At 39.0% G+C, this 72,089-nt stretch overlaps 1 protein-coding gene and 2 pseudogenes across 1 annotated transcript; all 3 read left to right on the forward strand.

The window, feature by feature from the left end:
• The first annotated feature begins 135 nt into the window (after nt 1-135).
• On the forward strand, nt 136-2,095 carry LOC143400184 (endoplasmic reticulum chaperone BiP pseudogene; annotated as a pseudogene).
• A 12,510-nt stretch (nt 2,096-14,605) lies between these two features.
• Nucleotides 14,606-15,079, forward strand: LOC143398904 (COMM domain-containing protein 2 pseudogene; annotated as a pseudogene).
• A 4,588-nt stretch (nt 15,080-19,667) lies between these two features.
• LOC143400185 (rho GTPase-activating protein 29-like) lies at nt 19,668-42,376 on the forward strand. Its single transcript, XM_077109431.1, is given in 11 exon segments — nt 19,668-19,695; nt 29,941-30,039; nt 31,342-31,481; nt 32,004-32,190; nt 32,469-32,608; nt 35,947-35,992; nt 35,995-36,178; nt 38,799-39,114; nt 39,243-39,351; nt 40,843-40,860; nt 41,526-42,376. Coding segments are annotated over 11 exon segments (2,118 nt in total).
• The last annotated feature ends 29,713 nt before the right edge of the window (nt 42,377-72,089 follow it).

Here is a 72,089-nt window from a genome sequence, read left to right on the forward strand (position 1 = left end):
CAGACGAACAGAGTTGAGGCATCTTGAGTGTGAGAGACCTGAAACCTCACTATTGTCAGCTGCGCCCTGTTGCTGGATTGCCTGCGACTTCTGGCTGTCTGCTGACGAGAGCAAGTGGCCAACAGCTAGGGCAAGATGAAGCTCTCTCTGGTGGCCGCAGTTCTTCTGCTGCTCTGCGCAGCACGGCTGAGGAGGATGACAAGAAAAGGACATGGGTACCGTGGTCGTTATCGACCTGGGGACCACTTACTCCTGCTTCGGGGTGTTCAAGAATGGCCACTGGAGATCATCTCCAATGATGAGGGCAAGTGCATCAGGCCGTATTATGTGGCCTTCACCCCTGAAGAAGAACATCCAATCCTCGATACAGTCAAGAATCAGCTCACCTCCAATCCTGAGAACACGGTCTTCGACACCCAGCGGCTCATTGGCAGCACTGGGAATGACCCTTCTGTGTAGCAAGACATCAAGTTCTTGCCTTTCAAAGTGTTTGAAGAGAAACCTAAACATAAACCATACATTCAGGTTGATATTGGAGGTGGGCAAACTAAGACATTTGCTCCAGAAGAAATCTCTGCTATGATTCTTACTAAAATGAAAGAGACTGCTGAGGCTTATTTGAGAAAGAAGGTTACCTTTGTAGTTGTTACTGTATCAGCCTTTTTTAATGATGCCACTGGCAAGCAACCAAAGATGCTGGAACTATTGCTGGCATGAATGTTATGAGGATCATCAATGAGCCTACAGCAGCTGCTATTGCTTATGGTCTGGATAAGAGGGAGGGAGAGAAGAACATTTTGGTGTTTGATCTGGGTGGTGGAAACTTCTATGTGTCTCTTCTCCCCATTGACAATTTGATGTCTTTGAAGTCATGGCCACCAATAGAGATACTCATCCGAGTGGAGAAGACTTTGATCAGCATGTTAATCAGGCTGTACAAAAAGAAGACTGGCAAAGATGTTAGGAAAGAAAACAGAGCTGTGCAGAAACTCCGGCATGAAGTAGAAAAGGCCAAGTGGGCCCTGTCTGCTCAACATTAAGCAAGAATTAAAATCAAGTCCTTCTATGAAGAAGACTTTTCTGAAACCCTGACTCAGGAAAAATTTGAAGAGAAAACATGGACCTGTTCTGGTCTACCATGAAGCCTGTTCAGAAAGTACTGGAGGATTCTGACTTGAAGAAGTCTGATATTGATGAGATTGTTCTTGTTGGTGGCTCTATTCAAATTGCAAAGATTCAACAACTTGTTAAAGAGTTCTTCAATGGCAAAGATCCATCCTGTGGCATAAACCCAGATGAGGCTGTTGCATATGGTGACACTGTCCAGGCTGGTGTACTCTCTGATGATCAAGATACAGGTGACCTAGTACTGCTTGATGTATGTCCCCTGACACTTGGTATTGAAACTGTGGGAGGTGTCATGACCAAACTGATACCAAGGAACACTGTGGTACCCACCAAGAAGTCTCAGATCTTTTCTACAGCTTCTGATAATCAACCTACTGTTGTAATCAAGGTCTATGAAGGTAAAGGACCCCTGAAAAAAGACAACCACCTTCTGGGTACATTTGATCTCACTGGAATTCCTCCTGTGGGATCCCCCAGATTGAAGTCACTTTTGAGATAGATGTGAATGTTATTTTTTTTCGGCTACAGCTGAAGACAAAGGTAAAGAGAACAAAAATAAGATTACAATTATCAATGACCAAAATTGCCTGACACCTGAAGAAATTGAAAAGATGGTTAATGATGTTGAGAAGTTTGCTGAGGAAGACAAAAGATGCAAGGAGTGCCTTGGTACTAGGAATGACTTGGAAAGCTACGCCTACTCTCTAAATTATCAGATTGGTGATAAAGAAAAGTTGGGAGGCAAACTTTCCTCTGAAAATAAGGAGACCATGCAAAAAGCTGTAGAGGAAAAGATTGAATGGCTGGAAAGCCACCAAAAAGCTGACATTGAAGACTTCAAAACTAAAAAGGAACTAGAAGAAATTGTTCAGCCAATTATCAGCAAATTCTATGGAAGTGTAGGCCCTCCCCCAACTGGTAAGAGGATACAGCAGAAAGAGACGAGTTGAAGACACTGATCTGCTAGTGCTGTAATATTGTAAATACTGGACTCAGAACTTTCCTTAGGAGAAAACCAAGAGAACTTAAGTCTCGAATGTAATTGGAATCTTCACCTCAGAGTGGAGTTGAAAATGCTATAGCCCAAGTGGCTGTTTACTGCTTTCCATGAGCAGTTGCTCACATGTTTTGGGGAAGAGAGAGAGGAGGAATTGGCTATCTTAAAAAACTGGATATAAAAATGTGGGTCAGGATGTGTGTTCACCTCAGAAATGTTCTATTTAACGATTGGGTCATGCACATCTGGTGTAGGAACTTTTCTCTACCATAAGTGACACCAATAAATGTTTGTTATTTAAAAAAAAATACTAAAAGTTTGGAACTGTCATAAAATAAAAATTTGTACAGATAAAGCTAAGGGATAAATCACTATCAGAAGCATTAAAACCATCTAAAGCCAAATAACTAAACTATGTAATTTAAATTATAATATATTTATATATTATATATTATGTATTATATATTATATACTACATATTATAGATTTACATATATCTATATGATATAAGTTGTTTATATATAATTATAATATAATCCATGTTTTATATATCAGATTAATATTAATTATACTAATATAATAATTGTATTATTATCTTATTAATCATAGAAATTATATTATTATATAATTACATTACAATGATATGCAATATAATATAAATTAATATAAATCTAAATATATTATATGATATATAATTAATATGTCATATATAATAAAATAATATTTATATATTTAATTTATATATTATTTTATTATATGTGTATATAATATATATGTATTTCATATATTATATATAATTTATATTAAATACATATGAATCATAAACATTTTGATATGTAATATATAATTTATATAATATATATACTTATATATTTATATATTAATATATAAGTATGTTATGTAAATATATTATATAAATTATATATAATATATTATGAATATATAATATATGTATATATTAATATACATAAAATTTATATGTTTTTATATATTTTTGTTATATGTATATATGATAAAATAAATGTATTATATAATATAAATTAGACTGTAATATAAATATATTGTATTTAATTTATATTATATATGTATTATATAATATGCAATATATTTATATAATATTATAATTTAAATTATATAGATAAATTATGTCTTATTTGACTTTAGATGATTTTAATACATTTGATAGTTTTTAACCTCTTAACTTTATCTGTATAAATTTTTATTTTATGACATTTTTAACCTTTTTTGTATTTTTTATAATGATCTTAAAAAATGCGTGCTTCAGATATTTTTAATTTCAATGCATTTTCTCTTGACATTATGAGGGTTTGGTTAAAACCATTCCTTTGGATGTATGCCTGTAATCCCAGTAGCTTGGGAGGCTGAGACAGGTGGGATCTCAAGTAGAATGTCAACCTTAGCAATGGCAAAACTCTTAGTAACCCTGTCTTTAAATAAAATTCATAAAAAGACTGGGGATGCGGCTCAATGATTGAGGGTCCCTTAGTTCAATTTCCAGTACCCCCCCAAAAAAAAACATCCTTTTGTATGAAATGTTTTGACTTATAAATCACTTTGCATACTTTTTCTACCTGGACTATCAACCAGTGAAAACGTATATGTCATTAGAATTGAGCAATAATTTATTTAAGTTCATTTTGAGAGTATAGTAAGTCACATTGTTTGCAATTTGAGAGATGTAGATGACTGAATGTGTTTCACTTATAAAATACCCAGTTTTTATAAACTAGTCCATTCCTGTTATTTTCTGGGTTTCATCATCTTGCCTAAAATATGATGTAAAAGGGACAAAAATAAAATAGCATTCTTGGTATGTGTGAACTATATTGTGACTCAATGTTTTGTATGATCATGTTATACTTGATAAAAATTATATGTACAGGTTTATACACACATTATTATATGTAAATTATTTCAAGTACAATAAGTTATTGTGGCCTCTCTGAAATTGTTGCCTCTTGGAGTATGATACTTTAAGATTATTAACTGTTGACTCAGGGGTCAACACATGGGCTCACCACTTGAGTATAATATGAAATGGGTTTTAGGGCATGTTGTCTTATAGTTCTCCATAACATTAAGGACTAAGGAGAAATGAACAAATGGCCTTTTTAATGCTAAAGCCATTTTTTAGCCTTCTTTATACAAAGTACAAGAATCATATTGGTTTGAAAACTTAAAAATAAAATCAGAGCTAACATTTATTGAGCTTTGTGTATTTAGACTTTACCAAGTTGAAATTTCACAGCAACCTCTAATGGGTAAGTAAGCATTTTATAATTCCTGTGTTACAGATGAGAAAACTGAGGCTTAGCTAAGTGACATGCTTTTAGTTTTCAGAGATGCAGCAAGCAGAATTGAATCTCAAATACAGGGTTGTGAAATTTTGATTAGTGCTTCTTTTTTTGGGTACCAGAGAGCCACATCCACAACCCTATTTTGTTTTTTATTTAGAGTAGGGTCTCACTGAATTTCTTAGCACCTTGCTTTTGCTTTTGCTGAGGCTGGCTTTGAACTTGCAATTCTCCTGCCTCAGCTTCCCAGTGGGATTACAGGTATGAGCCACTGTGCCTGGCTGGTTAGTGTTCTTAATGAATGTGATTACTAAATAATAGCAGGAAACACTGAACAATATAAAATGCATCTTTCGATTTTTTATTGTAAAATACACTTACAACTTGCCATTTAGACCATTTTGAAGTGTACAGTTAAGTAACACTAAGTATATTCACATTGTCCAAGGTGGCGTGTATTGCTGAGTCATCAGTTGACAGAAAGCAGAAGGGGGGAAAGGGATGTGAATGATGTGTGAAGCCTCTTATATAAGGGCATTCATTCTGTTAAAAAATATAGAGCTCCATGACCTAATCACACGTTTTGACTTATAAATCACATTACATACTTTTTCTACCTGTACTATCAACCAGTGAAAACGTATATGTCATTAGAATTGAGAAATAATTTATTTAAGTTGATTTTGAGAGTATAGTAAGTCTCATTTTCCCTTTTGCTGCTGTCACAATAGTGATTGTCACAACATATACATTTGGGAAGACCATATTCAGACCATAGCAACCATGTTTAATACACTGTAAAGAGAAATCCTTCTGGGGAAAGAATGTTGGTTTAAATCATGTGGAAAGTCTAACTCTGAACCTAAGACTGTAGGGTAAATAGACCTTGATTCTAGTGGGCTGTTTCCAAATATGTGTCCATACATGGCAGTGCCCTGTGCTGATGCAGCTTGCATCCTGAGGCTTCAGCTACCAGCCAGGGATCACTGCACTGTGGCCCTGGTTCCCATCTCCATCTTGCTACTAACATAAACTGATGTTACTATTGGATTGTAGGATTTAAGGACTGTTGTGTAGTTTAAAGCTTTAGGTTGTTGATATTTAATTACAATAATTAAACAAACATTTAATGACAATTTACTATACACCATCAGCATGCTAGATAACAGAGACAAGACAATCTTTAAAAACACTTTCTGGGCTGGAATAAAGCTCAGTTAAGTGCTTGCCTAACATGTGCAAGACTCTGTGTTCAATTTCCAGTACTAAAAACAAGCAAAAAACCTTTCTGTATTTGTGGAACTTACAACTAAATACTATCAGGAATTGGCAGCTAACTCTCAGTGGATTCTATTTTCACATTTGAAAAAGTCAGATTTGTTTGAGTACCATGTTTTCAAGAAAAAAAATAGCAGAATGTCCTGTAAATAAGGTCTGAGAATAGGACTAAACTTCTAAATTGAAGCTAAAATATGTAACTTGTACTATTTCAAAAACATTATTTCCCATTTGTAAAATTCTTATCTTACCCTTGGAACTGCAGAGTGAACCCTGGGGAGCTTAACCGCTGAGTCACATTCAGAGATCTTATTTTTTGAGACAGGATCTCACTAATTTATTGAGACTGGCTTTGAGCTTATGATCCTCCTGTCTCACACTCCCAAGCCACTGGAATTAAAGGCATGGACCTCCCATTTCTAAAATTGTAATTATTATATTTGTGCACCCAGCTTTCTTTCAGGAGACTTTAATTGAAAACTCTCCTGAAGGCTGGGATGTGTTTCAGTGGTAAAGTACTTTCATTGCTTGCTGAGGCCCTGGGATTGAGCTCCAGTGCTAGAGAGAAGGAAGGAAAGAAGGAAGGAAGGAAAGAAGAAAGGAAGGAAGGAAGGAAGGAAGGAAGGAAGGAAGGAAGGAAGGAAGGAAAAAAGGAAGGAAGGAATGGGGGAAGGAGAGAAAGGGAGAAAGGGAAAGGGAAAAGTGAGGGAGAGAGGGAGGAAAAAGGAATGGAAGGAAGGAAGGAACAAAGAAAGGAAGGCAGGCAAGGAAAAAGATCAGGAAAAAAAATTATAATGAACACCAATTAAAAGGTCTTCTGCTGACCTACATATTAGTCATTCAATACAGGAACCAAAGCCCTTGTATGACTATTTAAATTAATTAAAATTCTACAAAATCAAATTTTAGTATCTCAATTCCACTACTTATTTCAAGAACTCAGTAACCATATGAGCTCATGGGCTGGTGGCTATTATACCTGAGAGTGCAGTGCAGATACTGTACATTTCTGTCATGGCAGAAAGGTCTATTGGACAACACTGATAAAGAGGAAGCATCACATCAAGATACTGGTATTGTGGATGTGTTAAAGAATATTCAATAAAATTAAGCACCATACATGTTTAAAAAAAAAAAAAAAACACTTAGCAAATTGTGACCTACAAGAGGAAATCCTGAAACTAAAAAAAAAAAAAAGACCTTCTTAACAAACCAGTCAAATTGGCAGCATCTCATTCATGATGTTGGCAAAATAACATCATTTGGAAAATAGCCTCTTTGCTGTGTATATACAAAAAAGCATCGTAATGAGTTTAAAAGTCCCAAATCTTGTATACAAATCTGGGTTGATTATCAATTGAATGTTACAAATAGAAAACCAACCAGGAAAACTAGTTCATCTAATGCATAATAGCACAGCACTAAAATAACAGACTGGAAATTCTTCCATGAAACAAAGCCACTGAGGGGTGTGTTAACACAGTGAAAGTTCTTTCTTGACTAACTGCTCAACAGGGGTAAACTAGACTTTTGAAATTCATAAGGAAATTTCTAACTTTTTTTTGACTGTGGTCTGCCTTTAGTGAATATACATATGTGAATATACTTTTTTTAAACTATATTTCACTCAATTTTTTCTAGTATATTTTTGTTGTAAGAGTTCATAAACACTGATTTAAAAAACTGCTTCTTGCTACTGCAGTTCTAGATACTAGTAGAGCTAAATTCCAATTGATATATGAAAATAGGGTCCTATATGATATCTTTGATCTTAAATCTGGTATCAGTAATTATAAAGTCTAAAAACCACTGCACTGAAGTTTAGTAATTCCTATTTATTACATGCTAGGCATTATACAAAGTGCTTAATTCCATTTATTTTATTTACTTCTGAAATAACTGTGTGTTAGGAAGTAGGTAGTATTAATCCTATAGCCTAACAGGCTGATCTTAGTTTAATAATGTGCTCCAAATTGTGCTCCCAATGAGTCCTTCAGTCAGAATTTGAACCCAGCTAGCTTCCATTAATTTTACTATCCCAAGATCTAGAGCTCCTAATGAGGAATATTAAGAAAATATAAGTTTTTTTTTTTTTTAATTTTGACTGCTTATTACATACCAAGTAATTCTAAGCTTCTTCCTTAGTAGATCATTAAGACCACATGCCAACATATCTCCACATAGGAGTCAGTCTTCACAGAGGAAAGCAGGTAGGGCTAGTGCAATGGACTTGTCCAGGGAAGAACTGGAGCAGGAGCTGAGCCAGCACCCAGACAGCTGGCTGCAGAACCTGCACTCTTCATGGTGCTAGAAATTCTGCAGGACTGTAAATATGTTCTGGTATTTACCATCCAACCATAATGGCTCAGCTCCCTTCTATCAATGTTGAGAAGGGCCCAGGACAGCAAATCACATGAGCAGTGCCTGGGAACCAGGGAAGAGAGGCCAGCAGCCTCAGGTGAAGAAGGAGGTCAGATGAGATGATGACCTGCAAATGATGCTGGTGTGCACCTGTCTGCAAACCGCTGCCCAAGGATGTGGGAGAAGGAGCAGGTGGCAGGGATGAGGACCATGGGCTATGAACAGGGCCATTGAAAAGCCATCAGACCACTGGCAAGGCACACAGTTCCACTATCTCAGGATATATAGTACACAATAAGAAATGTTGATCTTAACCAGGTGATGGTGAAGTGTACTGAGAATTTATTAGGTGAGTTACTGTTCTAAACACTTTTCATCTCAACAAACTCAAAGGAACCCCTAGTTGATCTACATAAGAGTTGGCCCTTTCTCATTCTATGATTGCAAGAAGAGTTTGTGGTGCTATTTAGTCCAGGGCCAGTGCAGATGGTGTGAACAGTTTGGTCACGTGGGAAAATCCTCAGGGAGTTTAAATTAAAGACACAGACACCATTTTACCTTTAAACCAGCTTTGGGATGGCTCCTTGAACCCTCAGCCTCAAGCCCCCAGGGAGGCAGTGAGGTTCAACTGAAGAGGAGAGAGAGAATGAGAGCAAGAGCGAGGGAGAGAGAGAGAGAGAGAGAGAGAGAGAGAGAGAGAGAGAGAGAGAGAGAACGCTAGGGATAGGGCTTTTATTGGGGAACAAAAAATTCTGGGGAAAATTTCATCCAATGAAGGTCAAGGGGGGGGGCAATGTGGCAAGGTCAGGTGTGATGGTTGGATCTTTGAGGCAGTGATGAGACATGCCTCCACACTACACAGAAAAGCTCTCAAACCCAAGAAGGGTGAGGAGAGCTCTGCCACATTAAAAGTGTCTGAGCACCTCACACCTAGCGAGGGAGTAAACTCAGTCAGTCCAAGGATGGACTCCCACAGTGCTGCACTTTGAAGGGAAGGGAAACAAAAATATATAATGACTCCTCTCTAGGGAGCGAAGTGGCTCAGCAGCTCAGCAGCTTGGGGGTCACCCAGTTCCAGGAATGGGGGTGGGTCCAGAAAACTCACACAGTTCCAGAACTGCAGGGTTCTGGGAGATCACTCCATTTTAGGGTCTAGGATTCTTATCCAGTTCCAGGACTGCAGAATCTTGGGAGGCCTGCCACCCCCAGCAGCACAGGCATCCAAACTAAAGGTTACTCGAGTAAATAAAACACCAAATAAAACACCCAGGACAGCTCCTCTGCCTCAAGCTCTCCAAATGGGAGAGCAAGGAATGTCACGAGGGGCTGGTGAGAGTGAGCATGTCCAAGAGTGGACTTTTACCAGGGAGACCCACATTCTTTAGAAAATTTCACCCAAATAAGGTCAAGAGGGGCAGGGTTACAAGGACAAGTAAGGTAATTTGACCCCTGGGGTTATAGGAAGGCATGCCTAAGCATGAAGACACATTCTGCTACTTCCAGGATCAGGGCAGCCATGTAGGGCCACTTTGAATGTGGCCAGATCACTGCGAGTGACTGACAGAGCTGCAACCAATCAGGGAAGGAAAATGCAACAGCCCCCCACAGAGGCCTATCCAGTTCTAGGAGTGGAAGGTCTAGGAAGATTACACAGTTCCAGCATTGCAGGGTCCTCGGTCTTACCCAGGGTTGTAGGGTTTTCTGACCTGTAGGGTGAGGATGCAGCTCAGCCAGTGCTGTTTTCTGAACCCACGGCACTACATTCATCTCAGCCCTTGCAAGTCTGGCTGCTCTGCTAGGTCCCAAGAAGTGATGTGAAACTTCAGTCAGACGTAGGTTATGACTGCTGTGGGCACTCAGATGCCTCTTCCAGGAGGCAGCCTACAGTCCCAGTCCAGGCCCTGAGGGGCAGGGTGCACCACAGACTGGTAGCACTGATGTGTGGCTTCACTGCAGGCTGGCCCCATGGGGTAGGCTATGACAGGGGCTGAGCTCAGGAGTGGCAGGCCACCAAGTGTGGGTGGTTTAGCAGTGCTAAGTCTCAGGGAAGGTGGGGTGCCATGGCTGTTTGTCACCTGAGCAAGACACAATCCAGCAGTATTTCCAGTCCCCAGGTGTCATGGTCTAATAGCTGTGCTGGCCACAGGAGTGGGGTACACCGTCACCTCCTTCTCTTCTGGGAGCTCAGATGTGTGGACTCCAGGCAGTCCCCTCAGGAGAGCTGAGTGGCATGAGAATACAAGAGTCCTAGTAGTGAGTATGGAAGGTGTCCAAGGTTTGGGTGGGAGCTGCTGGGGTCCTCTTGCTTGATTAGTCCACACAGGGAGGAGGCTCCCTTGTTCTGAGCTGCTCCTGGCTGTTGATGGTGTGTCAGACACTAAGTGTGTCCTATACTCTGTGTGAACATCCCAGGATCCCATGCTCTATCTGGCTTCTGCTGATCCTTAGATGTGCTCTGGGGTTCTCTTCACTTACCCTTACCAAAATGCATTGCTTATTTTGGGAGTTGTCTTTGTGGGAGGAAGGATGGTAGGACTTCTAGTCAGACTTCTTGCTAGCATCTCTCCTCCCTAGAAATGTTTACTTTAAAATCAGAATAATCATACCTGGTATCACCATGTTTAATCAAATTTGTAGTGGAGATCCTCATGAGTAAAATATAATGAGAATAAAAGAAAGTAGAAGAATGGAATACTAAAATATAGAAAGCTTAAACTTGCATTATTTTCAAATGATGACGATTTTTTAATATATTTTTTTATTTTTTAAATTTTAGATGGACCCAATATCTTTATTTTATATTTTTAATGTGGTGCTGAGAATCGAACCCAGTGCCTCCCGCATGCCAGGTGAGTGCACTACCACTTGAGCCACATCCCCAGCCCAAACTATTTATATTTTGAAAAAAAAATGTAATCTCCAGAAAGATTATTGGAAATACCTATAGAAATTGTCAAAGTTCCTGAATAAAAGCTTGTGGTATAAAAGTAAAATTAAAGTTTTATATTCCAGTGGCAAACGATTAGAAATTGTGATTGAACAGGATATACTATTTACAATAGTATCAGAGACTGAAATTGCCTAAATAATCAAATAATAGACTTAAGACTTCTGTAAACAAATTATAAAATTTTATTAGAGGATGTTCAAAAGAACATAAATACATAAAGGCATATACTACATTTGTCAACATAAGACTTAGTCTAGGTCATTTTTAAAAGTATTTTTAAAGTATCCAGGTGCAGTGGCACACACATGTACTGATAGCAGCTCAGGAGGCAGAGACAGGAGGATCATGAGTTTAAAGCTAGCCTCAGCAAAAGCAGGCACTAAACAATTCAGTGAGACCGTGTCTCTGAAATAAAATACAAAATAGGGCTGGGGATGTGGCTCCATGGTAGAGTGCCCCTAAATTCAATCCCCAGTACATCCTCCCTGCCAAAAAAAAAAAAAAAAGTATTTTGAAGGCTAAAACACCAAGAAATATAAAGAGGAACCTGGAGTGGTTCTGGCCTATCAATTAACTATTAAGCTATTATTATTATAAATTAAGCTATTGTCATTGTAAAGTTGTTCTGATTAAAACAGTAAAATGCTGGTGCAGATGTAGAAATTACATTAAGTACAAAACTTTACTTTGATGTAACAGCAACCTCCTATCAATTAGACATTCCACTTTGCATGAAAACACAGAGGCTCACAAAACAACTCAGCATTCTAGAATCACAGAGTCTTTGAAGAATTTAAAAATGTTCAGTAAAATGCAAGAGGAAATTCATTGCAAAATTACACACTAGGGTAGTGAGCAAGAAGAATGCAGAATGGAAGCAATATACAATCTAAATGTTTGAATGTTCTATTCCTCATGACATACCCACTCCCATGCACACATTAGGCTTTCTCGGTAACAGTGTAAGAGGTTAGTTGTGAGGACCAGACTGAAGGTAAGCAAGGCTTCTCAGCAGAGGGAGTTTTCTGACAGCCATGCATTCTTTCTCTTTTGGGAGATGCAGGGGCAACGCTATTGGTCAAAGCCACAATTCTCTCTTTTTAAAAATTTTTAATTTGTTTTAATTAGTTATACATGACAGAAAAATGCACTTATATACTTCGATATATCTTACGTAGATGGGATATAATTTCTCTTTTTCTGAGTGTACATATTGTAGAATCACATTGGTCATAGTCACATATATATAAAGTATAATGTCTGTTTCATTCTACTATCTTTTTTATCCCCATATCCCCTGCCTTCCCCTCCTTTCATTTCCCTCTACCTAAGGTAACACTATTTTTTTTTTGCATTACAATTCTTAATACACATATACCACAATTTTTATATTTCTCTTTGTATATAAATTATGTTGACACCCAATTCAAGTATTCATACATCATATTTCACCATCCTTGCTAATCCCCTGCCCCCTCCCTTTCTCTCCCACCCCTCTACTCTATTTCTCCCATGCTCTCCCTCCCAACCCCACCACGAGTCAACCTTCTTATATCAGAGAAAACATTCAGTATTTGTTTTTTTAGGATTGACTAACTTCACTTAGTATTATCTTCTCCAGTGCCATCCATTTACATGCAAATGCCATGGTTTTGTTCATTTTTAATGCTGAGTAAAATTCCATTGTGTATATATGCCACATTTTTTTAATCCATTCATCCACTGAAGGACATCTAGGTTGGCTCACGTCTATTTCATTCTACTATCTTTCTTATCCCCACATCCCTGCCTTCCCCTCCTTTAGCTAGTGTGAATTGTGCTGCTATAAACATTGATGTGGCTGTGTCTCTGTACTATGCTGTTTTAAAGTCCTTTGGATATAGTCCAAGGAGATGAATAGCTGGGTCAAATGGTGGTTCCATACCTCCATACTATATTCTATATTGACAGCACCAATTTGCAGTCCCACCAGCAATGTATGAGTGTACCTTTTCCCCCACATCCTCACCAACACTTATTGTTATTTGTCTTCATATTAGCTGCCATTCTGACTGGAGTGAGATGATATCTTAGAGTGGTTTTGATTTGCATTTTTCTGATTGCTAGAGATGATGAGCATTTTTTCTTATATTTATTGATTGATTGTATTTCTTCTTCTGAGAAGTGTCTGTTCAGGTCCTTAGCCCATTTTTTTATTAGGTTATTTGGTTTTTTTTTATTTATTTATTTATTTATTTATTTATTTATTTTTGGTGTTTAGCTTTTTGAATTCCTTATGTACCCTAGAGATTAGTGCACTATCTGATATGTGAGGTGTAAAGATTTGCTCCCAGGGAGTAGGCTCTCTGTTCACCTCACAGATTGTTTCTTTTGCTGAAAACAAACTTTTTAGTTTGATTCCATCCCATTTATTGATTCTTGGTTTTAATTCTTGTATAGTAAGAGTCTTATTAAGAAAGTTGGGGTCTAATCCCACATGATGAAGATTAAGGCCTATTTTTCTTCTATTAGACGCAGAGTCTCTCACAACTCTCTTTACAATACTGAGTAAGTGGCAATTATTTTACTTGGGTAGACATATCATAGGGTCAGAATAGATGTCATGAAAAAGAGAGAGAGCTGTCCATCGGTAGGGGACAGGTCTCTGCCTCATGGCTTCTTAGTGTTGAGTGGGTTCTATAAGTAGTGTTCTGATACTTCCACATTAAAAAAAAAATATGTCCAACATACATTCTTCCCAAGGAAAGCTCTATCACACGGATTACTATATTATCCTTCAATACAAGTGGATGTCTTATGATCATATTTTTTCTTTTTACTCTGTAGTGGAAGGAAACATTCTCAACTAATGTAGCAAGAATCATTTATCAATAGAATAAAAACACAAGTTTATCAACACATTCTTAAGAATCCCAGAAACAGAACTGTCCACATGGACAACTTGGATTCATGATGGAGATGGCATCATAGAGAAGTAGGAAAAGAGGTATTACTTAACAAATGGGTCTGGAGAACTGACATTCCACAAATAAAATACGCACTTGCATTCCTACATCATTCCATATCCATGGTCAACTCTAGATATATTAACCATGTTAATATTTTAAAAGGAAATTTTAAAATGATTAGTGGAAAATATTGTGGATAGCTTTTCAAACTTGATCTTACAAAATATTTCCTAAGAACACACGCACACATGAAAACACATGATCAGAAAGGATTGAGCAGAAAGGATTCTTCTCAAGATTGCAACATAAAAGATTAGCAATTTGAGCACATAAAATTAAAAACATCTGGGGCTGGGGCTGGGGCTGGAGCTCAGCGGTGGAGTGCTTGCCTACCATGTGCAAGGCGCTGGGTTTGATTCTCAGCACCACATAAAAATAAATAAATAAAATAAAAGTATTGTGTCCAACTATAACTAAAAAATACTTTTTTAAAAAATTAAAGACATCTGTAAGTCCAAAGATGTCTTAAACAGGAACACCAGGGTGCTGCTGGGTGAAAAAGGTGCCCAGCAAAGATGCTGCTGGACTTGTCGGAAGAGCATAAGGAGCACCTGGCCTTCCTGCCGAAATGGTGGTGGAATTTCGGTGGATCAGGGTGGAGTTCCTGAGGCGAGGGACCATCCCCAAGGTCTATGAGGGTGCTGCCAGGAAGCTCAATGTGAGCAGCAACACTGTCCAGCATGGTGTGGAAGGGTTGACCTACCTGCTCACCGAGAGCTCCAAGCTCATGAATCCTGAAGTGGATTTCCAAGACTCTGTTTTTGTTCTGGGATTTTCTGAAGAACTGAACAAATTATTGCTTCAGCTTTATCTGGACAACAGAAAAGAGATCAGGACTATTCTGGGTGAATTGGCACCCAGCCTTCTCAGTTACCACAGGCTTGAGTGGCGACTAGATGTACAGCCTGCAAGCAGAAGTCTCAGGCAACAGATTAAGCCAGCAGTGACTATAAAACTACACCTAAATCAGAATGGAGACCACAACACCAAAGTTCTGCAGACAGACTCAGCCACCCTACTTCATTTAGTTCAGCAACTGTAACAATCCTTGGAGGAGATGAAAACAAACCGCTGTAGGAGAGGAGTCCACAACTTCAAGTAGTACCAAGTGTTAAGGTCCTAATGCCTTTGACTCATTTGTGAATGGATGACATTCAGGAATTACTTTTCAGAATTAATTTTTATTAATTGGTGTTGATAAATGCATCTAGATTCCATGAAATTCCTTTTCCTATTCCAGGATATTGAGGTCATGGTCAGAAGCTAAAGTAAAGTTCCTTTTCTGGTGCTAAATGTGGTCAGCTTCTTGACAGATTGAAAAGTAATTTTGTATTTTAAATGTGTAAATAGGATTTAATCAACCAGAAATGAATCTATACTGTTCATATCTTCTGTATATATGAGCAATACCCTGTTTTTTTGTACATTTTTGTCTGCTTAACTAGTATTTTCCTCATTATTGATCAATTTTGAGAATAAAATTTACAGCTAATTTCTTTCCTATTCAGAGTATTTCTAAATAGTACAATATTTCTGACTTTTAAAAGCATCTCATGATGTTACTAGCTACAGAATAATGTAAAGTGAGTATGAGTTTTTTTAAATTATATGCCCATATTGTCATAGGAAGTTCATACATTTTTCTTTGAATGTAAAGATAAGTAGTTTTTACCATATTGCTGAAGTTTGACTTATGGTTCATTGACTTAAGTAGTACTCAATTTTGTGTGATTGTTAGTAATATTTTCACAAGGATTATTTTTTCCCATATACCCAAAGCAATTAAGAGACACACTGTCATTTACATTTATAAATAATGGATACAAGAATAATGTAATCAATGCTTGATTATCTGGGGAAAAAAAGATGTCTTAAACTAAAAATGTTTAGAAATTCAAGAATATATTTTCAATATAACTGATAGAGTTTCAATATAACTAACACACTTGAAAATTAAAAATATGTAAAGATAACCTACAAATTGGTAAGAAAAATATAATTAATCTAGTTAAAAATGACCAAAATACATGACCAGAAATTTTACAAAGGAATACAAATATCTATCAAACACAGAAAAGGAATGTAACATTATCAATGACAATAAATATAGACCTCATAATGAAATAGCTTCTGAAGGTTTTATTGCCAACAGCTAAGAGACCATGAGAAAGTGCCTGGACACCTCCAAGGTGACTAGACCAAGGGCATCTTACATGTGATTGACACTTGTGGCAACTGATGCTGCTTCTAGGAAGAGAGCTGGGTGTGATCCCTGGGCTGACCTCTCATATGCCCTGTGACCAGCAGCCACATTCCCAGCACATAATCCAGGGACAGTCCCACACAGGGGAGGCCTGTGCCTGAAGCTTGTAGCAATGAGGTTCAGAGCAGGAAAAACCTGGAGACCTCTCAAAAGTGCATAAGCAGGAGAGTGAGCAAGGCAACCAGGTACATCTACAGGCTGACTCCAGTCAAAACCAGTGAGCACAGTGGGTGAGTTTAAGGACCACCACTCTTTGATGGCTATTTTTATGTGTCCAGCTGGCAAGGTTATGGTCCCCAGTTATTTGCTTAAGCATCAGTCTAGATGTGGAAAAATACTTCTTAGATGTGATTAACATTGACTTTGAGTAACATATGCCACCCTTTATAGTGTGGGTGGGCCTCATCTAATCAGTTGACAGCCTTAAGAGCAAGAACTGAGGTTCCTAAAGCAGAAAGGATTCTTCTCAAAGCTGCAACAAAGAAGACTCATCTGAGTTTCCAACCTGCTAACTTATGGAATTGACTCAAGATTGCAGCATTTACTTTTTCCTAAATTTACAGCCTGCTGACAAGTACCATGGATTTCAGATTGTCTGCTCCCATAATATGAAACAATACATCAAAACTAATCTCTCTCCCATTCTTTCTCTCCTTATCTCTTCCAAGACTACACAGAATGCAGATACATTCAACAGAATATTTTTGTTAAATTAAAAGATCACTAAAATGTTATACATTTATATGCATTTGTACACACACACACACACAAAACACATACACATACACATGTAATGTTAGGAATACTAACAGCTGCAATAAAACTTCAAAGAAAGTGAGAGAATAAGGACTCCTAAAGGTGGAAGGAGGCAGGGGAAAGCATATACTTCCATGAAAGTTGTTACACTTGAATTTTTAAGGTAGGTTTATGAGAAATAACTAAAAATTTAATAAAAGCAGGCCAGTATGGACAATGTAAGTTTGTTATCAATGTGAGTTATGGGCAATTGAATCTTTGGCATCTGAGATCTTTTGAAACATGAGAAAATTAGCAATCAATGTTTCAATGATGTGCATGGATTTCTGCTGGCAGTGGATGGGGGTGGAAGAGGAAAACAAAGGCCACATGCTGAGAAGAGGCACTTTCCCACACCTGTGCTCACTTTTCAGTCATCTGACCAGCAAACAGAACTGTGGAATCTTGGCTGTCCCTGGAGTCACCTGGGAAGTTGTTAGTTCCTGGATCTCACCTCCAGACATCCACATTTATTGGCCTTAGAATGAGTTTAGGCAAGGACATATCTGAAGGCTCACCAAGGGGTTCTCAGTGCAGGTCTGGGACTCCCTGCAGGACAGGATGCTCTCAGGCTGCAGGTGTCTGAGCTCTGATTTAAAGTTAGTTTCAAGCAAGTGAAGAGCACAACCAGATCTGCTTTGTACAAAGAGTACAGGGCAGAGGGTAGAGGACAGATGAGCAAGAGGACAGACTGGCAGTCGCAAGGCAGTTGGATGCCCTTCTTGGCAGCTTAGGAGAAAGGTGAGGCATTTGGAAGCAAATGTGCTGACTGTGGTGTGTGGAGACCAAGAGGGGAAGATGCTCAGGGGTGTCTGGTGGGACCCAGGATTTCAAGCTGGTGATTAGGTAGGTTGTGATAAGTAGTGATGGTGAGCAGACTGGAACCCCTGGCCCTTTGATGTGCCAGCTTTGCAGCGCCTGGGAACTCTTTGCTGCAGAAAAATATTTGTTAATCATTGGATGGCTTGAGAGAAGGTTTAAAGCAATGAGTGATTATGGGCCTGGTGGCATATTCCTGTAATCCCATCGGCTCAGGAGGTTGAGGCAGAAGGATCCTGAGTTCAAAGCCAGCCTCAGCAAAAGTGAGATGCTAAGCAACTCAGTGAGAGCCTGACTCAAAATAAAATACAAAAAAGGGCTAGGATGTGGCTCAGTGGTTGAGTGACCCTGAGTTTAATCCCTGGTACCCTTACTCCAAAAATATTTTTTTTTTAATAAAAGCAATGGGTAATCTGTGCATTTCCTCCCAGAGGGCTGTTCAGGAAACTTTGCTTCTCATTCTCTGGTTCCTTGTGCCATGTCTGTTGGTGGCACAACTTTTCTAGAGAGCAGGATTGATGGTTACTATGAAACCCACAGACTTCTCATGAGTTGTTCCATAGGGCCAGTTGCACTCACCTCTGTCTTCAGGTTTCCAAAATGCTGGTGCAGTCCCATGAACATCTTCTTGGTTTTATTTTATCTGTTTTTAAACAAAAAGTGAGGCTCTATTGAATTGTCACCTAAAGTAATTATCAAATAACATTTTTCCCCGTAGTTCACAGTGTCACAGCAAACCATCTAAAAGGTATTCATGAGCAGAGTAATTTTAAAATTAATAAACCTAATGATGATTTAAAAGCAAATTAAAAATTTAATCTTTCATTCATTCATGACATAGTTATAGAAAGCCTAGTTATTATGACTTCAATAAAAGGTCTTTTAGAGATTATCACATTTTTTTGGAAAGAAACTGAAGAGCAAAAGTTTCTAAATCTAACTTGCAGTTCTAATCTTCCAATTCCTCCTCCTTTTCTGGAGGCAGGGTGAGGCTTAAAGACTTCCTTTCACTCTTTTCTGCTTTCTTATTATGGACTTCCCATCTCCTCCTGGCTGAAGATTTATTTGAGTTTCTTAGGATGGAGGAGGAATAATCCAGGGGGTGGAAAACAACCTTCAAGAGCTGCAGCTTGACTAGACAGCACATGGACAGGTACCCGGGTGAAGAGCTGCAAGTGCTGGGTCCAGGGCCACCTGTAGCCTCAGGCACAAATATTTTCCAAATTAAGCTCCGAAATACGTCAGGATTTTTTAAGGGAGTTGGGAGTAGAGGAAAAGCATCTCTGGTTTGTGAGATCACATGAGGAGAAGATGGTTGCCTGGGCCGCTGCTCTGTCAGGTCACTGGCTCTGGAATAGAGCTCAGTATAGAAAAGGTCAGAGCCCAGTCAGAGGTTGCCCTGCCTCTCGCCTTCCCGTAACTGTGCTTTGGCAGCCTGCACCTTCTGATGGACTCAGCGACAGTATCTGCAGCTGCTCAGTCTGCCAGAAGAGCTGTGTGAAGACAGGCATGTCAGGAGGTGTCAGGAGTAGTAGGGATGAGAGCCTGGGCCTGGCTCCAGCACAGGAGTGAGTCTGAGCCACACCAGGTTGTAGAGATGGGTGCATGGCAGCCTGGCAAAACTCAACTGTCCTGACCTCTGAAGGTAAGGAGGACCCCACATTGCTTTTAGGACCATGCTACATACCACTTTTAAATATCTTTATAAGGAACTGGCTTCAGAGTTATCACCAGGCACTGCTCACGGAGTTCGATGAGAGGCCAGCTCATGTTTCCAGAAGGTAAGACAGAAATACTCAATGAGATCCGATCCCTCACACAGCATCCTCCTCACCCTCTCTCCTGTACAATAAAAGGTGTGAAGGTCGTTACACTTCTCAGCACTGGGCTGGGGACACATGGGTGACTCCGAACCCTGTTTCAATTCTGGCTGATGACTTGACTATAACAGTGCATGTCTGGAATGTTAGAGGGGCATTTATGATCATTATAAATAATCAAGTCCAGACCAAGGAAAAAGGTCTAAGACAATGTTCGATAATTTATAGCTAAATGACTTTGGGACCTCAAGATAGAATATCCAGGTGGTTCTAAAAGGACTCATAAATGCTCAATTTAAAGGGGAAATATTAACATGGAGGTTTATGATCAGAGCATTGAAACTACATTGATCATGTCTACTCTGGCTCTAAAAATAAAAATGGAATAATAATCCAGCTACCTAAGCAAGAAGGTTGCAAGCCATGTCTTGCATGGTAAAGCAACATCTGCCTTTGGCACAGATCAGAGACCATGCTCCAGGAGACCTTCCTGGAAACGCCCCCAAGGACTCTCAATGGACCCAGCTTCTAGCCCCAACTCTGCCTGTCAGGGGTGAGTGTGTGCATCATTTGCTGTTAGATTTTGTTTCTTTGAGGCAGAGAGGGCACATATCAGAGTGATAGAGGTTGATGGAGGCAGCTTCTCAGGAAGAGATCTGCCTATAAGCTGGAATGGGACTTTCCAAAGTTCTGGTTGTCCTGGGGCTGACATGGAGACTGCAAAATAAGAAGTGATCTGAGGGTCTTTGGTAAGGGTTTACAGGACAGAGGGGTGAACCACGATGAGAAACGAAGAAGTGTGAGGCCTTCCTAGGGAAGCAGAGTGCCCAGGCCTCTCCTTAGATACCTGCAGCTCCTGAGAGGGTCGAAGAATACCAAGCTGGTTCAGACACCTCCTAGAATGGAAATGACAGAAAAACTCACAATTTCTGCCCTACCTACCCTAGGATCTGTTGGAAAAATGCAGTAAGATCATTCTAGAAATAGATGAATTCTAGATAGGGCAGAGGGGTGGGAGGGAAAGGGAAGGGGCAAGGGATTAGCAAGGATGGTGGAATGTGATGGACATCATTATCCAAAGTACATGTATGAAGACATGAATTGGTGTCAACATGCTTTATATACAACCAGAGATATGAAGAATTATGCTGTATACGTATAATAAGAATTGTAATGCATTCCGCTGTCATTTATTTTTTTAAAAAGTCAATAAATATAAATTTTTAAAAATGAGAAGCTAAAAAAAGAGATTAATAATAATAAAATAAAAAAGTAATAATTATAATAATTTCTCTGAAAAAAAAAAAGATCAACCTGGAGACTAAAAAGTGCAGTCCAAATGCAAGCCCCACAAAACACACATGAACGTTGATTAATTATTTCCTCAATGGACAAAGCCAACAAATGGGTGGTGGTGCAGAGGAGAGAAAAATCACTTCCCAGCAACTAAAAAGAATGAACCACTGCCTCTCCTAAGACATTCACTGGCCATATTGGGTGGATTGGTACATTAGTTAAGAATACAGCCTGGGGCTCTCACTTGACTTCACACTCAGCTTTCTTATTCTCTGTGCCTCAGTTTCCTCATCTACAAAATAAGGCGATTGTGATATTTCCTATTGAAGATTTTCTGTCATGATCTGAGGATGTGAAATACTCCATAAAAAAAAAAAAAAAAAAAAAAAAAAAAAAAAAAAAAAAAACACTGAAAGGAAAAACAGGGCTAGAAAAAGAATCTGGGGGTGGAGTTATTGTTTTAAACTTGGCATCCAAGGTCAGGAGACTGAACAATGCCTCAGGGAAAGATCTACACAGGGAGCTCAACAATTGAGCCCCAAGGCAAACTGACTTAGGAGGTTAGGAAAATAGCAAAGAAGTTGCCTTTTACCTAAGATTGCACAGCCATTTGGGTTGGAAAGAAGCAGGACAAGAGTGTCATTCTGAGCTCTTGAATGAGCTAAGAGATCTTAAAACTGCTAATGTTATGCCAGATTCATGGGACCCCAATAGACCTCCAGGAGCCGAATCCAATGCAATCACACAAGAGTCTTTATTGCAAGCTCAAGCCTGGACTCACAACCGTTCCCAATGCAGGGGTCCCAGGGAGTGAGTCCTGGTCCTTTGTTCAGTGAGATTTTACAGGTTTTGGGAGGATACTGTATGCATCACAATATCACACAGCAAATCATTCCATATCTCGGGAAAGTCAAACAACAACTCTTAACAATGATTAGCACATTCAATGGCGGGAACAAGTTGGGTAGGGGTGATTGGTTAGTGCAAAAGGGGGATTTGTTTGAACTGATTGGTTTAGGCCACAAGGGGTATATGTGCTGAACTACATGGTTTCCCAACATGTTATCAACCACCATAAACTACTTGGGGGTCAACTGGCATTCCAGGTATTTTCCCTGTCTCATGCTGATTGGAGGTTGCTAGGGGGGTTGCTATGGGCCCTCACCTAGCCTAACTGAGTCAGGGACACCTGGCACCACAGACCTCTCCTGTTATTTACAGACAAACAACTCAGCAGGGTGGGTATGTGCTTAGGAGTGCTCTGTGGGTTTTTCCAAGGACAAGGGTCATGCCCTCTTCCTTAGGACAGGCCTTGAAGTAGAAGCTGCTGTTATTTATTTATTTTTAAAAATGGAGTGACATTAGTTTCTCACTAAGAGGGGATCAGGAGCTTGACCCCTCCTTTGTGGTCTTAACACTATCCAATAAATGCCATTCATGGGTTCGATCACATGAGGCCAAGAATTTCCCATGGATTTCACAGCAATGTGGAGGTCATCGTTGACTTCAGAGAGCACTTTGAAAGGGAGGTGTGTTAAGAGGTTAAGAGGAAACTTGTGGAAGTTAAATTGAACAGTTTATTAAGACCTAATCTAGAGCAACACTTAACCCATTTGGAATCTTGTAGATGTCATGTTATGAAGGCAAAATTTTGGAATTTCTATTTCATGATAAATGGGTGAGACTGAGGGATGCCTTACTTGAGGAAAGAAACTAAGGACATGGAATGAAATAAAATGAAATGAATTAGAGTTCTTGTTTGCCCCTGTTAGAAAAAAAAAAAAATGTCCAAAGACTTAGATTCATACAGAGGCAGATTTTTGTTCAATAATATAAGGGAACTGTTTTATAATTAGAATAGTTCTAAAATGGAACATGTGAACTTGTGATTTTTTTAATCATTGGGAACATTCTGTTAGACCAGGACGCAAGAAAAGACCACTGACTCCAATTAAAATCAAATTAAATCAAGCTTATTATTTCGACTGGCGGGGCTGCTTCTCCCTCCCAAAATGGCGGGAACAAGACAGCCACCCCACCTTTCCTACAGCCCAGCTTTATAGCCCAGAAAGTTACACAAAGAGGGGTTACAGATAACAGAACTCTGACAAGCATCACACTAATGGTAGTTTACATTTTTTTGCTGGCCCCAACATCAGAATTTATGAGGACCATTAGAGCCTCAGAGAGGGTCGTTGTCTGGCCAGGGAAAGCCAATATTTATGAGGTGTCACTAGTTTCAGAGAGGGCTGCTATCTGGTCAGAGAGCCAGGCATGGGTGAGTTCAAGGCACGGGCAGGCATTCCAAGCAGGTTCAGAATTTGCAGTAATTTATAGTAAAGCCGAAATTATCTTTTCATGACTTTGTGGCAAGATGGCTCCCAATTTTAATAAAAGATCAGGTTGGGTCTATCATTCCCCCCTTTTCTTATGTGTCCCTTTCAAATCTTTGATAGGGTAGGGGAAGAGCACTGAGGGAATTTTAATCCCTCAGGTAACAGTCTCCAAATTTTTAGAATTCACCCAAAACCAGTCTCCCTGATTTGATCTGACTTAATTAATTACTTATATTGACAGTCTATTTTTGGCTCCATTGTTGTAAGAAGAGAGGCGTTGCTCGTTTTGGCTTCTTCTGAGCTGAGAGAGGGTGATATGAGGGGGCACAGCATGAGGGACATGAGTTGCCTTTTAGAAGTCAGTTCGGTTTGAAGTCTGGTTGGGGAATAACAGGTTGTAAAGTCATCTGGAGATGGGTGCTTCTATGAGAGAAACAAAAAATATGAGTACTGAATAAATGTTGCAGCCGATGGAACATGTCACTGTATAGAAGTTCCCTCACCAGGCTTTAATATCCCCAGTTATCAGGACTGTAAACTTAACATTTAACTTTTAGTGTTACAGTTGTCCCTCTCCATAAGATACAGTTTAATAATTTAATGTCATCTGATCTTGCAAAATCCTTTTACTAGTATGACCTCTGTGTCTAACAGAGAAACTTTTAATTCTGTTACTCAGGGCTGGATAATCATACTAGCAAACATCAAGCCTACCTGTGTAGGTTAGGAATATCTGTAGGCCTTAAACTAAAAACTTCTGCCTCTGGCAGCTCCTCTTGATGGTCTCTTTTTATAGTTATCAGGCATTTCTGTCTGAGAATCCTTCTTTGTAGCCTCCAGTCTTACTTATTTTGGGAGGCCAACATAAAGTGTATACCTTAAAATAATAATAATAATACTATTATTATTATTATTTAAAGTGTCCAGGAATGGCTGTATTTTGGTTTTAACTGTCTTTGCTAAATGTTTAAGATGAAGCAGTCAAACTGACTTTTGTTTCTATCTATTAACAGTCAGCTGAGCTTTTATGGGAGTAATTCCTGGGGAAACTTGAGAGCAGCTTCACAGTTCTGCTAGTGCCATTTGCGCTAGGATGGGTCCAGGTCTTGCTTGACCATATGGCTTCCTTCGGAAGCATCAGGGATGTCTCCCTTCTCTGATGACTCTCCTCTTCATAGCAAATGCACTGATTGGCTTTCTGTTCTCCAGTGGTCTCATTAATCTCCCTGATCGAGAGGTTATGTGGCCCAGAGTTGCAAAGCTCTTTAGAGAAGTCCCCTGTTCCCTGGATTCAGACTGACTCAGAGGGCAAGAGCCAAATATTGGTTTTCTTGGGCCCTTTTAATTTAACTTTAATTTTAAAACTTAATCTTAAACATCCAGCAAATAAATTTGAACAGCCTTATATTAAGAGTACTGGGCTTTAATGTCTATAACTTTATAATTATTTATCTTTTTATTAATTGGGATCTGTATTATCCTATCTGTCTTGTAGGTGATGTCTTATTATCTTAAATTAACCCATGTTGTGTTCTTAAAGCAACACTTCTGTAAAACACTAACAGGGAATCTTTAGATCACTTATAAGGAAATTACAAAATAAAATTAACAAGAGTGAAAACACTTCGTTCGTGTAATAGCTACCCTGAATTTTTGGCTGAGTTATACGTTATATCCCCTATTTGAGATACTAGTAATCTTGACAGAAAAAAAAAACAACTTTTGAACATAACTTTAAATGAACTAAAATCTGACCTACTGCTTTCATAGTCATTCTCACATGTAGTAAGATGGGACACAGAGCCTTATCTCAGGTAAGGCAGGGCTCTTTATAAATCTTAAGTATTCTAGTTCTAAAGCTGATCTTTGCTTTTTAAATAACATTTTACAGAGTTTACGTAAATTGTTTGAGGTCACATGAACATTAGCTAACACCATAAGATATCACATGTAAAACATGAATTAAAGAAAGGCTGAAAGTTTTTAACCTTTACATAGATTAGGCTTTCATTAACTTAAAAATACATTTAAATTGTTCCCCAATGTAAAAAGTAATATAAAACTTTACATATCTTATTGATAACAGGTAAATAAATCCCCAATATATTTTTTACCATACAACTTCAGAACACCAGCTTGATATAATGCTTTTTTAAAGTTTCTACCTTACAGACTTGTATACCTGGAAGATATGAGCACATTAATAGCATCACAATTACATTGATGTTTTTATATTAACCAAGTTTAGCTTTTAAAAAAATGACAGTACAATGCTCTAAAATAACAGTTCTTATTTAACCAGTTGTTTAATTTTTATGGTTGCTTGCTCTAGAAAAAAAAACTTAATAAACACAATGTTATGGGTAAACTTATGTTTTAAGAAATTTTTGTCTCTTTAACACATGACTGATTTTTACAATCTTATACAGACTTTAGTACAAACTTATACAGACCTTAGTAAATCAATCAGATATCTAACAAACAAAAGTACTCACGAATGAGTAATCCCATATCAAATTTACTTTACTTATTTATCAAAATATTAGACAAATGTATTGAACAGTGTAAACCATTTTTTGTTGAAGGAAAAGTCCTAGAACCAAGGCATATTAGACATTTTATAGACATTAATATTTTATTAGATTTTGAACACCTAGAAAAACTTGTAAGCTTAAATTTAAAGACATTTATTTTTATCTGTTTATCCAATTTAAATTGAACCATTTAAATCACGTGAATTAAAGATCTTTGGATCCATTTTTTTAAAATTTGTTTTTATGAGCGCTCCTTATATATGTTAATTTGTATATCATATATATGATATACTGAACATATGTATATATAGACATACAACACATAACAAAGTGTGCACACATAACAATAGTAAAGGTCTTGTAGCTTTTCACAGGTGATATCTCCATTGCAATGTTTCAAAAACTCCACAGTTGGTCAAAGATAGAACTGATCAGAAAAACATTAACCTAGGTCTGTAGGATCAAAATCATGAGCTCAAAAAAATACAGAATCTAAGGAAAAAACAAGAGTCCTAGAAAAAATGACTGGCCAGTAATTAGTAAATACCATACAATTTACTTTTTTTTTTTTTTTTTTTTTTTTTTTAAGCCTCAGATCAGTCTCCTACTGAACTTGCAGGCTTCTTTCATTTGCATTTCAACATAAGTCCTGGCTGAGGTCTGAAGGAGCAGGGAAAAACTGGTATTCTGAGCAGATACCTCAGGTCTAAGGCATTTTAACCATAAGTCATAATTTTCAGGTTCGGATGTTGAAAATCATGATACAAGTTTAAGATACAATTCACAAAATTTTATATCTTTACATCTTGTTTAGTCAACAGATACCATACTATGATTTACTATCCTTGTCCAAATTAATGCACTGGTACACACAGTGACATTTTCCCAGGCTACCCAATTCAAAATTGGTGAAAAAAAGACTGAATGATTGGGAAGTTACTTGCCAACTTGGAAGTAGAGTTCTTTAGTTTTTCATCCTAAGTATTTAAGTTCTCTGGCATGAATTATCTAAAATCATAAACTAAACAATTACCTAAACCCAACTTTTAACGGCAACATTGTGCAATGCTTCAGAAACCCATTCAAATACCAGATTGTTACAATAAAACATCATCTTTTAGACACACATTTAGCCAAGATCATTCCAAAGAAACAATTTATAATATCAACACACTATTGCACATGTCTTAAAGGGCCAGAAACAAAGACACAAGACAGACAGACAGAAAGGAGCTCCAGACTATGGCTGACAGACAGAAACCTTTAAAACAGAGCAAATAAGAGAAAAATCTCCTATACCAGTGGCACCATAGATGTCCCCACAAGGGGACCAGATGTTTTCACAGAGGGGCAATCTGAAATGTAAAATCAAGGGTCTCAATGGTGACTTTACTGCATTTAGTGTCCCCTTTTTCTTTTTCTCTTTTTTTAAGAAGACAGAGGTGGCATAATCCTTACAGTGCAGGAAAGGAAGGAGGGAATTCCCCGAAGCAACAGGGCTTCGGCAGCTGCTGGGAGTCCCTCAGTCCCTCCTTTTACTTACAGGATTAGCTCTTCTGGTTAGGTTCTACCCAGGCACACTCCATCTCCTAACATTTCAGTAGTCAGCTCTCAAAAAGTTTTGGGAGGGGGGTCAAAATTTATAACTGAAAGTTTGGTTCCTGACCTTGAAGCCAATTAATGCCAATTTAATAATGAGGACAGGGTTTTGAGAAAAAGAAAAAGGGAGGTTTATTGCTTTGCTAACAAAGGAGAAACACAGGGGACTCTGCCCAAAAGTTGTGACTCTCTTGATCTGGGGGGACAAGGGGTTTTAAAGGAGTCTCACTTGTTAACCTGGGAGATACTCAGTTCTTAGATCCCCAGCAGGCATTGCCCTCTGCAGTGGGTGTGCTCCAGCAGCCAGCTAGGGGCTTCTCTCATCCTGCTTAACAAAGGGGGGTAAAGTTCATAGCAGTTTCTTAAAACACAGTCCAAAGGGGTGTCAGGCTTACTTGCTTTATTACCCATTTTCACGTCCAATATCCTTAAGTTTTTACCTCAGAAATCACACAACAAAACGCACAAAAACAAACAAACAAAAAACATATAGAACACAGAACAAAACACAAGAAAACAGAAACCTGGCACTGAAACAGAAAAACAGAGGAGCAATGCAACGTCTTGTTAAAGCTCCGGGGTAGGAGTGCGTGCGTGCCTGTCGGCACCTCTCTACCCTTCCAGAGGAATTCCCTACAGAACAGAACAGAAGACAGAACGATTTCTCATTACTGTCCGGACAGGAGTATATGTGAGCCTCGCCAGGCCACCTCTCTGTCATCAGAAGAGATCTCCCTTGACCGGATACCAGATGTTATAAAGGCGCCACTTACCTATGGAGGCCTCCTCCACCAGGTGCTTGCTGATAGTTTTAGTGCGGCAGTTCACTGCAGTGCTCTGGGGACCGAAGGCTCACTCCGAAGCCTTGGAACATCTCAAGTTGCACACCCCCTAGAGTGGCTCTCCAGCCCGGAGCCCTGGAGCGAAGGCCGGCTACAGAATTTCCAGCAGTCTAGTCTTGTGATCTGGTCGGGCAGGGTCATCTCGCTGGGGAACTCCAAAATGTTAGACCAGGATGCAAGAAAAGAACACTGACTCCAATTAAAATCAAATTAAAGCAAGCTTATTATTTCGACCGGCCGGGCTGCTTCTCCCTCCCAAAATGATGGGAACAAGACAGCCACCCCACCTTTCCTACAGCCCAGCTTTATAGCCCAGAAAGTTACACAAAGGGGGGTTACAGATAACAGAACTCTGACAAGCATCACACTAATGGTAGTTTACATTTTTTTGCTGGCCCCAACATCAGAATTTATGAGGACCATTAGAGACTCAGAGAGGGTCGTTGTCTGGCCAGGGAAGGCCAATATTTATGAGGTGTCACTAAGTTTCAGAGAGGGCTGCTATCTGGTCAGAGAGCCAGGCATGGGTGAGTTCAAGGCACGGGCAGGCATTCCAAGCAGGTTCAGAATTTGCAGTAATTTATAGTAAAGCCGAAATTATCTTTTCATGGCTTTGTGGCAAGATGGCTCCCAATTTTAATAAAAGATCAGGTTGGGTCTATCAATTCAAAGTAAAAAATAGACACGCACCTGTGAGCATATTGAAAAGAAAATCCTTTTGAGAAGAGGGTGTTGCTTAAAATCATTTATGAAAAGTGTTATTAACTGAAGCTAAGATTGTTTAAAGACCTTGAGTTAAAGTGAATTCTTTATTCAGTTGTAGACTTGTTTATAATTTCAGCAGAGTAAATCTCTGCTAGTCAGTCTACTTTTAAACATGCTTTGATATATATACATAGTAGTGTCCTGTGACATAGTTTGAACTTGTGATTTCAGCTATTGGCTAGAGATCCCTGGGTTCTCCCTGTTTCCTATCTCCTGATTTACTAATAACATAATTTAATTTTACTATTGGATTATCGGGATCAAATAATTTTTGTATATTTTAGAAGGCCTTAGATTGTATTCTGTACATTTATTAATAATTTAATAAACATTGAATGACAACTTTACTATTTTGCTAGCCACTCTGTCAGATATTAGATGTAAAACATGAATATAAGATACTACCTTTTTTATACTTTTATTTTATTTATTTATTTTTATGTGGTGCTGAGGATCAAACCCAGAGCCTTGGACATGCTAGGCAAGCACTCTACCACTGAGCCACAACTCCAGCCCCTAGATACTACCTATCTTTGTGAAGCTTACAACCTCTAATACTTTCTATCAGAAGTTGGCAATAAGCTCTCATAGGAATATATGATCCTAAGTTTTTAATTTATTTTGAAAAGTCAGATAAATTTAGTTAAATTCCTTTTGTTCCCAAGAAGGAACGAACATTGTAATTCCCTGTTATCTAGAGTATAAGAATGGAAGCAAGTTTTTGGATTGAAGCCAATAAAATAGAGTGACTTGCATAATTCCAAAAATATTGTCATTTCCCCTTTCTGTTCTCAAATGAATAGCCAGGCAATGGTATCAACACTTTTCTTTTAGGAGACTTTCATAAAAAACTTCCACAAACTTCATTCAGTGGAACCATGCCTTCTGCAGATGATTTAGAAGAAAGAGAGCCACCTTCCCCTTTAGAAGCTGGTATTATATTGTATTCACCTGAATGAAAACCCATTAAACTAGTTGAAGTAGTAGCATCTCATAAGATCTGAAAGATAGTATAATTTTAAAGAATCATTACTTTGCTGTGTAATAAATAAAAGCATCACACAGTAACTCAAATATATCCCAGTAATTATGTTCAAATATTAGTTAATAATGTACTAATCAGTTATCTGAAATACAAATAGAAGAATAAGTGGCAGGGTTAGGAATAACAGCTTAGTGGTAGAGTACTTGCTTAGCATGCACAAGGTCATAGGTTCAATTCCCAGCACCACACACACACACACACACACACAAAAAAATAGCAACAAAATTAGTAGATCTGAGATATATTGGCATGGTATTAAAATAGCAGGCTAGGTCTGGTCTTCTTTCATGAACCCAGTACAATGACTTACTGTTAAAAGGAAGCATGCCTGAGAAATCTCCTTTGAAAGAAAGAGTATAAGAAACCAAGCAGGAAGAGCAGATTCAGTGTACTTCTTGAGAATAAGGAATGTTTTGGGTGTTGAAGGATATAAAAGTAAAGTCAGTTACCTTAGTGACTCAAATTAAACTCTCATAAATTAATTTTGTACATTTGATACCTGTAATACCAATATAATATTAAAATATAAAAAGCTAGATTGCCTGTAATTTTATAATGAATTAAGGAGAGCTTTATCCTTAATGTAAATAATTCTAACATACTCGCCTCATGTAATTGTATTTCCTTGAAACATTTATAGCATTTATATGCCACCTATGAACATACTTACCAACTGTGTAAAGGGCATGTTAATATTATTAAGTATAAATATGCTGATTCTTTTTTTTAATCTTTTTTTTTCCTCGTACTGGGGACTGAACCCAGAATACTCTATCAAATAAGCTGCAATCCTCAGCCTTTTTCATTTTTCATTTTAAGACAGTGTCTCACTGAGTTGCTGAGGTGGGCGTCAAACTTGTGATTCTCCTGCCCTGGCCCCCTGAGTTGCTAGGATCACAGGCATACACCATTGTGCCTAGCTTAAATGTGCTGATTCTAAAAACATTATACCATAGTATCTTAAAAATTTTATTGATTTGATGGTGATTTTTACTCATGGATAAAATGTTGAGTAAAAGTTTGTGTTTTATAAAAGAGATCTATAAAGGAGATTTTTTTTCATGTTAAAAATTCAAAATAATAGCTTTTTATAATATATGAATAATCTCAAAGTCTAAAAATTATTCCAAGTACAATATCATGTAGTATATTTTTTGGTCATTCTACCCTTCTTATATTTCTGTTATAAGAACCCAGTTCCCTTGGAGCATTTAAGAAACCATTGATGTCAAAGGCAGCTGTTACTCACAAGTTCCGAAAATTGAAATCCCTCTCAAAATGCAGATATTGTGAAGGCATTGTAGTGTTCCAAGGTGTTAAATGTAAGGAGGTAAGATCTTTTTGGAATCACATTGGCCCCCTTATTTTTTTGCTATATACTTTTTTTGTTATGGTTTTACTTATTAGGAGATGTGTGTGTATTCACACACATGTATTAAATATATATAAATTTGTTGTTTATACTCCTGGGAATTAAATTCAGGGTCTTGCACATGCCAGGCAAGCACTCTACCCCTGAGCAATATCCCCACCCCTTTTTAAATTGTGTTTTGAAATGGGGGTCTTTCTATGTGGAGTTGGCCTTCAACTTGTGATCTTCCTGTTTCAACCCCTCAAGAAGCTGGAATCATAGGCATATGCCATCACACCTGGCTCTGCCATTCCATTTTTAATAAAGTCCCACAGTTTATCTTCTTTAGTTTTCTACTTTGTTTTGCTGTTAAATGTATTTCATAAACCACAAGTAATACTTTCTAACTCGTTTTTGTTGTTATTAGTCTGGCTGTAGTTTGCTTAGTTTTGAATAGTTTTAGGGTGAGTTAATCAGTTTTAAAATATCATTTTCTTGTAGTGTCTCCTTGTTTGTCATCATAAACGTATGGAAAACTTAGTTATCTTTTGTGGTCACCGGAAACTTCTGGGGAAAACACACTTATTTGGAGCAGAATTCACACGAGTTACAAAAAAGGAGCCAGATGACATTCCTTTTATACTCAAAATATGTGCTTCAGAGATTGAAAAGAGAGCCTTATGTTTACAGGTATGTTGTTAACTCTTAAAATTCTAAAAACATAAATGTCTGTGTGATTTGTTTTAATAAAAAAGAGACTTTAAGAAAATCAATACTCTCCGTTTTTAATAACTGAATTTATTCACATTTATTTGGGAAATGTTAATTTATTTGACTTTAACTTGTTTTTTTTTCCTAAAATACTAATACAAATTGAAGGGGATACATCAAATATGTTTAGATGTCTAAATTTAGCCCTTTGTACTTAAGTAGAATTTTGCATCATTTTTTTTTCTTTTCTATTCAAAGGAATTTATCATGTCAGTGGAAACAAAGCAAAAACTGCAAAACTGTGTCAAGCTTTTGAGAAAGGAATGCATTTGGTAGACATGTCAGAATTTAATTCACATGACATCTGTGAAGCCTTAAAATTATACCTTCGACAGGTAAAGAGAGCAAAAATATATTTTATATTTCATATAGTTTCATTGGCACAGATTATGTCGATGTCTTTATATTTTTTTGATTAGAGCATTATATTTATACATAGTAGCTAGGTTCATCCTGACAATTTCATACATGCATAGATCTGACTCACTCTACTTCAGTCCTCTTTTTTCCTCCCTTTATCTCCCCATTCCACTCCACTGATCCTCCCATGTTGATGTTTTTCTCATTATTAATGTACAGATCATAAAATGTATATAAAATATACATACAATTTAAAGAACAATAATAATAAAACCAAATTCCACTTAAGAAAATAAAATATTACTATTCCTTGTACAAGACTTCCATGTACCTCTTCCATGTTGCAGCCTCCCAACTCCATCTTGGAGGTCCCTCCTAACCATGTTAAAGGGCTAAACATACAGGAATAAATAACACTCAGTAAGTTTTTGTTATCTTTAAGTTTTAGAACACTGACTAAAAGCATAAATTTATCTGTATAAGTAAAGACCAGTGTTCACACTGTTAGGAATATTCAATAAGTAGGACAGTATCTAGATCATAATCTAGCTTTGCCTTCAGTGATGTTTCAAAATAGCTATTTTGGGAGGTTAGTAGGCAAGGCCATGAAGTTCATAATATTTGGGGCATCAGGCATAACTCTTCCTATAAGGTGGATACTAGAAGTCTAGCAGGAATATGGTCAGGGAGTGGGCTGTCCTATATTGTCATTTTCTATGTTTACTGTTATACCTGCAGTTTGCGGGAATAGGTAAACACACACACACACACACACACACACACACACACACACACACACACATCTGTGGAGTGAAGTGACATTGCTGGCTTTAGGCAGCAGCTTACAGAGGGGTTATAGGAACTTAATTGGCATTTTGTCATGAGTCAAGAACAAAATGATTTGGGTCAGATCCAGCTGGCATCTATCCCTGGGTGAAAATGTAGAGATAATGATAGAGTCATGCTGATAAGTCCTTGATCTGTCCTTCTCTGATGTGCTCCCTTGCAGATCCTTTTTAATTTGGTTATTAGCTGTCATCCTGAGATCATTCTCCTCTCCTTTCTTTTCTGATCGAACACCTCTTCTGTTTTCCTTGTTTGGGGGGTATTCTGTTTTGGTTATGTGTGTCCTTTAAGTAAATATTTGAAACCTGTTCATCCGTAAATGTTTTCCTATTGTCTTGACAGAAATGGACTAGTGTAGATAGTGTGGGACTTTTTAGTATTGTAGGCTGGACATTTTTTTTCCTCTGAATTTTGAAGGCAAGGTGTTTTTTTTTGGTTGTTGTTGTTCTGTTCACACCGTGAATCCATCTTATTTCATTCCTAACTCTGTGCCTATTGTTTAGTCCCTGTATAGCTAATAGAATCTCTCCCATGCCACATTATTCTAAGATTTTACAGTGATGAATAATGATGTGGATATATTTCCATCCACTATTCTGGCCACTCCATGAGCTCTGATAGTTGTCAGTGCTTTAGTTCTTTGAACTTTTCTTGATTTTTATTGCCCATTTCCCCCTCTTTCTTTTTACTCTCTAGTTGAAGCTCTTGTTTGCATACTCAATAACCCATACTGGTTTTCTAGTTCCCTTACCTTTCCTCTATTCTTCTTCTTTCTTTCTTCAAAACTTTCTAAGACATTTCCTCAACTTTATCTTCTTGACTAATATAAACTACTTCATTCCTGAGGTCATATTTTAATTTTCAAGAATTATGATTTTCTATTCCTTTGTGGATAGTCATAGATTTTTTTGTAAGGGTTCTTTTCTCTATTTAGCCTCTAACCCTCTGTATAAATACAATGTGACCCTCATTTATAACATTAAATTTTCTATAGCCATATAAAATTTTAAAAATAGGTAAAGGTAATTTTAATATATTATTTAACATTTTGAATATTATTTTTAAATTATGAGATATTTATTTATTGATTTATATTTGAGCTCTTAGTCTTTGAAATCTAGTGTCTATTTTTTCATTTAGAGCACATCTTAATTTTGATCAGTTGTACTTCCAGTACTTTTTCACCATATATGACTAGTGTTCAGCATATTGACAGCATAGTTTTAGACCTTCAATTTGTTTTTTTTTATACCCATTTCAATTTTTGTCTTTAATAATGTCTAGTTATGTTAGATTTTGGACTTGAAATCTCTTTGGAAGCTCTTGAACACATCAAGGCTTTTTAAAAACTTGGAACTTTATTATAAAGTGATCTAGATGGACTGTTTGATATATGCCTGATTACATGTCTCTACTTCCCTGCTCTTGGACTGGTTTGATCCCCCCTGGAAAAGGGTTTTCCTTGCCTAGAGATATGGTACCAATACTGTGGGAGCCAAGGTGGGAACGATGATTGCAGGATCTGTGCATTCAGTGTGCATACAGCCAACAAATCCCCATTTTCAGACAGTCACCTCTCTGTTCCTTAGGTTTGGCATTGCCCCCATTCAGAGAGCCTCTGTATCATGTTGCCCAGAGAAAACATTTCCAGATTTTTTGGAAGGAGATTGCTCGAGAACATGGAGTGGAGACAGGATTCTATAGAGAGCTAAGCTGTCTTAGCTGGCCCACCTGCACCCTACCCCAAGGTCAGAGGACCTGGTACTTATTGTCCAAGTCCCTTTAGGATTCTGAAAATCATGTTGAATGATAAGGGGTCAGCTTTCTTGGAACTGTTGCATCAGAATTTGTTAATCTGCTCTTCTATTTGTGAATTATTGCTTTTGTTTTCTCTATTTTCCTAGTCCTCATTGGCCTACTGTATTTTAGTGGGGTCGCAGGAGAGAAAGAAATTAAGTATTAATTGCTGGATCAATAGTGTTATGTCGGGAAAGTACTGATAACTCTTTAATCACATTTTACAGATACCTCAACTGAGAAATGGAGGTTGATACCTTTGAATGACTATAAGTCTCATAATGTGTCATCCTTTATTTCTTTTATTAGCCAGTCAGGGAGAGGAGATGAATTGGGTCCAATATGATAAACTTGCATTCTGTTTTAGGAATTTTGTATGTCCAAGACTTTTATGTGGGAAACTGCTCAATTCTTACAATAGTGTTAGAGAGTAGCCTTCATTATTACTTAAAGCTCCAAGAGGTTAAGTGACTTGCTTCAGACCCCAGAGTAGTGAGGATACAAACTGATCACAGGGCAACACCCTAATCTACAGATAATATAGGACATCAAGTAGCCAAAGCTACACTGAAATGATAAAAAAATCATTTGAGTAACTCTCACTAATTGCTGATTTTTAACAAAAAAGAGATATTTTTAATGTAATTTAATCTAATTTTATTTCTTTAAGCTCCCAGAACCATTGATTTTATTCCGATGGTACAAGGAATTTATGGACTTGCACAAGAGATCCAACATATTAATGAAGAGCAAGATACCAAAAATGATAACCCTAAGGACAAAACATACCCAAATATGTGTGTAGAAATAAACCGAATTCTTCTAAAAAGCAAGGTCCTTCTAAGGCAATTGCCAACATCAAATTTTAACAGTTTTCATTACCATATCATACATCTTAAATGGTATGAATTTTTATACTGTCTTAACCATTTTTAATTGTACAGTGCAATAGTATTAAGTACATTTATACTGTTGTGGTATTGTTTTCAAAATGATTGTTTCATTTTTTATGAGGTTTTTATTCTGTGTTGGGAAAGGGAGACATTGAATATATGTTCATGCAGCCAACACTGTTCCCTCAGATGCCCCCTGTATGCCAGGCTCTGGCTGGGCAAATCAGCATGGAAACACAGGGTTTCTGTTTGTGGGCTCATCATCTTGGGGGACAGATCTGTATATAACCACAGTACAGCATCATCCTTTTTCTAGTAGCTGTGCACAGCATGAAGGCATGCAGAGGAAGTTTGGGATTAGGGGTAAAACAGAGAAGGCAAGGCCTTGAGTCAGATTTTAAAAACCGAGTGGGATTTGGTAGAAAATGTGCAGAAGAGCATAGTAGGCAGAGGTTAACAGACATGGAGACACAAGAAAACATTTTACATTTGGAAAATATAATTTCATTAGGCTATAATATAGCAAGAAGTAGCAGGAACTGAGCTACCTACAGGCCTGATAAGAAAATCTATGTACCTGGCAGATGAGTTGACCATATTATTTCTGTACCCACTAAAGACTTGGAATCAGGAATTTCACATGCTCAGATTTTCCTGATAGATCTTTCTGATAGCAATATGAAAAATGCATTGGAGGGGAGGCCTTCTGTAATTCAGATCTCCTTTTTCAAAAATTTATTTAAATTTTTTTATTAGTTCTAATCAGTTATACATGACAGTAGAAAGCTTTTCGATCCATTATACACAAATGGAGCACAACTTTTCATTTCTCTGATTGTACATGGTATAAAATTGCGCCAAATATGCAGTTATACATGCATCTAGGGTAGTGATGTTTTTCTTATTCCACCATCTTTCCTACCCTAATGCCCTCTTCCCTTACCTCCTTCTCCTTGACCCAGTCAAAAATCCTCCTTTCTTTCTACAACATCATCTCCATTATGGATCAGCATCCACTTATCAGAGAGAACATTTGGCCTTTGGTGTTTTGGGATTGTCTTACTTTACTTAGCACAATATTCTCCAACTTCATCCACTTACCTGCAGATGCCATAATTTAATTCTCTTTTAATGCTGAGTAACATTCCATTGTGTATATATACACCACATTTTATTTATCCATTCATATATTGAAAGGCATTGAATTATTCCATGAAATAGAAAAGGAGGAAACCTTTCCAAATTCATTTTATGAAGCTAGTATCATTCTGATACCAAAACCAAGCAGAGATACATCAAGGAAACAAAATTTCAGACCAGTATCTCTGATGAACATAGATGCAAAAAATTTTCAATAAAATTCTGGCAATTACATACAAGAACATATTTAAAAAATAGTGCACCATGATCAAGTGGGGTTCATTCCAGGGATGCGAGATTGATTCAACATACAGAAATCAATAAATTAATTAATCACACTAATAGACTTAAAGAAAAGAATCATACGATTATATCAATTGATGCAGAGAAAGCATTTGACAAAAATACAGCATCCTTTTATGTTCAAAACACTAGAAAAACTAGGGATAGTAGGAATATACCTCAACATTGTAAAAGTTATCTATGCTAAACCCAAGGCTAACATTATTCTAAATGGAGAAGAATTGGAAGCATTTCCTCTAGAAATTGGAACAAGACAGGGATGCCCTCTTTCACCACTCCTATTCAACATAGTCTTTGAGAATCAAGCCAGAGAAATTAGACAGATGAAAGAAATTAAAGGGATATGAATAAGAAAAGAAAAACTCAAGCTATCATTATTTGCTGACGACATGATTCTATCCTTAGGGGATCCAAAAAACTTCACTAAAAAACTAGAATTAATAAATCAATTTGACAAAGTAGCAGAATATAAAATCAATACCCGTAAATCCAATGCATTCCTATATATCAGTGATGAATCCTCTGAAAGAGAAATTAGGAAAACTACCCCAGTCATGATAGCGTCCGATCTCCTTGAATAGTCATAGAACTAAAAAGCAGCGAGTGCTTGAAGTAAAACCAGAACATTGATAGTGGCAGTAGAACAGAGAGATGTTCAGGAGAGAGAATCATCTAGGCTAGAAAACTAGCTGTCAGGGGCTGGGAGTGTGACTAGTGGTAGAACACTTGCCTAGCACATGTGAGACACTAGGTTTAATACTCAGCACTGCATAAAAAATAAATAAAATAAAGGTAACTAACTAAAAATATTTTTTTAAAAAGAAAACTAACTGTGGGCTGTGAGAGAAATTGACAGTGATGTCTCAGTTTCCAGAAACTGGGAGTATATACAAAGATGGAGCAATTTTTTAAGGGGTATTTTTTTTTCCTTCTGCTGGTAAGAGTTCAGTAGTTCCTTCTATTTACATGAATTTTATCCTAATATAGTACTCTGAAACTCAGTTTGGTGTGTGGTATTATGATCAGACAAATGATTCTTTCCCTAGACCCACCAAACTTGACCCTTGACAAATGTTTTGTACACTTCTATAGCCCATGTTTTCTTGACCCTTATCAATTCATAGTAAACTACATTAAGGACCTCTAATGGGCAAACCTCATATACTTTATGTGTTCTTCTTTTCAGGGTAGTAGACCATTCTGAAGAAAACCTGATGAATTCAAAAAACTTGGGGGTGGTATTTGGACCATGTCTCATGAGGCCAAGACCTGCAACCGCTCCTGTTACTATCTCCTCCTCCCTTGCTGCATATGCCAGTCAGGCCCTGTTGGTAGAGTTCTTCATTACCAACTCACAGATGATCTTCAATGAGTTCCTAGAGTCACAAAATGTTACATGTAGTACAGGTGTTATTGCACCTCTGGTGGATAAAAGCTGTCCTTCCAAACCCGTGATATCACCAGAACATTCCACAAAGTCACAATATTTTTCTTCAAAGGAAGTGAGTTTTGATTATTATAGAATTACATTAGAACTTTGTGATGTTTATGTTAATAACTTAACAGTCTTTGAACTGTTTATTTTGAGGTGTATTTTGCTTTTTCAGTTTAAATTTTTTTGCATTAATAGGATATCTACACTGCAGATAGTGAAAGTGAAAATTTTGAATCAGCTACATCATTTGAGGAATCAGAATGGAAGCAAAATGCATTGGAAATATGTGATGCATATCTCATTGGTGAGTGGTCATGTAACATATAAGTTTACATATTTTCAAACTTTGCAAATAAGTCTTGATTAAAAACCAAGGTGAATGAAGTTGAGGGAAGTTCAAACTTCAAGGTTTTATTAGTTAACTTTGCTAGCCATTGAGAAATTTTAATGAATGTTATTTAAATTATCATTTTTTTTATTCTTTCTTGTAAGGAGATATCTTGGAATTCATTTTTTTGTTCTCCTCTGAGATTTGTTTTTATTTTTACTTCTTGTCATCAATTAAAGTCAAGGAAGAAATAAAGTGGACTCTTGAAACTCAAAAAAAATAGACTCCTAAAGTTTTTTGATGTTCCTTTACCTGTGGCCAAACTTTAGCACATTAAGCACACATGTCTTCCATTTTCTTGACCCAGTCCTTTTGTTCATTTTTTTGTTGTTGTTGTTAATTTTATTTCAGTGAATGGCTTCTGTTAAGGTGATCAGAAAGCTTCCATTTGTTACTGCTTTACTGGAGCTAAATTCCAATTTTTTCAAAATATAGCCATATATGTTAAATTAATTAAATATTAATGAATGTAGCCTGACAAGTCTGAAAACAAAAGAAGTCAATTATCTATCTGCTAAGAAAAGCACTGGACTCACTGATTCCATTTATCTGATTTGATCTTATTAGCACTTCTTTGTTATGAACCTTGGCCTCATTTAAGCCATAGCTAACAGTCTGAGGAAGGTTAATAATGCCAAGGGTCATGTCCCTAAATTATTATTGATTCAGGATTTGAACCTCATCCTGTCTCATTCCTAAATGTAACCTTATTTCACTGTCCAAGGAAATTGGAATCCCAAGTAGGTATAGTAATAACAATAAATAGTGTTTAAATATTGTCAAGTTTTCCTTAAATACCAGGGAATTCTAAGCCTTTTCTTTATTAGATTATTAAGACCACATGCCAACATAGCTCCATATAGGAGTCTGTCCTGACAGAGGAAGGCAGGAAGGGCTAGTGCAATGGACTGGCCCAGGGCAGAACTGGAGCAGGAGCTGAGCCAGCACCCAGGCAGCTGGCTGCAGAGCCTGCACTCTTCATAATGCTAGAAGTTCTGCAGGACTGAAACTATGGTCTGGAGTTTACCATCCAACCACAATGGCTCAGCTCCCTTCTATTAATGTGGAGAAGGGCCCAGGACAGCAAATCACATGAGTGCTGCCTGGGAACCAGGGAAGAGAGACCAGCAGCCTCAGGTGAAGAAGGAGGTCAGATGAGATGATGACCTGCAAGTGATGCTGGTGTGTGTCTGTCTGCAAACCACTGCCCAAGCATGTGGGAGAAGGAGCAGGTGGCAGGGATGAGGACCATGGGCTATGAACAGGGCCATTGGAAAGCTGTCAGACCACTGGCAAGGCACACAGTTTGTCTGATATTTCTCAGCAGGGAGAGGAGGATCTTGGCCAGAGGGCTGCACCTTTCTAGCAACAGGAGCTTCTGGGGTACATGCAGCAAAGACAGAGTAGGAGATGCTAGGCTTCTAGGTGACAAAACAGGGACCTTGGGACCAGACTAGAGAAGAAAGAGAAGGAGGTAAATCTGGAGTCACCAGAACCAGTAGCACAATGGCAATTTTGACAGCTCTTCAACCTTCCTTTGACCAGAGGATGTTGCCATGTATTAATGGATCAGCTGGGAGAGCATCCAAGTCCTCTCTGGTGTGTTGCCCTCAGTATGGACAGAATGTAGCTGGAAAGCAGATGAAGTGAGGAGGCAAAGTTCTTGGGATTCAGGACATGACTTTGATTGGTCTATAGAATAGTGTTACTGTTCTGCAGTTACCAGTGTTTGCCTGTTGAAATCAGCACAGTCTTAACCCAGAAAATATTCATTCATAGGTAATATATTAAAACAAGTTACTTCAGGAAGAGTTAATTTTTTTGTTATTGTTTTATTTAACCAACACATGATGTGCTTTGTGGTTATTTATTGTATTGATTTAGATAATTTTTTTAAAAAAGTAATGCTTTAATTCAAAATGTACCTTTAATGCTATGTGAATTTGTAATTCCTCTGCATCGATGACTGAGAATATCATGTTGGGAAAGATATATAAGACTGTGTTGTTTTGCGAGAGTGACAATTTATGACTAATCACACTTCGTTACGAACCAAGCTCCATGAAGTTAAAAAAATCTTTCTTTTTCAGGTAACAAAGAACTTGAATCATTATCCCGAAAGATGGATGATATGTGTAAAACCACTGAACCACTTAGTTTGAAATCTGATGTGGCAACGAACGACATACAGAGGCATACACCAACCACCAAGATTGGACATGCAATTTTGTCTGTAGATAGGTTCCATCTTGCTAGCTCTCCTAGTGAGAGAAACAGCAGAAATGTGGGAAATGTAAATTCAGACAAGTTTTGCAAGAATCTTGCTTTTGAAGGACTTAATAACAAAGATACCCCTACGACTGTTTGTTCCAAATTTTATGGCTTTGATCAGCAGTTTCCACAAAAAACTCAGGGACAACAATGTGAACAAAAGAACTTAACTGGCAAGAGTGCAGTGATTGTGTCTAGTGCACTCCAGGAAAAAATGACAGTGAGCATCAGAGTTAGTGGTGACCATTCCATTGGTGCCACAAAGCCCAACACGCCAGCCAGATCAGCAAGAGAGGCATCAGAAAGACGGTCCTCTCATTTTTACCATCTTGCTCCTGCAAGAGCAGCAAGAACACTGCAGCCCCATCACTGGACAACATTTTACAAACCTCGTACCCCGACCTGCAAAGTCAGGGGGACTGAGGAGAGACCAGCTTCACCTTCAGCAGCAGTGCCTCCTAGCACAGCTCTTACTCCCCTGAGTCATGTGGAAAAATCTGTTCCAGAGGCAGACAGCACATCAGCTTATGCTTTGAAGCCAGCTCCTGAGCCTAAAGAGCACTCTGAAGAGCACGGCCAGCCTGACGTTAATCCAATGTGCCAGGGACTCAGGCTAAAACAAATGGAAGAGTTACAAGACCTTGAAGTTGAAATGCCACAGTTTGTGTAGGTTGTCAAAATTCAGTTTTTCTTTTTCTTGTTTCATTTTTATGTGTTGTGTTTATTTTTTGAAAGAATGTTTTGACAGAACCCCTTTTGTATAGGATGGCCAAAGTGTATATTATGCCTTTTGGCCTTGTATCGTGTTTGCTAGTCATATAGAATGGTAGTGTTTTAGTCATATAGAATGATAGTGCTCACTGGTATTATCTTTAAATTCTGTGTTTTTGAAGTTTTGTATAAAATAAGTATTGTGATTTTAAAATTTCAAATGATTTTCCCTATAAAATGATCCACTTAATTGCATCCCTTATATATGATATTGTTCTCAACAAATAGGTGTGGTAGGGGATAACCAGCTTTTTTATGGAGTGAAACTAAGTGCTTATTTATAAAATGTTTCTGAATGCAAGTGCCTGAAAAATCTTTATAGGGTTTGAATATATTTTTTCCCATACAATATTATAGTGGATCTTTGACCACTTTTATTACAGCTTACACACATACATATGGTATGTATGTAAGCTTTTATTTTTCAATTGGCAATTAACTTTATATAAATATCAATTACATAAGGGCCCAAAAGCTTGCTAATCTTTATCTAATTGCATTCTAATTGTCAGTTTTTAGATGTGGTAGTCAATTAAATTGTAGAAAGAAAATGCACTTAAATACCAAAAAGTTTGGAACTGTCATAAACTAAAAGTTTATACAGATGAAGTTAAGGGGTAAAACATTATCAAATATATCAAAACCATCTAGAGCCAAATAAGATATAACTAAATATATAATTTAAATTATTGCATATTTAAATATAAATATCATATTATATTAATATACTATTATATAATTAAATTTAAATTATATGTATTATATAATTCATATAATATATTATATACTATGTTAATATAAATTATAGTAATATAAATAATAATAATATAATAATTATATTATCACAAGTAATATAGATTAAAATAATTTATATTATTATGATAGCATAAATTATAATGTCATATAATATAATTTAAATCATATAGTTATATCTTATTAGGTTTTAGATAGTTTTAATACATTTGAGAGTTTTTTACCTCTTAGTTTCATCTGTATAAATTTTTATTTTATGACATTTTCAAACTTTTTGGTATTTTCTATAATGGTCTAAACAAATGCCTACTTTATATCCGCAGCAGGTCTCCAAGGTGAACAGCTGCTGGCATGTTGGAACAATGTAGCAGAAGTTGTCAGAAAAGTTACCATGGGGATAACTGGCTTGTGGCGGCCAAGTGTTCATAGTGATGTCGCTTTTTGATCCTTCGATGTCAGCTCTTCTTATCATTGTGAAGCAGAATTCACCAAGCATTGGATTGTTCACCCACTAAAAGGGAACGTGAGCTGGGTTTAGACCGTTGTGAGACAGGACTTTGGGATCTATTTTCTTCTCCCAACGATGGTGGAACTATGACAAAGGTGATGGTATTGGAGATTTGGAACTTTTAGGTTTTTTGTTTTCCTCCTGGATGGCTGTCAAACCTGCAGCAGCACACACTCAAAGTGGAAAATCTCGAAAGGATCTGCAGGGAAAGCATGGACAAGGAGGATTAAGTCCCGAAGACTCTTGCCACGAGATGGAAAATCTGCCCAACGACCTCCACTCATTTCTTCTGGAAAATGAAAACACAGAGTTTAAATACCTAATACCAATAAAGACAGGACAAAATGCAAAAAAAAAAAAAAAAATGCCTACTTTAGAAATTTTTAAATTCAATGCATTTTCTCTTGATATTGTGTGGGTTTTGTTAAAACCATTCCTTTTGTATGAAATGTTTTGAATTATAAATCATTTTACATACTTTTTCTACCTGGACTGTCAACCAGTGAAAATGTATATTTCATTAGAATTGAGCAAAGTTTACTTAAGTTTATTTTGAAAGTATAGTAACTGTCATTGTTTAGAATTTGAGAGGTGTACATGACTGGATCTGTTTCATGTATAAAATACTCAGTTTTATAACTATTTTCTGGGTTTCATCATTTTATGAATAGGATGTAAAAGGAACAAAAATAAAATAGCCTGTTTTTGAATGTGTGAAGTATTTTTCTGCTCAATGTTTTTGTATGACATATTATAATTGATTAAAAAATGATATCTATAGGTTTATATATGAACATATATATTTAAATTATTTCAAGTATTTCAAGTTATTGTGGCTTCTCTGAATACCAACAATTTTAAATACCAACAAGTGATACTTTTAATATTATTAACCATTGACTCAGTGGTCAACACTTGGGCTCTATATCACTTGACTATAATATGAAATATGTTTTATGGCATGTTGTCTTATAGTTCTCTGTAATATTAAGAACTAAGGAGAAATGAATAAACAGCCTTTTTATGCTAAAGTGTTTTTTAAGTCTTCCTTATACAAAGTACAATCATATTGATATGAAAACCTAAAAGAAAATCAGAATAACATTTATTGAGCCCCTTCTGTGTACTAAAACTCTACCAAGTTGAAATTTCACAGCAACCTATAATGGGTAAGTAAGAATTTTATGATTCCTGTGTTACAGATGAGGAAACTGAGGCTTAATTAAGTGACATGCTTTTAAGTTCCACAGATGTAGCAAGCACAACCAAATCTTAAATACAGGGCTGTCAAATTTTGATGGTTAGTACTTCTTCTTCTTCTTCTTCTTTTTTTGTACTAGGGATTGAACTCAGAGGCTCTTGGTCACTGAGCCAAATCTCCAGCACTATTTTGTATTTTACTTAGAAACAGGGTCTCAATGAGTTGCTTAGTGCCTTGCTTTTGCTGAGGCTGGCTTTGAACTTATGAGCCTTCTTCCTCAACCTCCCAGTGGGATTACAGGCATGTGCCACTGCACCAGCTGGTTAGTGCTCCTAATGACTGTGATTACTAAATAATAGCAGGAAACACTGAACATTACAAAAATTCATCTTTAGATATTTTTATTGTAAAATACACATAAATTTGCCATTTGAACCATTTTTAAGTGTACAGTTCAGTGGCACTAATATATTCACATTGTCCTGTGACTATAAATGTCCATTTCCAGAACCTTTTCATCATCCTGTAATAAAACTTACAGAATTTAAACTCCTTCAGTTTTAATATGTGGATACCACCCAGTCAGAGCATACAGACCTTACAAGTGAGAGTGGCACTGTCATGACTTTTCTGTCTTTAGGGCCTCCTGGGGATCTTCTTGTTCAGCTTGGAGCCTTCAGCCCGAATCTTCCTGCTTCCTGGAGGCACTGAAGCAAATTGTCTTTGGAGAAGAGGTTGCTGTTTCTAGAGTACCCAGAGTATACACAGTGCCCTTCTACCCAATAATGTGATAGAAATTGTTCATTGCAAAGTTGTCTTAAGACCCTTGGAAACAGATGTGAGCAAGGGGAAAGGGCATCATGGAGATTCTGTTTAGAGCTGCCAGGCCACCTGAAAGCTTTGTGCAAAGCATATTGTTCAAGTTTATGAGAAGTGTTTGTGGAGAGTTGATTATATTTTCCCTCCATGGGCCTGTTTTACATGCTGAGAATTAGAGTTTATGAGTATTTTAAACTACTTTTAATGTACTGTGTTGGTATGATTATGTGTGTAGACAATTCAGTTAATATCTGTAGTTTAGTAAAGTTAGATTCACAATTAGTTTGTAGACACCTGTTGTATTCCTGGATATGGGCACCAAACAAAAATTAAGGTCTAAAATTACAATTATCTTATATCAGACAAAGGTGCCCAAATCATGCATTGGAGAAAAGATAGCCTCTTCAAAAAATGGTGTTTGGAAAACTGGAAATCCATATGCAACAAAATGAAATTAAACCTGTATCTCTCACCATGCACAAAACTCAACTCAAAAATGGATCAAGGACCTAGGAATAAAACCATAGACCTTGCGACTAATAGAAGAAAAACTAGGCCTTAATCTCCATCACGTAGGATTAGGCTCCAACTTCCTTAATAAGATTCCTTTGGTACAGAATTAAAATCAGGAATCAGTAAGTGGGATGGACTCAAACTAAAAAGTTTCTTCTCAGTAAAAGAAACAATCTGTGAGGTAAATAGAGAGTCCACATCTTGAAAGCAAATTTTTATCCCTCACACATCAGATAGAGCACTAATCTCTAGGGTATATAAAGAACTCAAAAAGTTAAGCACCCAAAAACCAAATAACCCAATCAATAAATGGGCCAAGGACCTGAACAAATACTTATCAGAAGATAATATACAATCAATCAACTAATATATGAAAAAATGTTCATCATCATCTAGCAATTAGAGAAATGCAAATCAAAACCACTCCAAGATTTCATCTCACTCCCATTACAATGGCAGCTCTTATGAATATAAACAACAATAAGTGTTGGTGAGGATATGGGGGAAAAGGTACACTCATATACTGCTGGTGGGACTGAAAATTGGTGCAGCCAATATGGAAAGCAGTATGGAGATTCCTTGGAAAATTGGGAATGGAACTAACATTTCACCCAGTTATCCCTCTCCTCCGTCTATACCCTAAGGACTTAACAACTGCATACTGCAAGGATAAAGCCACATCAATGTTAATAGAAGCACAATTCACAGTAGCTAAATTGTGGAAACAACCTAGATGGCCTTCAATAGATGAATGGATAAAAAAAAAAGTGGCATATATACACAATGGAATATTTCTCAGCAAAAAAGAATAAAATGATGGCATTTGCAGGTAAATGGATGAAGTTAGAGAAGATAATGGAAGATAATGCTAAGTGAAGTTAGCCAATCCCCAAAATCTAAATGTTTTCTCTGATATAAGGAGGCTAATTCATAGTGGAATAGGGAGGGGGAGCATGGGAGGAATAGAAGAACTCTAGATAGGGCAGAGGGGTAGGAGGGGAAAGGAGGGAACATGGGGTTAGAAATGATGGTGGAATGTGATGGACATTTTTATCTAAAATATGGGTATGAAGAATGAATTGTTGTAAATATACTTTGTATACAACCAGAGATATGAAATATTGTGCTCTATATGTGTAAAAGAATTGTAATGCATTCCGCTGTCATATATAAATATCTGGAACTGAACTGGAACTACAGACCAGCTGCCAATATGCAGGTGAGTCACCTGGGAGTTATTTGCCATTCGTCAGCATAGAGGAAGATTAGAATGAAAATCTGTGAAAAACATGGACTCAGTTTTCCCCTATAGAAAAAGCTTCATTCCAGCTGCCTGATATTCCAGCTTAAATAAAGGGATATAACCATGACTGAGCAGGAGGGAGAGTTCACCATGCTTCCTGCACTGGTGGCAATGGCAATTGGGATGATTCTCTACTCATCGAGGCCTTGGAGAGCTCTCTGCAGAAGCTTATGACATTGCATACCAGGAAGGGGAAAATAAGAGTCAAAGGGAGATTCAACCATTCATTTTCTTCTTTGTCAGAGACTTGTGTGGTGGGAAATCATGAGAAGGGCTGTTTCCATCCAACTTCTCTACTAATACACTGTGCCACCTTGGCAGGTCATCCACCCTTTTTGAGAATATTTCCTCATCTGTGAAATGAGACTAGTAACTGCAACACAGGGCAAGAGTGATGGATAGGTAAGCTAGTGTATCTGAATTAGTGCACATTTTAAGCCTATAGAAACGTGAAGCCAGATGCAGCAGCACACACCTGTAATCTCAGTGACTCAGGAAGCTGAGTCAGGAGGCTCGAAAGTTTGAGGCCAGCCTTAGTAACTCAGGCCCTAAGTAACTTTAGTGAGACCTTGTCTCAAAAAAAAAAAGAAAAAAAGAAAAAGAAAAAAAAAATGGGGGTGATGGTGGTGCTAGGGATATTGCTCAGTGGTTAAGCACCCTTGGTTTTCAATCCCTAGTGCAAAAAAAAAAAAATTATTTTTGTTGCTGTGAAAATATTTGGAGATTATTTGGTGTAGAAATGAGGCAAGAGAGAGAATGTACTTTCTCGAACCTGGAATCTGGATGTAAATAATAAAATGTTTGGATATAACTGGACTCACAAGTATATTTTTATATGTATGAAGATGGACCTTCATTTTATAAGTGCAATTGTGTCATCATTGATTTTTAAGGTATAAGAAGAAAGACATCAACAGTAGATATTTCTTATCAAAGTCCTAATAATATAGAAGCTATCCTTTGATGCTTCCTTTAAACTCACCACAGTGATAAGCTCTTCTTTTCATATCATCTCATTTAATTACAGCCCCAATGATGTAAGAGTTCTCAGTAGCCATTATCCACAACTCTGTGCAACAGTTAGTGTTATCCCCATTTTCAGATGATGAGTTGGATCAAAATGGAATTTAAAAAATCTTTCCCAGGATCTGCACCTAATAAGCAGCAGAACAGAGTTTCAACACCAGGTGTGTGTGACTCTAAATTTTTTGTTTTAATACTATATATATTTTAACATCCTAAAGAGAATGGAAGCCATGCTGTCTCAGAAGCCCAGACTCTGTGATAAGTTGACCCTGATTTAAATTTGTATCCATCCCTAAAACCAAGGAAGACAGTAAAATACATGTCCCTGAAGGCCCCCTTTCTGTTCTCAGGAACCCAGCCAAGGTAAAGGAACAAGCAAGCCTGGGCTGGGAAGTCCAGATACATACTATCTTGCAGGACACTGGCTTTCTCTAGGCACACTGGAAACTAGGGCAAGTTAGTGTTATCTGTAGAAAGCTACTTTCTTGCATGTATACCTGGACAGTTCTCCTTGGGATGTTGGTCAGACAAGCTCACTTAGCAAGCTAATGCTGGCGATGCCACTCTTCTGCAACTCGGGATATAAAACACCTTTCAGAGTGGGGACAGGCATGGAACTGAGAGAACTGTGGAAAGAATACATGTCACACATCCAGCCAGCCACCACCGGACAGAACACCGTGAGGAGGCACGGCTTGGTCAGAGCCCCATGAGGGGTGGAGGTGCTACTGTCTGCCTGACACCACTGAACTCTTCTTGGAGCAGTCTCTGATCTCTTGTAAGCTTTCCTCAATAAACCACAGTCTCCCATGCTGTCTCTGGGCACTTTCTTTGGTCTGTCGGCAACCTACCCCACTGCCCTGGCTCTACTGGGCTGTGGAAGAGACAAAGTTCCTGAAATGGGCGCCTGGTGATGAGAGTAGCCTAAACACACACACACACACACACACACACACACACATATGTGGGTGTGCCTCTCACATCTTGTCCCTGTCTGCCATGAGTCTGCTAAGAGGGAGGTGACACACTGACAGGAGGAGCCAGGGAGCTTCAGTTCTTATTCCTGCCCGTGATGGACTAGCCATGTGTCTCTGGGGAAGGAATTTAAACACTGAGCTGTACTCCCCTCTGCGCGGGGACTCATAATGTTTCTTCAGTCCACAGCTGGGACTACCATGGAGTCAGGCGGGCACAGCTGGGACTGCTTCCTTCACTCCTGCCAGCCTGATGGCCCAGGAGCATCAGGACAGGGATTCCTGGTATAGCCTTGGGCCTGCCTTGAGAATGCTTGGGGCACAGCAATAGAGATGGTGTGCTTTCTTCCCAAGCCATGGCCTCAGATGCGGGGTGCTGGCAGGGGCACAGGTGGGGCCTCCTGCCCCACCATGGCCAGGGGGACCAGGGCTGCTGCTCCCGGATGACCCCAGCTATACTCCTGTCACAGGTGGCCAATGTATTCCCTGGCAAGGAAGCCAACAGGAAGAAAATCACACCATTAGTTGGTACGTCTTGTATGAATATGTAATTGTGGAGCCAATGAAAGCTAGAACTAACTCCAGGGCTGAGCCTCCCTGAGCTGGTATTTACATGTTTATAATTATTTACATCATTGTTGGTATCTCTTTATCTGTATCTTTGTCTCCAAGTCTACCACTTGGACTGCCTATTATCCACATTCTCACCACTGTTTTCCTTTGAGGATAAATATTTACATCTCAGATTTTTCCAACCTACTGCCCATGCAACTCAATGGCTAACATGGATTTTAAACTCCAGAAATTCTAAAATAAGATTCAAAAAGTATGAGTAAGCTGGAGTTCCTGGAATTCTTCATGAGCATTTAAATAATTCTAATTTAAAATTATGCACAAATGGCATTAGAATTCAGAGATATAGGGGGACTATGGTGAGACTATTTAGGATGCTTCAACTGAAAACCTGAGGCAGATTTACTTTCATTTAGATTCTGTGAAGTAAATTTAATTAAAAGAAGAAATGTAAGTGGTTCTCTGGATTGTTTGTGTGTTTGTTGGCTTTTATGAGTAGGTCATGGTGGGAAGTCTAGAAATATTTATTCTAGCCACATTGCTTTACTTTGGAGCTGGTATACACTTGGTGTCTAATATACTAACTCTGATGGTGATTTGTTACCCATATGAATCTCTATATGTGCCCTTAGAAGATAAAAAGACACTGTGGCTTTTCCTTTTCTACTTCTTTCCTTCTCAGTTATCACCAAAATCAATCAAAATAGACATCATAACATATTAGTTATATATATTTTCACCTTTGCAGACATATTTGCAGGCGAATGAAAATAATACTGAAATTCTCATTGGTGAGATTGACCTGTTGATTTCCCAAAGAAAAGCCATTCTTCAAGCCCAGATGGGTCCACACATCTGTGTACTTCAAAGTCAGGCCTTGCATGACTGGCCTAGGCCTGTGGAGAGATGCTGAGTGTGTTGGCCAGGGTGCGTTGGCCAGGCTGTGCACATCTACTTGGCTTCTTTGATTCCTCCTTCTGAATACATCAAAATCTGTTATCAGGATACTTTGGAATCAAAATTCGAATATATTTGAGTTGGTTGCAAAGACTCCAGTGGATATCCATCAAGACCACATTGTCTTCAAAGTGAGGGCTGGACTGTTGAATTAGCATTGAGTCCTTGAGAGCAGAGTCCAGGACAGCCTGGGTGGGTTGCATGGTTCCTCTTGCTTTTACATCACACCTGGAAAAAGCTCCTTCCCTTGTGCTTCTTTCTGGAAAGGAACAATCTTAAGTATTTTTTTAAAAATTTGAAATGAATTATTTTTTTCAAAACAAATTCTATGGCTAAATGTCTGTGTCCATAAACCTAGAGTACATCCCCCTGGGTTCACCCTCCCTCTCCTCCACATGGCCTTGGCATTTGGGAAAGCTGACCACCAGGGAGGTGGACTGTGTGCTCACTTTCCTTCCATCCCAAAGGCACCCACCGGGAGGGACTCCCAGGGAAGGGAGCCAGCCTGCGTTCCTGGAGCTCTCTGACCACTAGGGGCAGAAGCACCCCATGCCCATGTCCCTTGAAGTGGGCCCAAGAGGCGGGCACAAACTCCTCCATGGGGCTTGGTATGGAGGCAGGGGAATTAGTGAAGTCATTAGGTGGAAGTATTCTGTTTCATTCCAAAATGTTGGGAAACCTGTCCTCCTTGTATGCAGGCTTCTTAAAAAACAAAGAAAAAAACCATCTATATTTAGAAATGCAAATTACTGTTAAAATATTCCTTTTTCTTGAGAGACAAATAGTCAACATGCATGTGGCCACATTTGCCATCTTATTTTTTAAACCAGATTAGTATGCAAAATGTCAGTCAACCCTGACCCAGTGTATAGGAACCTCCATCACGGGCCATAACCTTGCTGGGGTGGGCCATGGGCCTGCGCTGCCAGGACACAACCTGCCTTATTCTCTGGCCCCAAATTCATGCACACATACATGAAGGGGACTTTGCAGAGGGTTTTCTAGGAAACTAGGTCTGAGTGTTGGGAGCCCACTAAATTGTTAACTCCTTGTCTGCACAGAGCATCTGTTGACATTAGTAATGTAATTACAGTGATAATGAGCTCATTGACTTAGTAGCTAAGGAAAAATCAGTGAGGACATTGCATTTATCTTGCTTTATTGACAGCTCATCTCCCACACTGAATAAACCATGTCAGTGAAGACCATTGTTTCAAAGAAACGAGGCAGCATAAAGCTCTCCCCTGTCTCTTTTTCCTTCCCAAGTGCTGGAATGGCTTGCTCTGTGGGACCCACCTTCCCTGCCTTCCCGGGATATCCCCTCTGTGCTGCCTGACAGGTTTAACTCCCCTGTGACTGAAGAGCAGCGAATACAGAGGCTCCAGGTAAACTGGAGTTTAAGTGGCATAAGATTGGGACTGGAGCTGATGGGAGAGTGACTCTGTGGCCTGAGTCATGCTCCTCGCCCCTCATTTTCCTCCAAGGACTCAGTGTGGAAGACAGAATAGAAAGTTTCTTTAGTGGGTGAGGATCAGGTTGATGACAGGTGACTGCTGGCACAGCTGTGTCTTCCCAGGATGAACAGAGTGGGACTTGAGAAGGCAAAATTGAATCAAGTGATATAGAAAACAGTATAGGACACACTCTTTTCCTTTTTTCTCTCTCTAACCCCATCTGTCAGCACAGAGGGATCTGTGTCCTTGGCCCTGGATACCCCACCTCTGAAAAGCCAGGGTCTTTGGCCTCAGGGGACCTGTGGCTCAGGGACCCAGTCCCAAGGGAGAATGACAGAGCCACAGCTCCTCCTGCCTACATGCTTCAGGGAGTCTGACCCTCCCGACTTTCTCTCTAGTGCTCCCTAACATGGCAAGTTCAGGAGATGCAAAAGCACATCTGCTCACCTTAACACTCAGCTCTCTGGAAATCAAATGGATTTCATCTAAGTGTAATCCTAACTCAGAGTGTATCACCCAGATTTTCATCCTTTTCACCCATCTCAGAAGTGTGTGCACACACAGGAAAAGAAGTGAAGATTTGCAGTAAGGCCCTCATATTCAATAGAAGGCCCAGTTGTCCCAGCTGGCCTCCACCTGCAGCAGCAGCAGGATTGAAAGCCAGGGTGCTTATGTCTTTGTACCCACCCAGACCTGAGTCATGGCAGAGCCTCAGCGTGCACAGCTAGTCAGAGTCCTGAATCCTGCTGCCCACATCTGGTCCCTATCTGCTCATTCAGGACCACAGGAAACATTTCTATCTGCCTGGTTTTCTATGCCTCCTACAAACAGGTAGAAATGTTGGCAGCAAGGGTGAGCCTGAGACCACAGACATAGCTGGAGCTGCAGCCGCAGAGACGACACAGGGCTCTGTGTGTGTATGTGGGGGAAGATGCTGTTAGACTGTCAGCAGAGGGGGCTGAAATCCCTCATTGCTGATCATGAACAGCACCATAAGCACCACTGCCTGTCAGCATTTTTTCAAGGTTCCTTAATAGGAAGACTCTGAAAGTCCTCTTCAGGAGGAAGAAGAGGATGCCACAGGGACAGCCCAAAGGGACAGGGAGAGACTGAAACAAGTAGGGTCCTAGGCCCACCCCAGCCCAATCGGAGAGCAGGGGAAGGACTCCTCTGGAATAGGCAGGTCTCCCAGTCCCCAGGGGACCTCTCCACCCCTCAAGGTGACAGTCAGTCCATCTTTCAGCCTGAGCCTGCTGACACCCAAACAGTTCTGAATGTGCACTGAAGACATGTGCAGTCCACTTCCTGTACCAGCAGAGGTGGTTCCACAGTCAGGGGAGAAAAGAGCACAGTATATTCTCCACAGATCTTTCCTTCACATTATTAGTACAATAAAATACATTTAAAACACAAATTAAAGCTTGAATAATTTCCTGAAGGTTTTGAGATTCACTAATGAGATTTGACTTAGGGGCAGAAGTGATTAGAATGTATGCCTGTTTTAAATTCCTGCAATATTTGTAAACTCTTGGTAGATTAAATGAAGGGTTCCCCATTCTGATCGCTTTCTCCCCTGACAAGGTGGAAAATCAGTAGTTCAAAGCAGAGCCAAGTCAAGGTATTCTGTGACCTGTTCTCACAGCACATTAAAACCAGGATGATTTAGATCAGACATTCAGGCATCAACATTTATCTTCAAAATGCAAATATAATTGTTGATTTTTAAAAAGACAAAAAAAAAAAAAGCGCACATAGTCCTCACCTGTTGACCAGAGTTTTCAGAGGAGGAAGAATCCATAACAATGCTCAGAGAAAATGACATTCTCAGGGGGCCAGAGCACATCAGGTGCACAGGCTCAGAGTAAGAACCAAAAGCCAAATAGGAGTTTATCTTAAGGCCGTGGACATAACCGAGTTCTTGAACAAACAAGGTTTTAAGACAATACTGGAAGCAGTGACAAAAATAAAGGTATCCTATATCTAAAAGATCCAAAAAATTCCATCATAAAACTTCTAGAACTAATAAATGAATTCAGCAAAGTAACAGGATATAAAATCAACACGCATAAATCAAATGCATTCCTATACATCAGCGATGAGTCCAATGAAGGAGAAATTAGGAAAACTACTCCAATCACAATAGCCTCAAAAAAAAAAAAAAAAAAAAAAAAAAACCCAAACCAAAAACAAACAAAAAAACCTGGGAATCAATCTAACAAAAGAGGTGAAAGACCTCTACAATGAAAATTACAGAACACTAAAGAAAAAATTGAAGAAAATCTCAGAAGATGGAAAGATCTTCCATGCTCCTGGATAGGCAGAATTAATATTGTCAAAATGTCCAGACTACCAAAAGTGTTATACAGATTTAATGCAATTTCTATTAAAATCCCAATGACATTCTTCATAGAAATAGAAAAAGCAATCATAAAATTTATTCGGAAAAATAAATGATCCAGAATAGCTAAAGCAATTCTTAGCAAGAAAAGTGAAGCAGGAAGCATTACAATACCAGAACTTAAACTATAATACAGAGATATAGTAACAGGGGAGATGGCATGGTTTTGGCATCAAAGTAGACGTGTAGACCAATGGTACAGAATAGAAGACACAGAGGCAAACCCAGATAAATACCATTATGTCATACTAGACAAAGGTGCCAAAAACATTTACTGGAGAAAAGACAGCCTATACAACAAATAGTGCTGGCAAAACTGGAAATCCATATGTAGCAAAATTAAATGAAGTCTCTATCTCTTACCTTGCACAAAAATCAAAGTGGATCAAAGACTTTGGACTAGAACAGAGATTCTGTGCCTAATGGAAGAAAAAGGAGGCCCAAATCTTCACCACGTCAGCCTAGGATCTGACTTCCTTATAAAGACTCCAAAAGTGCAAGAAGTAAAATCAAGAATCAATAAATGGGATGGATTCATATTAAAAAGCTCCTTCTCAGCAAAGGAAACAATCAATAATGTGAGGAGAGAGCCTACAGATTGGGAGAAAATCTTTACCACATGTACCTCTGATAAGCATTAATCTCTAGGATATATAAAGAACTCAAAAAACTTAGCACCAAAAATAAAAAACAAATAACACAAACAATAAATGGGCTAAGGAACTGGACAGACACTTTACAGAAGAAGAAATACAATTGATCAACTAATATATGAAAAAGTGCTCAACATCTCTAGCAATTAGAGAAATGCGAATAAAAACTACACTAATATTTCATCTCATTCCTGTCAGGATTGCAATCATCAAGAATACAGGCAACAATAAATGTTGGCAAGGATGTGGCGGAAAAGGCACACTCACACATTGCTGGTGGGACTGCAACTTGGTGCAATCACTACGGAAAGCAGTATGAATAATCCTCAGAAAACTTGGAACCACCTAGCCATCCCATTCTTCAGTTTATACCCAAAGGACTTAAAATCAGCATTCTACAGTAATGCAGCCACATCAATATTTATAGCAGCTCAATTCACAGTAGCTAAACTATGGAGCCAACCTAGGTGTGCTTCAATAGATGAATGGATAAAAGAAATGTGGTATATATATTTAATGAAACATTATTCAGCTTTAAAGATGAATGAAATTATGGTATTTATCAGTAAATGGATGGAGGAGAATATTATGCTAAGCGAAATGAGCTAATACCAAAAAACCAAAGGCCGAATATTTTCTCTAACATGCAGATGCTAATTCACAATAGGGCAGCGGGATTGGGAAACTAGAGAAGAATAGCGTTCCCTTAGATTAGGTAGAGGGAAGGAAGGGAGCTCAGGGGAGGAGATGTGGGAATAGGAAAGATAGTAGAAAGAAACCGACATTATTACTGTATGTATATATGTGACTGCATGACCAATATGATTCTACAACATGTACACTCAGAAAAATGAGAAGCTATATCCCATCTATGTATATCAAAGGGCATAAGTGCATTCTACTGTCATGTATAACTAATTAAAACAAATAAAAAAATTTAAAAGGTAAAAATAAATACATAAATAAAGGTGTGATTCCCTGAGTGTTTGTGTCCTTTGCGTGACACCACACACTTGGCTCAAGTGAGATCATTATTCCAACAGCCGTGCCCAGCTGGGGATACTGGCAACACATGTCTATCATGATGGTTGTTTTCAACTCTTTTTTCTTTTTAAAGAATTTTTGTTGTTGTTGTTGTTGTAGATAGACACAATACCTTTATCTCATTTATTTATTTTTATGTGGTGCTGAGAATCAAACCCAGTGCCTTGTACATGCTAGGCAAGCGCTCTACCACTGAGCCATAACCCCAGCTGTGTTTTTAACTGTTTTTATGCACATCAACACAAACACTTTATGGGTAACAGGAAAAAAGTCTTTTAACCAAAAGGTTAATTACCCCAGGGACCAACAGAGAGAGGAGCCATGGTTTAATTAGAGCTATTAGCGCTCACTTCCCTGTTAGTGTAATAAAATGGAATTCTTCAAGTCCTTAGGTTTTAAGCAGATGTCTTGCAGCATGTGGCAACCAAGTTGGCTCCTGGTGTCCATGCCCTCTTGTTGGAGCCACTGTGGATTCTGGAAGGGAAGGGCAGGAAAAGGCACTCCTCACTTTCTTGTCACTCACCAACTGGACATGTTGGGTGGGATCCAGGCCAACAGAGGGGACACAGAAGGGCTCTTTTTGAATTCTGGAATCCTGAGGGAAAAGTTCTTAACTGTGCTTTTGCACTGGCCCTTCAGGGGTCTCTAAAGGGACAGGGGAGTGGCTTCAGTGGTGGAGCTAAATCGGCAGGTTCAGTGTGCAGGTGTCCCCTGATCCACCACAGAAGTCCTCCTGCTAGCCTCCTCCTCTTCTTCCTCCTTTTTCTCCTGCTTCTTCTTTGTCTTTTCTCTCTACTTCTTCTTATTCCTCCATCTTCTTGATAATCTACTTTGTTGTCGAAACTATTTGTATGTAGTAATTCAACAAAGGTTTCTATGATTAAAGCAAAGACACACATACACACACACACACACACACACACACACACACACACACACCTCTTAAACTACTGTCCACAGCAGCTTTAGGGAAGAAAATGAAACAAAACAAAATGCAAGAATCAATAAAATTTTTTAAAACCCACTAGGAACCAATCAGGCTAGAGATTAGTCTGGCCCTCTTTGAATGCAGGGAAGGAGACAATGATTTACGTGAGAATTTAAAGCTCACCCTCTGGATTGCAGATTTCACTGAAGCCGTGAAAGGCAGAAGAAGGAAATGCTCTGGAGTCCTAAGGCTCTGGAGTCAAAAGCCCACTATTGCCATTGGAAACCCAAATGCCTGGAAAGAGGAAGCACAGGACAAGGTGAAGCAGTTCTGGAAACCCAGCCACCACCAGCAGCACCGTTCCTTTGGCCCAGAGCCTTCCACATGGGCATCTGGGGGGCTGTTTGCTGAAGAAGCAGTGCTGCAGAGGCACTCAGAACTCCCAGTGGAAATCTCAGCGTCTGCAGAACCTAAGGAGGAGTAAGGACAGAGGCATTCTACTAGTGTCTGCACTGGAACAGTTCTTTAGATCTGTCATGTGCTGCAAGTGACTTAATTCAGGGAAGTCAGGACAACTGGACACATGTTATCACCTAAGGTTTTATTTCAACAGGTCTCAAAAACACTCACCAGTGAGTTCATAGCCCACTGTGACTGTGATCAAAAACTCAAATATCATCAAGGTGTGGATATTGTCAATATAAATATTCTTTAAATAAATTATTGCAAAATTAGAGATTCAAGATCTGCCGTGGGACACTTAGTAGGTATCTGGCCTTTGTTTGTTACTCCTCTGAGCTTACTCTTATCTGCAGAATAGGGAGAAAGTGAGAGCAGCACTCCTTCAAGGCTTCCCAGGTATCTACTCATTAGTTCCACAGCACTTCTTAGTAGCTTTTCCTTGACTGTTTGCTGTGTTCCAGGCACTTGGGCACTGAAGGTTTTAATACCATACATAAGTGTAAATTGCAGAGAGCAAGGATAGTATGAACAAACAGTGGTTTCTTAATTTTATTTTTTGGAGGATTGAGTTTTTGTCTCTCCTCATTTCTACTCAGTGTATTAAGAAACAAAGTAACTTTGATAAAATATGGAAACTTTACAAACTTCTTTAAGTAGAATTGCTTCTTAAGATCCCCAAAGAAATGGCTACTCATCTTAGCTTCAAATGTCTTCTATCTTAAGACAGTTGACTATGTGTTGTATCCTTTATGGAAGAGGAGTTTGGAATGACATTTATTTATTTAATAAATGACATTTATTTATTAATTTATTTAGATGCAACCTGTTCAAATAAGGTCAACTGAATGGTGAGATGGTGAGAGAATCAGTGATCATCAGGTAAACCACATGGATGAAGATCAAAACCTTTAAGGACAAAACCATGCCATAAATGATTACATGATTCATAAACAAGGACGTCTCCTGTGTCATTTAGGCCATAATGAGATTGAGTATTTATTCAAAGATTTATTAGTTCAGATAAAAAAAAAAAAGGAACACACAAAGCTGCATTTCTTTGGGCTAGAACTGAGGCCACTTTTAAGTGAGACTGGGGGCTGTCAGTTTGATGACTTGGTTGAAGAGGAAAAATAGTGATTCTGAAATCAATGAGTGTTCCATTCTTTCACCATCTTCATAGATAATACAACATCCAAGAAGACTGAATTAACTAAGTTCTCTTATTTGAATCAGTCAGCAATACTCGATGTATTGCCATCGAGGAGGGCTTAATTTCAGAGTGTCTAGTCCAGAATAATGGGAACAGCCAGATACATTCACTGCCAAGTATCTGAACAAAGAGAGAGAAGAAGAAGGCGGAATTGCAATCCTCACAGTCTGCTCTACAAATGCTGAGGCCTTTGCTGCAGCAGCCTCTGTAGACATGGTCCCAGGGAGGACAGGTCAGGTCTCAGACAGATTGTGGTGGAGGAATTGGAGCAAGACCTGGAAGGCTGAAGCCAGGTCCTTTACTCCCAGTTGGGTGGCTCTGCACAGCTCACTTATTCCCTCCAGCCTTTGTGGTCTTATAGGACAAATAGACACTGGTCACTACCTAGCTCCAGGATGCACTGAGTATTCACTTACTTTAAAATCCCCCCTCCCCCTGAACCTGGGTGACAGTTGGTTTCTTCCTTTTTCTTGTTTTCTCCAAGGCTCGGTCAGTCTTTCTACAGCTTTACCTTGAAAGTTCTCTTAAAGCAACTTAAGACTATTTTCTATCATTCAGAACCTAGTTGTTTTTCAATAGGAACCTTGAGGCTTACTTTGCGTGCTTGGAGAGACTAATAAAATGCTTGGCAGGTAGTTGAATGTTACTTGAACTAATGGCTTAAAAGTCCTTCAAGGGGGTGGAAATAATTCCCAAGAATATTCATAGTGTTTGAAATAGGAATTAGCAATAATTTGGCCTATAGAAATTATATCTGGCCCTCTGATTATACAATCTGATTACAAATTCTTACATTTCATATAGGAACACGACTCGGCATTATTAAAAGTAGATTTTTCTTATGCATCTACAATTTCCTCCTTTTTTCATTTCTTGACAATAAAATTGAGGTAATGAGAATGCTTTTGTAAAAAAGGACTGGCTGGGACTATTGCACAGTAAAATTTTTTCAGACTCACTCCATAAATGAAAGGTATTTTGCTTTAACATTTATTGAGGTTTTATTTATTTTTATTTTTTGGAAGTACAACAGTCTCTTTAAGCCAACAATTAAGAAACAAATTTTCCCTAAGCCAACAATTAAGAAACAAATTTTCCCTTTAAGAAGCATGTCTGAGACTCACCACTGCACTGTGTTGCCTGATGCTGTAGTGACATGTCATTCAGACAGAGCAGAGTCGTGTCTGAGGAATGCTCAGCCATCAGCAGATGCAGTCACTCATTTTCTACTTGGAGAAATGGAGCCCCAGAAAGGGGAGCCACTGGACCTCAGTTTTCCAGCAATTAGGCAGAGCGCAGAGAGAATGGTCCCCAGCTACAGGTTTACAGTTTCGCTTATGCTTCCTGAGTGTGCATGGGAATCTCATGGACATGTACCCTGCTGTCAGCTGGCCACTTTACATCGGGGAGGAAAGCAGTATCTGCAGCCTGATGCTGGGTCTTCTGCATAGAGCACAGCCTGGGCCCCTCTGGTCACCAGGGATCCCTAAGGGCCGCTGTGCCTCATCACCCTTGGGTGCCATCCTGCCCCATGGTGGCAGCACACTCAGCTGTCTGAGAGCACCCAGCTCACTGGCTGTACTTCTGGATCTTCTCTGACCACTGCTGTCCACCCCAGCCAGCCCCAGGGAGCACAGGACCTTGACTGCTTGCTCCTGGTCCCTACTCACAGTGCCCAGTGCACAGTGCTAATTCCTAGATGCCAAGACAAAAGGCTATTTAATATGAGAGGACATTTTCTCCAAAGTCAATCATGGCTCAATTTAAGGTGTGAAGAGTTGAGTTATGAGCAATATGATTATCCACATGTCCAGGAGTACATTCAACCTCTGCAGAGTTAGACATTGGGACTGCAAAAGAAACTAGAAAGGGCCAGCTCTCCTCAGCTCTCCACGACTTTTCATCCCTAGGTTGGTCCAGCAATGGACACCAAATGCCACCAAGGCCAGTCATTACTTTTTCTTGAAAAGGCAAATAGTTGGCTCAACTTTATTGCATAATTACATTTCTTTTGCATGATCATGGCAAGATGGTTTTTCCACTCCTCAAAATACTAGGTGTATTTTGAGCTCTGTATTTAGAATGAGATGGAAGAAGCTTAATATCTGCCAGGAAAGATCTCCTGTGGCTCTCCTTTCTCTTAGCCTTTTTTGGGATACCTGATGACCAATGTTGCTTCCCACCTGCACTGAGCTCATGAGCTCCTGTGTCTGACAGCCCAATATGGTGGGCCTCCCTTCGTTCTTCTTCCCCTTGGAAAATGCTGCACTGGCTTTGACTACATTTAGAAGGAGCTTGAATTTTCCCTGCTCTCTTTGAGTGGTAAAAGACATAGTCACTATCTTTGGTCTGAAGTTAAATTCAACAGCAAGGAAACCCCTTTTAACATAGAGGCTGGGATGCTTTGTCCTGGAAACACCTGCAGATGGGGTCATGTGCGGCAACTGTCACTCAGCAGGGCCTGGGCAGGAGCTAACACAGACACATGTTGGAGTGACTCAGGGAAGGGTAACTCCCTTCCAGTTTAGAAGGCAGCACAATTAACATAAAAATTCCACTGAGTTTCAAAGCCCAGTCGTTAAAGTCTGACCTGACTTGGACATATGTTTATATTCCCAATAAACATTGGGAAATTCTTATGTTACCAAATACATCTGAAAATATATAAAACAAATTATCTCCCAGCAGAGCTCCAAGACTGGGGGGAGAGCTGTGTGAGTGTGCTTGAGTCTCCCCTTTATAAGCCTTCCCTGACTGATAAAGGGCTTCCCCAGGCCCGGGTCAGGACAGCTGGAAGGTCTCTCCAGTCACCCTTGCAGGGCCCATGCAGTGTCCTGGCAAGGGTCTTCTCCCTCCCTGGCTTCTGTGGTTGGTCCCAGCTCAGTGAGAAGTGCCCACACCCCAGGTGTGGCAGCAGAAGTGACCCCAGAGTACAGGGAGGAGCATTTACATAGAAAACTAAGTTGTGCACCTCAGAACTTGCTTGCAAGCTCCTGTGGTTTCCTTTCACCTTTTTAGTGCAACACAAATCTACCTTCTGTCTTCTTACCCAGGTGCCTCTCTTAGCACCTACAACACCCTTCTCGCTGGCTCACAGTCACAGGTCCTGGTACCTGAGTTATCTGGGTCCTGCCACATGGATCCCTTTGCTTCAGCCCCACCTTGATTGGCAGGAAGCCGCCTGATCACATGACCCAGAAGCACTCACCTCTGGCTTCACTTGTTGTCTGGCCTCAGCCCTGCAGGTGCTGGGCCTTGGTCCTGGGAAGGTCTGTTCCCAGCCAGGGCCTCTCCCAGGCAGAGCTGCTTCTCTGGGTTGGAAGTCATCCTCTCAACAGGCCTCCATCCTCACTGGCAGCTTGTTTTCTAAACATTCCTTTCATGCTTGCCTTGGATGCCTGCATTTGTTGGGACTTTTCTTTTTTTTAGTTCTCTCAATTGCTTTCCTCCCCCAGTTAGATCACACAGAGGTCCCCTGCACACATCTCCCCAAACCTGGGTTTATCTGAGTCTGGAGACCTTCTCTTCTCTGTGTCTGCCAGGCCTCTCAAGCTGCTGGTCCTTTAAAGCTTCACCCAATTCCAGTCTCCTTTCCTCCACGTCTTCTTTTCTGGGTTCCCTATTTCAAATATGAGACATGCTCCTAGCTACGAATGCTGGGAACAGTAGGCACCCATGACCTCCATCTTTCTCCTCCAGATTCCCCCACACTATTCTGCTGCTGCATCTCTTCTGTCCCTTCCTGGCACAGCCCTGGGGACCCCTTAAGGAAATTAGCTTTTAATAATCCCCTGCCTCAAGCCTCTCCCAATGGACTCTGCCTCATAAACATCTGGGCACTTCATTTGCTCCAGTTTTTTAAAACACAAATATGACTATGTCATATCTAGAATCAAGGTTGGCTGTTTGTTTATTTCCAAATAAATTGAAATCATGTTGCTCCATCTGGCATCCAAACCCAGAGAGCCACTTTGCCACTGAGCCTCCACTGCTGCCACTTGGATGCAGATCCACTTGCCTCAGGTCCCAGGGAGGCGGGGGTGCTGGGAGCCCTGCATCAGCCCAGCTCTGCCTCCTCCAGGTTTCTCCCAGGTGGGGCTTCCATTCAGTGGGTACAGAGCATGGAGCTTGCTTTAGGGCCTCACATGCGGGGACATAGTGATGGCCTCATGGCCTGAAAGGCAGAGGGTTTGGTTGTAGATGAGGAACTTTTCTCGTGGCAAATTTAATCTGTTTGCTTGAGAGTGAAAGAAGGCATTTACATGGAAGGAGGACTGAGTAAACCTGGAAGTCACAGATGGACCAGGTCTGATATGCAGCTGCCATGTGGAGAAGAGCGATGGTGCCTGCTGCTCCAGTTCTCCCAGCCACTCCCACTGCCCTGGGCCCCAGGTGTCCTTGTTCAGGGTCAGCCATTGCATCCTAACCCACCTCCTGCTGATTTCCCACATTCCCAGACTGGTCTGTGTAGTAGCTGAAACCTCTCCCCACCTTCTCTGTCTCTCCACCTGCCTTCCCTCTGCCTCCTGCTGATTCCTTCTGAGCCCTGGTCCCCATGTCCTCTTTGTCCTCCCTATTAGCCATGGCCTCATCTCCTAAGCCTCTTAGCATTCTGGTGATGGCAAGTCATTATGTCTGCTCATGCTGCTTCTCCAAGGGCCAGACTCAAGTCACAGGGATGTCCTGGCACAACTACAAAAATGCCAGATAGCCTGCCCACCTGGAGCACTCTGCCTCCTGTACACAGAATACAGATGAACACAACCACACCCACCTGTCCCCAGCATACACCTGTCAGCCAAACTTCTAACCAGAGTGCATTTCTTCAGTAGTCTGTCTGTACGAGCCCCTGTGCATAGAATGCTTGGTGGCTTCAGTGCTGGCCCCCTGGGCCCCCAGATCTTGCTAAGCTGGAAGGGAACTGCCTGCCCTCAGGAAGCCTCTACTCTCCTGGCTCATTCTCCTCCTTAGAAGCACTGCTGCTTGCTGAGTCACAGTTGACATGTTTGTCTCCAACACTGGAACATCGGTTTAAAAGGAGTGTTGTCTGGTATATCTAAGGATTCTGGTTTCCTGAGTACTCAGCAGCCTGGAATCAAAAGGATGATCAATAAAAGCTGGTTGCACTACTTTTATTAATTGCAATAAATGCAGTAGCAAATGAAGTAAATGCAAATGCACTTAAAAAGATTTTCTTTCAGTCTTCTGATTAGTAAAGATGAATGCATGAATGTGATTATGAGGTGGTAATTAGAAAACTGTCTATGTCTATATATCAATGTCTCTATCATAGATATATATAGTATCTATATATCTATATAATTTTACATATCTAATATATATATGTATATATATATGATGCAGATATTTAAAATTCAAGAAACTAGTTGGAAAAATACTCCAAAAATTAATTTTCTAGACTGATGAACATAAATTTTAAAAAATATCCTCAGCTTCAAATTATTATAAAACAATGGAAAGATTCCTTTTCTAGAATCAAACCACACTGCAGATTTAACATTTGCAATAATTTGTCTTTTTAAAATTATAACAAAAGTAAAACAAAGTGGTTACACCTGAAGTCTAATTGCAAAATCGACAGTTCAATTATTTTATTAAGAAGGTACTCAAGGCTTGTCAGTGACTCAACCTAATTTGTTACAAGAAGAATGAATTTCAAATTTCAAAAGACTCAGTGCAGTGGAAAAGCTCTCTATTTTACTGAAAATAAAGAAATTGGCAAGCAGTATTCATACGTATGCTTGTCAAAAACAAGTTAACTAAACAGTTAATGAAACCATCCCCTGGTGAGTGGAATGGTTGCTAGAGGCCACCCCATGGGTGAGAGGAGACACTGAATGAGAAGGAAGCCAGTGGATCTCCCAGAGCAATGAAACGCTATGTGTCTCAGAACCCACTTATGATGGAACAGACCATGTTCAGGTACACTCTGTTTACACAGTTTTATATATTTTATTATTGCTACTAAATTAGAATAAGATTTAAAAATGCACCTAGTATAAAAAATAAGAAAGCTATCTTTGAAAACTAAAAGAAAGTGAACATGGAGTTGGGTGAGGATGTACATTTTCCTTCACGACGAGGGGCTTTTGATAGGAGGGAAGAAGATATGTCTCACCTGCTCACTGTCTGAAGGCTTAACACGCACAAAAGCCAGAAGTTGGATGGGGGAACTCCCAGTGTGTGCCTTTGGTCATTTATTCAGAAAGAATTTTTAAAGAACTATTAAGTGCCACACAATAGATGCTATCAGTGGAAAGAAAAAAAAAACACATCTCCACTCTTAAGGATATCAGTGAAAAATAAATACATGTACCATAAATAACACCTGTAGACTGTAGTGCAGTACCTTAAATTTGGGGTCAGACAGACTTGGACTCTCAAACACTGACATTGAATTGTGATCCCTAACAGCTACCCAGCATTCACACATCACTACAAGTTAAGGGATCATAATGGAGTAAATAAGATGGTGTAATGATCCCCTGCCCATCCCTGTTTATCCATACCCTATGATCAATTGGTTGATTCCTCTGTTAGTGAATTTGCAATCCAGAGGTGGCTTCTATTAGCATTACTCTAGTTTACAGTTTAGACTGATATCACGTTTAACCCTTCCGAGTTAAAAATACATGAACTAAGAAAGATGAGTGAAACGATGTGCCTGTGATAGCCCCATGTATGTTCATGGTTAGTTATTCTGAAAGTGGAAAATGCATTGCAAAGAACATAGACACAATTTAAGTCAAAGGTAGAGAAACCAGGTCATGTCTCAATCACAAGAGGATGGTCTGTTACCATTTATGCTGCACTTGTGGTGTGTGTAGGGTGCAGGGCACCAACCTCTTACTGGGACCAAATCTCACCATAGCTCAGCTCCTTGCTTCACCTGCCTGAGTCCCAACAGCCTGAAGCTAAAGCAATGACATCAGCAGAGTTTCCTGTGATAAGGGGAGTGATCATCCTTGTGCTCTCTAGTGTGGTAACCCCTGACCACAAGGGGCTATTGGGAAAATGAGGGGCTATGGTTCAAATTGGAGTAAAATATGCATAATGTAGAATTTGTTATGTAAGTACTTTTAAATCTGTGACATTAAACACATTGACATTGTTGTGCCTCCATAACCAACATCCATTGCCAGAATTTTCCATCTTTAAAAAATATATACATGTATACGTGTGTGTGTGTGTGTATATATATATATATATATATATATATATATATATATATATATATATATATATTTGCTGTTGGATACAATACCTTTATTTTATTTATCAGTTTTTATGTGGTGCTGAGGATCAAACCCAGCATCTTGAATGTGCTAGGCTAGCACTCTACCACTGAGCTAAAACCCCAGCCCCAGAATTTCCCATCTTGTAAATATAAAACTTTGTTTGGACTAAACAATAATTCTGAGAACCTCATATAAGGAGAATCACATAATATTTGTCATTTGTGACTAAATTATTTTACTTAGTGTACTGTACTAAAGGTTCATCCACTTTGCAGAATGTACTAGAGTTAATTAAGCCCAAATAATATTCCACTGTGTATACATACCACATTTTGTTTATCCATTCATCCATCACTGAAAATGTGGGATTGTTTCATCTTTTGAATGTGCAAATAACTGAACAGATATCTGTTTGTGTCCCGAGGAGTTTGTTTCTTAGTTCACTTACTTTTAATTACTTTAAATATAACTGGCAACATGTGTGGTGGCTACCATATTGGGCAGTGATATCAAGGGTTTGGCTGCTACACAGAGCCCTTCTGGTCACTGGAGTGACATCTCTCAGGGAGAGACAGGTAGGGATAGCTTATGTGTTTTACGCTTGAGTCTTGTTTCTCACTAAATTGGTTGACTGTGTTTCTAGTTGTACTGGGGGAGAGACAGAAAAATGCACCTTTGTTTCTACTGTCATTCCAACTATGTCCCCAGAAGCCACAGCTCCCAATCTGTCCTGTTGAAATTGAATGAAATACCTGCAACTGCTCTATGATTAGGATCAATATCCCAGCCATTATTCTGGCAAGAGAGGCAGCAAATCAATTTACATCGATTGTCAGACTCATTATTATAAGCAGATGGCAGCCCATGCAGTACAATGCAGGCCAGAAAAGACTGACATTATTTCAAATTAAAATCTATAATGCTAATATGGATCAACAAGTGCTTGTGTAGGCTGAAGTGCATTAATTTCCTGAATGATTTGCTGAGGTGCATGATGTTTGCACATAAGTAGGGATAAAAAGAGGGCTTTTAACTGAGAATGGTTAACCCGTATTCATTCAGATTGATAGAAGCTAACATGCAATTTTCCTTACTAGTAGCTCCCTAATAGGAATTAATGGGATATTTTAAAAAGAAATTCCAAGTTCAGGGGACCCAGAAAGAAAATATGCCAAAAGAAGAAAAGCAGGGGCTGGGGCTGTGGCTCAGTGGTAGTGCACTTGCCTGATGTGTGAGGTACTGAGTTTGAGTCTCAGCACCACATACAAATAAATAAAAAAGGCCAACAACTAAAAATAAATAAATAAAAGAAGAGAAGCAATGTCATGCTCCTCTGCCTAACTTCATTAGATCTTTGTATTTATTTAAAATGCTGCAGCCAGTCTGCTTTCAGTCAGATGTGAATGGAAAAGGCCATGAAGTGTACCTCTCAGAAGTACAGCCCTGGGTTGAAAGAAAGCTTTTTCATAAAACAATCCTGGAATTTTTGCTTCAAATTGAATAATAGTAAAGAAAAGTTTTGTTTTGTTTTTTTAAATACAGAGATCAGACACTGTCTTGTAATTTCTCTATGAAAAGTGATATTTTATACTGTCAAAGCTTATATTTTTAATCATATGCACCTGAGTTTTTTCTCAGAAAGTGATATGTAAATTCTGTTTGCAAGCCTTCAAAAAGAGAAAAGTTTAGTGATTGATTTATGGTTTGGATTTTCCAGTTATTTCGCCAATATTTTTAAAGAATTATGATAAAGTACATGGAAATATCATGGTAGATAGACTGCTCGGGTAAAGAAAATTTTCCTTTTTTCTTTTCTTTTTTTTTTTTACTTTGAAGATGACTTGACTGGTATAAAGCATATTTACTTGAATTCATTTATATGAAAAGTAGGTATATTTCCTCAATAGATTAAAAACCTATATTTTGGGGTAGCAAGGTTTGAACTCAGGGGCATTCTACCACTGAGCCACAAAACCAGCCTTATTTTGTATTATATTTAGAGACAGGATCTCACTGAGTTGTTTAGCACCTCACTTTTGCTGAGGCTGGCTTTGAACTCCTGATTCTCCTGACTCAGCCTCCTGAGCTGCTGGGATTACAGGCATGTACCACTGCGCCCGGCTAACATGTTTTTTTTTTTTTTTTTTTTTTGTACTGAAAAAAGAGTCTTCAAAAAATAAACATGAGATGTAATTTATTAACTGAGAAAACATGGAGATGGCAGAGTTAGGGAACTAAAGTGATTTTTGCCCTGAAAAGACTGCATCACTTCTCTTCCCACAATGACGGATCAGAGAACCAAAGTGTCCAAGTACTGGCAAAGTCTGTTGAGTGGTGCTTGTAAGATGAAATTTTTTTCTACATCCTAATAGAAGGGCTAGTTATAAACACATTCATTACAAGGAAATAAGGTAATGTCTTATTTATACAACAATCCAAATTTCATCTAGCCAGTTACCTAGAGCAGAGCCACAAACCCTCAAAGAAGTGATTCTGGCCTCAGAGCTACAAGAACAACTTTGATGAAGCTCAACCCTCTAATTTTTCAGGTGAGAAAATAGGAGCCCAGAAATGTTAGTATGATTGAAGCACACCTGAAGTAGCTCCAGGTTGGCATTGCAAAGGCTTCTGGGGGCATCAGAAACCATCCCTGTAGTGATGGAACCTGGTGTGAGAGGAGAAGAAAACACAGCTACAGGATTCAGAGAACATCCCAGACAGAGCTCCAAGGTGACTCCATGATTCCCTCCTCCTGTGTGCTTACACTGTTCAGGCCTTGCCTTTGGGGTGCAATGTGGTGAACACAAAGGGGTGCCACTTCTGCTAAATGACCATGTGCCACATCTGATGGATTTTGTGTATGACAATGATCTCAAAATCATATTTCCTACTGATGTTGTAAATACCTTAGTTTGGGTAAGCACAGTTTATTATGTTCACCTAACAATAAAATCACCTTACAGCACATCTCTCAGAACATGCCCTACTGCTAAGGGATGACTGACTTGTATTTGGGAACAGCCCTGGATCGGGGGTAAGGTAGCCTGGGAGCCATTGCTGATGTAGCCACTTGTGAAATATATTGTCTGGACTGGGTTTCTGATTTCTTTTTATAAAAAAAAAAAGGGGACAATAAGACCTATTTCTTAGGGTTGCTTTGATAGTAAATAAAGTGATGCATATAAAAATCTGTTGTGTACCCTGAGGTATTGTGAGATTTGCACAGTTAGGTCATTCAACATCTTCTTGACTATAAAGTTCTTTGTGCACAGTGAACATTCAGTGAAAATCTTAAAAATCCTTTGATAGAAAATCCTTTCTATCAAAGGACAGAAACAAACCACTAATTTTGATGTATATAGACTACATGAACATGAAGCCAGCATGGTCACAAGACACATTGAAGGTCACCCCAGAAGCTTTCAGGCAGCACTAGACTTGTTTGTTTAGTTCTGCAAGGTTCAGGTTCTTTCAGGTCTTTTCACTTTTCTTACTTCGTGAAGCCCTGGGCTCACTCCCAAGTGTATGTGGTTCTTTTCTTATGTCTATTTGTATTTTTACCTCTAGAAACTTATCTGAAGGATTTCAGTGTCAGAGCAAGAAGGAGACCTGCTTACACAGCCTCAGACATGGGAACGAGGACCCAAACAAGCTCACACTGTGGATTTGAAGCTGCCAGGGCCTCAGACTCATGGGGATCTGCTGCTCCTCCTCTGGTGGCTCAGCTCCCCCCTTACGTCTCCCACCCGTCTCCAACCATGCTCAGTGGCTCAGCTCCCCAAGTCTCTTCTTCTACCTGTAGACTGTCTCTCTGAGCTCTATCTGGAATGCTCCTCAGTGAAGCTCTTGCCCCCATCTGTCATGTTAAATGAGTAGGAGTCCTGATCAGAGACTGTGGTCATGCTTTGAATTCCTGTATAACAAATAGCCACCCAGTGTAGTTCAAAAACAATCTGAAAACTAAACTCAGTAGTATAAGGAAGCAGCCAAGTCTCAGCCAATCACACATAGCTGAGCTTCAGCCAATCACAAGCTGCCTAGCACCAGACCATGCACGATCAGGCAAGGCAAACTCCTGGCTCTCAACAGGGGAGCCCTGTCTGTACTCAACTTCCCAGCTTGTTCTGGAAATGCCCACCATCTACAGAGCAGAGTTCTCCAGCGGTTCTGAGAACTGCCTGCTTCAGGAATATTTAGGAATATTATTTGTTCAAATAAACTGTTCAATTTAACTTCCACAAGTTTCCTCTTAACCTCTTAACACACCTCCCTTTCAAAGTGCCCTCTGAAATCAACGATGACCTCCACATTGCTGTGAAATCCATGGGAAATTCTTGGCCTCATGTGATCAAACCCATGAATGGCATTTATTGGATAGTGTTAAGACCACAAAGGAGGGATCAACCCCCTGATCCCCTCTTAGTGAGAAACTAATGTCACTCCATTTTTAAAAATAAATAAATAACAGCAGCTTCTACTTCAAGGTCTGTCCTAAGGAAGAGGGCATGACCCTTGTCCTTGGAAAAACCCACAGAGCACTCCTAAGCACATACCCACCCTGCTGAGTTGTTTGTCTGTAAATAACAGGAGAGGTCTGTGGTGCCAGGTGTCCCTGACTCAGTTAGGATAGGTGAGGGCCCATAGCAACCCCCCTAGCAACCTCCAATCAGCATGAGACAGGGAAAATACCTGGAATGCCAGTTGACCCCCAAGTAGTTTATGGTGGTTGATAACATGTTGGGAAACCATGTAGTTCAGCACATATACCCCTTGTGGCCTAAACCAATCAGTTCAAACAAATCCCCCTTTTGTACTAACCAATCACCCCTACCCAACTTGTTCCCGCAATTGAATGTGCTAATCATGTTAAGAGTTGTTGTTTGACTTTCCCGAGATATGGAATGATTTGCTGTGTGATATTGTGATGCAAGCAGTATCCTCCCAAAACCTGTAAAATCTCACTGAACAAAGGACCAGGACTCACTCCCTGGGACCCCTGCATTGGGAAAGGTTGTGAGTCCAGGCTTGAGCTTGCAATAAAGACTCTTGTGTGATTGCATTGGATTCGGCTCCTGGAGGTCTATTGGGGTTCCATGAATCTGGCATAACATTAGCAGTTTTAAGATCTCTTAGCTCATTCAAGAGCTCAGAATGACACTCTTGTCCTGCTTCTTTCCAACCCAAATGGCTGTGCAATCTTAGGTAAAAGGCAACTTCTTTGCTATTTTCCTAACCTCCTAAGTCAGTTTGCCTTGGGGCTCAATTCTTGAGCTCCCTGTGTAGATCTTTCCCTGAGGCATTGTTCAGTCTCCTGACCTTGGATGCCAAGTCTAAAACAATAACTCCACCCCCAGGTTCTTTTTCTAGCCCTGTTTTTCCTTTCAGTGTTTCTTTTATGGAGTATTTTACATCCTCAGATCATGACAGAAAATCTTCAATAGGAAATATCACAATCGCCTTATTTTGTAGATGAGGAAACTGAGGCACAGAGAGTAAGAAAGCTGAGTGTGAAGTCAAGTGAGAGCCCCAGGCTGTATTCTTAACTAATGTACCAATCCACCCAATATGGCCAGTGAA

The sequence above is a fragment of the Callospermophilus lateralis genome, chromosome 5, assembly GCF_048772815.1.
Source record: "Callospermophilus lateralis isolate mCalLat2 chromosome 5, mCalLat2.hap1, whole genome shotgun sequence".
Classification (NCBI taxonomy): Eukaryota; Metazoa; Chordata; class Mammalia; order Rodentia; family Sciuridae; genus Callospermophilus; species Callospermophilus lateralis.